Source organism: Odocoileus virginianus, chromosome 3, assembly GCF_023699985.2.
Source record: "Odocoileus virginianus isolate 20LAN1187 ecotype Illinois chromosome 3, Ovbor_1.2, whole genome shotgun sequence".
NCBI lineage: Eukaryota > Metazoa > Chordata > Mammalia > Artiodactyla > Cervidae > Odocoileus > Odocoileus virginianus.
In genome coordinates this window covers 73,584,441-73,656,529 of record NC_069676.1, presented here as the reverse complement: position 1 = coordinate 73,656,529, position 72,089 = coordinate 73,584,441, and positions in this window count along the sequence as shown.

The window sequence follows — 72,089 nt, the reverse complement described above, 5'->3', positions numbered from 1 at the left end:
TTCAATTTGTAACAGCACTGCCTAGAATTGTTAGGACATGGTAATAATCACAAGCAGACTGGCTTTTAGTTAAATTTCATAACTGTTTTTAAATTCTCTACAGAAAATGCAGCCCTTTATTGCCTACACCTGGGGCAATACACAAGCGCCCTCCGGGTAATACCCACGCCTTGACTTGGTAAAAAGAGGTATTAAGACATAGGAAATAATGCATATGAGGAGGAAACTGTAAATAAATAAAATTCTTATTGCCATAAGAATAGAATTAGGCAGAGTGATAAATCTATCACCTAAAAGAAGAGAAAGAAGAAAGAAGAGAATCTCCCTATTGTTGGACTTCCCCTCCATTCTGTTGATAACATAAAGCATGTGTCCACACTTACATATTGATAAATTATATTTAAGACGGTAGGTAAAAGGTCCTGAATTCACCTATTTCCATGAACACAGTGACTCGACAGCTATACATGGAACAACTTTATCAGAAAAAAAAAAAAATTAAAAAATGGATTGAATGACTCCCCCATGGGGGGAAGGGGGGGCGGGGAGAAAGTCAAGTGGAACCTGGTAGGAGAGGCCCGGAAAGAATTAGCCAAAAACCCCAGCCCGAGCCGTCGCTTACGTCAAAACCTGGAATTTCTCCCTGAGGAGAAAAGGGTTTGAACCCCAGATGGAACACCTCACACTTTTCAAGACCTGCACTCGAGGAACAAGCCCCCCAGACATCTAGCTTTGCAAACCAACAAGGCTCACTCGGGTCCACGGGAGCGTCTGAGGAAGAGCTTGGGGAGCACAGACTCGCCTGCTTTCAGGGCGCTGGACAGAAGCGGCCCAGCACGGGGCTCCTGGGCTGTGTTTGAAAGAGGCTCTTTTGCTTGTTTTCGAGCATCAGCCTGAGACTCAAGCATCTGCTTTGCCGGCACATCTGGGGACTGTTGGGGGGCCCTTCCGGATGGAGACTGGTGGACGCCATCTTCCCTTCTGCCGCCCCGCCCCGCCCCATTCCGCCGCACTCCCTGCTGGGATAGGTATGCGCACTCTTGGGAGCTTAGCCCCCTGGGAGAGACGCAGTTGTTTGGAAGGGTTTGAGTTCACACGCAGCAAAGCATGGAATTACACGACGAAGTTGTGGATGGTAAAGAAAATGAAAATGCTGAGACAACAAGCTCAAGAACTGCTTGGCTAGTGTTCCCGTGTCTTTCTTCTCCCACTGGTATAGTCTCTATAGCGTCGAATCTATAACAGGATATGAACATGGGAATTTCAGCCAAGAAGGGAAGAAGATCAGTAACAAATTCCCAGATGAGATGCTAAATTAACATGCATAGTTTTCAAGGTAATTTGTGTGAATCTATGAGATGGTCTCAACACCATTATCTGTGTCAAGGATCTGAAAGTACCTAGAGAAGTGAGGTTGTATGACTTGAGTCATGGTCTATGGTTGCTGCTGCTGCTGCTGCTGCTGCCACTAAGTCGCTTCAGTCGTGTCCGACTCTGTGAGACTTCATAGACGGCAGCCCACCAGGCTCCCCAGTCCCTGGGATTCTCCAGGCAAGAACAGTGGAGTGGGTTGCCACTTCCTTCTCCAATGCATGAAAGTGCAAAGTGAAAGTGAAGCCACTTAGTTGTGTCCGACTGTTAGCGACCCCATGGACTGCAGCCTACCAGTCTCCTCCGTCCATGGGATTTTCCAGGCAAGAGTACTGGAGTGGCCTGCCATTGCCTTCTCCGGTCTGTGGTTAGCCCCCCTTTAAATGACTCTCCTTTCAAGGTGGGTTGGGAGATACTTCGATGAGACCATTTCGGGGAACTTGATATATACCCTCCATGCTTGGGATCAATGAGGACTGGGGTCTGACTTACACCTGAGAAACCTAAAAGTCAATAAATGGGGGTGGGGTGGGGGGTGGGGCGCGGGTGCTACCCTGGTGGCTCAGTGGCAAAGAAACAGTCTGCCAATGCAGGAGACACGGGTTCAGTTCCTGGTCTTGGAACATCCCACGTGCTGTGGAGAAACTAAATCCATGCACCACCACTATTGAGCTTGTGTTCTGGAGCCCAGGGGCTGAGAATACCAAGGCCACCTGCCATAGAGCCCATGCTCTGCAAGAAGAGAAGCCCCTGTAATGAGGAGCCTGTGCACTACAACTGGAAAGTAGCCTCTGCTCTCTGCAATTAGAGAAAGACCCATGCAGCAAAGAAGACCCAGCACAGCCAAAAATAAAATATACATAAATAACTAAAATTTTTAAAGAATGAAAATGAGATGGCTGCTGCCACACAGTGGGTCAGGAAGAGGCAGTAGCATAGGCCAACCTGCCTTCTTAGTCTGTTGAAGTAAAAGATGTATAACTTATCCTATAGATCAGAGGTGATCCACACGTGTGAGAGAATCTTTGTGGCTGTGTTTATGTCTTGTCCACGGGACCACCTACAGTGGCATGTGTTGCCCTAAAACATGTGATGCGTTAGGAATAAGCTATAAAGGACAGACTGGATAAGAGAACATTTCCATCATTGGTGTCTACAAGTGAGGGGGGTCAGTGGTGGGGGAGAGGAGGATTTCTCTGAAGAGTTCACAAAAAAGTGAAAGTGCAAGTTGCTTAGTCATGTCCACCTCTTTGCAACCCCATGGGCTACACAGTCCATGGAATTCTCCAGGCCAGAATACTGGACTGGGTAGTCTTTCCCTTCTCCAGGGGATCTTCCAACCCAGGGATCCAACACAGGTCTCCGGCATTGTAGGTGGATTCTTTACCAGGTGAGCCACAAGGGAAGCCCAAGAATACTGGCGTGGGTAGCCTATCCCTTCTTCTCCAGCGGATCTTCCTGACCCAGGAATCGAACCAGGGTCTCCTGCATTGCAGGCAGATTCTTTACTCACTGATCCATCAGGGATCACAAAAGCACCTCTAAGAAAAAAAGACAGTTTTAAATTCTTGCCAGAACCAGGAAATGTGAAGCCATCTCCCAAATTTATCAATAAAATGAGAATTTTCTTGTCTGTTGTCTTCCTCCCTTCTCCTAATATCCCAAATGCTGTGCTTGTGGGCTCAGTTGTGTCCTATTCTTTCTGACTCCATGGACTGTAGCCTGTGGGGTCTTACAGGGAAGAATACTGGAGTGGGTTGCTTTTCCTTCTCCAGGGGATCTTCCTGACCCAAGGATAGAACCTGTGTCTCCTGCACTGCAGGCAGATTCTTTACTCACTGATCCATCAGGGAAGCTAATATCTCTTCCTGAAGCCATTTCCAGCTGTAAAGACTAAACCCAGAGGAGAGAAGATTTGACTTTAATCAAATATGGTGCTTTTGTCATTGTAAGAGAATGTACATTTTAATTTCCAAATAAAACCTTAATTTATAACATAGTAACCCTGAAATGACCACAGGTGTTTTATTTATAATTGATTCATTTTATTAACTCAGAGTGAGCAAAAACATTCTGGCGCCTGCCTCAGTTTTCAGAGGAGAGGGGCAAGAAATATACCCATTAAATAAATGTAAAGAAGATACAAATCCAGTTTAGTCACTGACCTTATCTCATTCATGTCTACACATTTATTTTTACTTCATCTTTCCTAATTGTTGTCAATGTTCCATGGGAGGACTCTGGACTACAAGTTGGTAGTACTGCTTCTCGTGGATTTCCTTGTCAGTTACAGTTGCCTATTAGTAACTGAGGCAGCCAGGACAGGTGGAATAGATGGGAAAGAGGAATCACTCCCCTATCTTTTGATTTTCCTTCTATTTAATATCAATAACACCAGAGTGCCTGAAGAACTATGGATGGAGGTTCGTGACATTGTACAGGAGGCAGTGATCAAGACTACCACTAAGAAAAAGAAATGCAAAAAGGCAAAATGGTTGTCTGAGGTTGCCTTACAAACAGCTGAGAAAAGAAGAGAAACTAAAAGCAGAGGAGAAAAGGAAAGACATACCCATTTGAATGCAGAGTTCCAAAGAATAGCAAGGAGAGATAAGAAAGCCTTCCTCGGTGATCAATGCAAAGAAATAGAGGAAAACAATAGAATGGGAAAGACTAGAGACCTCTTCAAGAAAATTCAAGATACCAAGGGAACATTTCATGCAAAGATGAGCACAATAAAGGAAGAAATGGTATGAACCTAACAGAAGCAGAAGTCATTAAGAAGAGGTGGCAAGAATACACAGAACTATACCAAAAAGATCTTCATGACTCAGATAACTGTGATGGTGTGGTCACTCACCTAGAGCCAGATCCTGGAATGGAAGATCAAGTGGGCCTTAGGAAGCATCACTATGAACAAAGCTAGTGGAGGTGATGGAATTCCAGTTGAGCTATTTTAAATCCTAAAAGATGATGCTGTGAAAGTGCTACACTCAATATGCCAGCAAATTTGGAAAACTCAGCAGTGGCCACAGGACTGGAAGAGTTCAGTTGTGATTCCATCCCATAGAAAGACAATGACAATGAATGTTCAAATTACCTCACAATTGCACTCATCTCACACACTAGCAAAATAATGCTCAAAATTCTCCAAGCCAGGCTTCAACAGTACGTGAACTGTGAACTTCCAGATGTTCAAAGTGGATTTAGAAAAGGCAGAGGAACCAGAGATCAAATTTCCAACATCACCTGGACCATCGAAAAAGCAAGAGAGTTCCAGAAAACGCATCTACTTCTGCTTTATCGACTACAGCAAAGCCTTTGACTGTGTGGATCACAAAAAAACTATGGAAAATTCTGAGAGAGATGGGAATACCAGACCACCTGACCTGCCTCCTGAGAAATCTGTATGAAGGTCAAGAAGCAACAGCTAGAACTGGACATGGATCAACAGACAGGTTCCAAATCAGGAAAGGAGTATGTGAAGGCTATATATTGTCACCCTGCTTGTTTAACTTACATGCAGAATATATCATGCAAAATGCCAGGCTGAATGAAGCACAAGCTGGAATCAAGATTGCTGGGAGAAATATCAATAACCTCAGATATGCAGATGATACCACCCTTATGACAGAAAGTGAGGAACTAAAGAGCCTCTTGATGAAAGTGAAAGAGAAGAGTCAAAAAGTAAGCTTAAGACTCAACATTCAGAAAACTAAGATCATGGCATCTGATCCCATCACTTCACAGCAAATAGATGGGGAAACAATGGAAACAGTGAGAGACTTTATTTTGGGGGGCTCCAAAATTACATCAGATGATAACTGCAACCATGAAATTAAAAGACCCTTGTTTCCTGGAAGAAAAGCTATGACCAACCTAGGCAACATATTAAAAAGCAGGGAAATTACTTTGCCAACAAAGGTCCATCTAATCAAAGCTATGGTTTTTCCAGTAGTCATGTATGGATGTTGGACTATAAAGAAGCTGAGTGTGGAAGATTTGATGCTTTTGAACAGTGGTGTTGGAGAAGACTCTTGAGAATCCCTTGGACTGCAAGGAGATCCAACCAGTCAATCCTAAAGGAAATCAGTCTTGAATATCCATTGGAAGGACTGATACTGAAGCTGAAACTCCAATACTTTGGCCACCTGATGTGAAGAACTGACTCATTGGAAAAGCCCCTGATGCTGGGAAAGATTGAAGGTGAGAGGAGAAGGAGACGACAGAAGATGAGTTGGTTGGATGGCATCATCTACTCAATGGCTATGAGTTTGAGTAAACTCCGCAAGTTGATGATGGACAGGGAAGCCTAATGTGCTGCAGTCCATGGGGTCACAAAGAGTCGGACATGACTGAGCTACTGAACTGAATTTATGTGAAGAACTGATTCATTGGAAAAGACCCTGATGCTGGGAAAGACTGAAGGTAGGAGGAGAAGGGGATGACAGGATGAGATGGTTGGATGGCATCACCGACTCAATGGACATGAGTTTGAGCAAGTTATGGGAGTTGGTGATGGACAGGGAAGCCTGACATGCTGCATTCCATGGGGTTGTGAAGAGTTAGACATGACTGAATGACTGAACTGAACTGAAATGAACACCTCAGTAGATAAGGATGCTCACGAAGGGAATGATCACAATTTGGATAATTTTTCTGAGTATCCAGTTTATAGACTAGAAACAAAATCTTGAAAGCTGCCTAGATTCTTTGTGTTCTAGTCACAGTCCTCCATGATACCTTCTCTATGACAGCTGTCTCAGTTTTTTATGTGCACAGTTTTGTGACAGACACTATCTCAGAAAGAAAAATTATAGCCAGTTGACTTTCGTTGTTGTTATTGTTAAGTTGCTAAATTGTGTCAGACTCTTTTGCGACCCCATGGATTATAGCCCACCTTGCTCCTCTGTCCATGGGAATTTCCAAGCAATAATACTGAAGTGGGTTGCTGTTTCTTTCTCCAGTGGATCTTCCTGACCCAAGGATCAAACCTGCATCTCCTGCTTGGCAGGAAGATTCTTTGTCACTGAGCTACCAGGGGAAGCCCCTTTTGACTTTTTCCTCAGAGTTTTGAACACTATTTTATGATTAAGACACATATAAATAATAAACACTTTATATTTACCTCTCTTATTTGTTACATAGCTTTCTTAATATTTTTAATGCAATCTGGTTCAGGGCAAAGACACCTTGAATTTTAGGGGCATAGCTAATGCCAAGAATGTAACTCCTAGAGGGACCTAGAATGTTTTCAGCCTTATTGATGGTACAGCAAATCAAATATGCCAAAGAATATGAGAAATTTTTATTTCTGAATATTTATCCTGGAAAATGGGTGTTATGGGTTGAATTGTGTCCCTCCTGTAATAATAAGTTGAAATTCTAAGCCCCAGTACCTCAAAATGTGGCCTTATTTGGACATAGATGCTTCATAGAGATAAGATAAAATGAGCTCATACAATATCACTGCTGTCCTTATAACAAGCAAAAATTTGGATGCAGAGACAGGCATTTGGACTTTCTCATGTAGAGGGAGAATGCAAAATAAAGACACTAAGAGAAGGTGGTCCAGATGATCGGAATGATGCATCTACAAGCCAAGAAATAGCAAGGATTGCCAGTAAAGACCAGAAACAAGGAGAGACAAATGAGGATTCTCCCCTAGAAACTTCAAAGGGGGCATATCTCTGCAGGCACCCTGATTTAAAACTTTTAGCTTCCAAAACTGTGAAAGAAAACATTTCCAATATTTTGAATAATCCATGTTTTGGTACTTTGTTATGGCACCCCTGGCAAACTAATAGTGGGTTATTAGGTTATGGAAGAACAGAAACTAAAGGCGGGGTTCAGAGAAGATATAACAATTCTGGAAAAAGAAGCTAGCTTATTTAAATTTGGAGGAAAGTTTACTTCTTGACTAGGGCCAGAGAAGCACAAAATATATTCATTAAAACATCATGATAGTGACTGTAGCCATGGAATGAAAAGATGCTTGCTCCTTGGAAGAAAAGCTATGACAAACCTAGACAGTGTATTAAAAAGCAGAGACATCTCTTTGCTTACAAAATTCCCTATAGCCAAAGCTGTGGTTTTTCCAGTAGTCATGTATAGATGTGAGAGCTGGACCATAAAGAAGACTGAGTGGTGAAGAATCAATGTTTTAGAATTGTGATGCTGGAAAAGATGCTTGAACATCCCTTAGACTGCAAGGAGATTAAACCAGTCAATCTTAAAGCTAATCAACCCTGAATATTCATTGGAAAGACTGATGCTGAAGCTGAAGCTCCAATACTTCAGCCACCTGATGCAAAGAGCTGACTCACTGGAAAGGACACTGATGCTGGGGGTGACTATAGGCAAAAGGAGAAGGGAGTGGAAGCGGATGAGATTGTTAGATAGCATCATTGACTCAAGGGACATGAATTAGAGCAAATTTAGGAGATGGCAGAGCACAGTGGAGCCTGGCATGCTGTAGTCCATGGGTCTCACGTAACTTAGCAACTGAAAAACAACAACGACAAAATACCTGAAGATTCTGTGTACTATGTATGTTTCTTTCTGCTTCAATAGTATCTCAGGACTTTTAGGGGCCATATTATCAAAGTTGAGTTTGATGAGATACAGTGTTGAATGATGGTAGCACATTAAGTTGCATACAGCTAGTATAAAATATCACTTATATTTGTATTTGCATTATTATCCCTTTTGTACGTTTTTGCCTTCAGAAATTAATTATAGGTTTCTGGGATCAGAGAACAGGTTCTACAGTTTGTAAAATTCTTTTGAAAATAGGAAATTTCATTGTACACAGTAGGTATGTAATGAATTCAGAGTTAAGTAAAAATATTAGAGTGATACAATATTATATTTTGGGTCACATGGACTTAAATCCTTCTGAATAGGCAGCTATGCACTCTCCATTACAAAAGACTAGCATGGTGCTATTTTTTTATCCACTGCATTTTAATTAGCTTTGATTAACAGTGCAAAGAACTGAAGGAAAACAAGAGCCATCTCTTTTTTTCTTTCTTTCTTTCTTTTTTTTTTTTTTGTCAATATGTGGGGGATTTATAGTCACTAGTCTAACTCTCTCACATATTACCAGCAGAATTGGGCCCCAAGCAATTTACTCATTTGCAGCCATAATAAATGACTCAGGGGATTGGAGTGGTGAAAGCCTCTGTCATTTGAAGATTTGAAGTGATTGGTTACAATAGGAAAATGAATTCCACAGAGCCAACCAGAGTGTGTATAATGAATTCATTGCTTCAGTTACCACAAAAACGAAATAGCAAAAAGTTTAGTTTTCACATATAAAACAAAGATCACTGGTACTATCACATGGAAAGCAAAAATGTTGAGACAACTAAATCCAGTGATAGTTACACATGCAAAATGGTACAGATTGTTACAGTATCTTAGGCAGCCAGAGAGAATCCCTATAACTCCTGAGGACGAGTCTTTGTCATTGTAAATGTTGTCCGTCATCCCCTGACTTTACCCATACCTTTTGGTGCTCTCCTTTCTACCCTGGGGACTGGAAGCCAGAAAGTACTCTTTTGAGATCACCTTGCAAACAGGTTTCTTGTTAGGTTCTGGCAGTGGGAGGTATCAGTTGGAGATTAGATGATTATAGAAAAAAAGTTTTTTTTTCCTTTTGTTTCTTTCTTGCTTGGTACTTATTTTCACAGCTTCCGGCAGCGAAGCCCAAGCAGTAAGCAAAGGAGTGTGACCAGAGGCAGCAGCAGGGGCAGATTTAGCAGCATCATGCAGTGTGGGATCTCCGTGCAATGCTGGGCCTCCAAAAACCACCAGCAGCCCCTCCAGCACCTTGGCAGCAATTGCAGTCAGAAGGGGAGCAGCTCCTTGAATTATAAGCAGTAACCCTCTCCTCCATGTCCTCCAGTCCTCCTTTCTTTGCTGTATTACTTTCCTAGCTCCTCAGCATTTCCAGTTCTTTGTATTAAACCCCTCTCTTCTTGAAATGTCTAAAACTGTTTCTGTTTTCATTACTGGACACAAAGTGATGCCACATTATACCAAGACTGTTCTCAGAAACAAGCAGACAAGGTGGAATTGGCTGTGTAATCTTGGGGGGGTGGTTTAATTGTTAAGTTGTGTCCCATTCTTTGCAGCCCCATGGACAATAGCTTGCCAGGTTCCTCTGTCCATGGGATTTCCCAGGCAAGAACACTGGAGTGGATTGCCATTTCCTTCTCCAGGGGATCTTCCTGACCCAGGGATCGAACCCACGTCTCCTGCAATTGCATTGCAAGTGGATTCTTTACCGACTGAGCAACCTGGAAAGCCCTCTATTTAATTGTATTGGGCCTAAGTATAGTCATGATCTTATTGCCAATAGAAAATGGAAAACTGTTAGTTCATGCCTTTCAGTGACAACATAGTAACTGAAATTATTCCCTGATGTTACCAAGGATGATGTGCCTGGTAATGCTGAATCTGAAACTTCCAGGTGACTACTTCCGGGTGGGCATGATGACAGGACTGAGGGGCAGTTAGTAGCTTCTGACTCTACTGGAAAGCTTTGAGAAAGAAAATGGCAATCTCCTGGCTTTAAATTCTCTCGGTTCAAAATATGAACAGAGAGGTTCTGTTCATATTTATGTAATGGCCCTAAAAGAATTTCTTAGGAGTTCACAGAACTAAGTCACTGAAAATTTGACCCAAAATTTGTTCCTATAAGTTGTAGAACAACATAAACTGTGTTCACAGCTTTAGGGTATCTGTTATATAAATATCAGGTCATTGGTTATCAAGGAGTAAAACTCTGAAAATTGTAATGAGGATTTGTCAGTGGATTCAGATTAATCTTAAAGCTTTGGAATTCCAAGTCCCTCTGAGCCTCCTTTTCTGAGAAAGCAGTTCTTTTTTTCCAAAGGAAGAGAAAAACAGGTGTCTTTCCTTGTTTTATGAGTTTATAATAAGTCTCTACTGAGGCAGTCGCTTTGCAAGAGGCCTCTTGCCTTAGGATACACCCTCATCCTGACTTCCTGCCTTCATGCTCAAAACTAGAGTCATAGCCCAATAGGCCCAGGATTATGAGAACAAAGCTTAATCTAGAAGGAGATAGTTTATACACTAAAGGAATTTTCAGACTCAATTAATTTATATTGGCAGAACCTGGATAACATGTATGGGAAAGGTTTCCGAGATTGTTAGGTCAAAGAGGAGAAAACACAACAATGGATTCAATATGTTAGACTGATCATGCAGCATGACTCTAATAGTTTGCTTGGTTGGTTGACAGAAGCCTTGAGTCAATACTGAGAGATACTTAACGAGGTTGTGATGACAGAACTTCCCAGAAATAATGTGTAACAGGAATCCAACAATGTAAGAGACAGGAATGCTGCAGTATTATTTGTCATATGCTACCTGCTACAGACTCTCTTGCTCACTGTCTTTCATGTCCCCTGCCAGAGTCCAAACAATTCTTCCCCTTGCCCACGGCATTGGAAGTCTGCAGGACAGTACTACTTGGATCCTTGAAAAGCTTTTAGTTGGCTGACCTCTTCAGGTGATTATTATGAGAGGTGACATCATTGAAGGAGCTCCCTGATTTCGGTGAAAATAATGAGGTGGCAGAAGTCAAAGAGCAAGGAGAGTGCAGTTATGAAAATGGGCAGCAGGGTTAGAGTGTCTGTTACATTATATTTTTTTTAAGAAGGGATTTTTGGTAGTGAGTTATAAGTCAGAGGTCATTTGGAAGGAATTAGATTAGAGGCTGAAAAACTATGGACCATGGACCAAATCCAGCAGGCTAGCCATTTTGTAAACAGTTTTATTGGAACCCTGTCTTACCCTTTCACATATACACATACTTCTATGACTACTTACTCCTGGAAGAGGGCATGGCAACCTACTCCAATATTCTTGTCTGGAGAATCCCATGGACAGAGAAGCTTGGCGGGCTACAGTCCAATTGGTCACAAAGAGTTGGACACGACTGAAGCAACTTAGCATGCACATGTGGCTACTTTCACACCACAGTGGAAACTAAGATCATATGCCCTGCAATTCCTAAAACAATTACTATTTGGTCTGTCACAGAAAAAAATATTTGCTAACACTAAATTAGATGCTTAACTGACTATTGTGTTGATTAATGCATATAATATTAATCAAACACCTAAGTTTAGAATGCAGAGACTTTGAGTCATCGTAATGTAGATAATGGCCTCAAGCAATTCCTAGACCTGAAAGGGTTAGCAGGTTGGGAATCCTCTGAATGAAGAAAGCTGGATTATTGCAGAAAGGTTGCCTCCATCCCCCAAATCACACTTCAAGTTACCATAATATAAATACTGAAAATATTTCTCTAGACCTTCTATATAGCAGTCAGCATCTATTTGGCCAGATAACTTTGCACTGAGGAAAATGAATCTCAGATCTTTGGGGCATTACTAGACATGGGCTCTTAGATGATGCTAATCTTTGAAGACCCCAAATGCTGTGATCATTAATAAGATGGGAGTTTAGATGATAAATGGAATTTGGCATGTTTCCATCTTGCAGTTGGCCTAGGGAGGCAAGAGACTACTCTGGCACTGCTTACCCAGTTCTTAGATTCCAGTTGGAATAGACATATTGAATAACTTCCAGAGCCCCACTTTATCCTCTGTCCCCTGGAGGGAGGGTGTTATCTTTGGCTCTGGAGTAACTATGGTTCCTAGTCATGTGCTCTCTTTAAACATTTTAATTAAGTCCTTTATTCTTCCTCTTTTTTTCATCCTTTTGTATTCAATCCTTTGTTTTTAATTTATCTGGCTTGAAATATAATACTGATATACTTCCTTAAAATCAGCTTGTTGCTTAAACACTGGTAGAAGATAATAGGCCCAGATCATAATGGCTTGTCTTCTCCTTAGGTTCCTCATTGAGATATGCAGGCATTATACCTGGAGGGAACAAGCAGGTTGCTCAGCGTTATATATCTAGATCATTGCCAAGCATGATTATTAAGAATTCCTGGCTCCTGGCCCACCCAATAGGCCAGATTCTAAATGTACATATTAATTATTCTTATACATTTTTTAAATGCATAGAATCTTTGGTTGAACTGAGATCTTGGAAAGCTGAATCTGAGGAAGATCCTAGGGATCTTTTTCTAAAGCCCTAAAGTTCCTAGAGATCAAACCTGTCAATCCTAAAGGAAATCAACCCTGAACATTCACTGGAAGATCTGATGCTAAAGCTGAAGCTACGATATTTTGGTCACCTGATGTAAAGGGCTGACTCACTGAGGAAGGACCCTGATGCTGGGAGAGATTGCGGGCAGGAGGAGTTGGGGGTGACAGAGGATGAGACAGTTTGATGGCATCACTGACTCATTGGACATGAGACTGAACAAACTCCAGAAAATAGTGAAGGACAGGGAAGCCTGGAATGCTGCAATTCATGGGGCTGCAGAGAGTTGGACACGATTGAACAACTGAACAACAGCAAAGTTCCTAGAGCAGCATTTGGGAGTTAGGGTACTATATACAAGAGAGATTGCATCACAGTACATTTATCTTGTGAGAATTCAACTTTACGTGAATAGGGAGGAGGACAAATAAGAGAAAATAAATATGAATAAACAAAGCAGATGATTTTGTTTTTGATCTCCTCAGTGGATATGTACCCCAGTACCCAGAGAAGGTGAGATAAGAAATGGAGGTTTCATAAGTTGGTCTTAATTTCAACTGAGGAAGTCTTCAACTTACAAGACTTTCACAGTGAGAATGCCTTCTGTCTTTGGTAAGGCCATAAAGATATGTGACTCACAGAACCAGTCCGAAGTTTTTGTAATATCTTTTAAAAGTTCTGTAGTCCCCCCAGACAGGAAGAATATTTCTGTACAAGATTCGATCATTCCAAGTGTATTTTTGGAACTATATAGAAAAATCTTTCAAAATCTTAAGAGGCATAAAGGTGCAAATTCAATCAGGTAGTGTGGCAGTCTGGGTGGAATAGCAGATTTCTGTGAGATGATTAGGTTAATTGGGAAGTGATATGTCTCAAACTGAAATATATGGGGTTTCTGACCATCATCTTTTCTAAGTTACATAGTTGAAGGTACAGTGACTGTATGAATGGGCTCGGCCCTGCAATTGAGGTCAAGAGAAATTACCCTGAATGTCTTCACATCTAGATATCTCTATTACTTAGTATCTTTTTCATTATTTAATTTCAACTGGCTATGAAGCTATCCCCTAAATTACCAAGGTGACATAACTTCTCAGTGGGTGATATTTTAAATCTAGGTATATTTACAATGAAATGCAGAAAAAAAATAGTTAAGAGAGTAAAACTGTAATATTAATATTTTGTATTAAGGAAATTATGTCTATTTTATTTTTTCATGTATTTACAATAGATACAAGACTTTTATAATTGGGCAGTCTTGCAATTCCAACTTAAAATGTGAAATGGAGGAGTTAATTTAAATATGCTTTGAGTTGAAATCTTACTGTGCTTCTACACTGAATTAGAACATAAAAGGGAACTTTCAAATCACTATATTTATAAGTTTTATTTATAAAATATATAAATATTATTTAACTGCTTGTTAAGGCTCATCAAACAATTGAAGTAATTAAAAGAAAATCAAGGAAATTAAATTTGTAAATGTAATTTAAAAGTTTGAAGTTGTTTAATTAACTAAATTTGTAAGTGGGATCAAACAGTAATCAAAAGCTTCCTTAAAGGTAATTGCTAAAATTTGTTATACTTATAAATAGAATAGTAACTTTTGTATAATGAATTGAAAGCCTAAGGAAGAACCAGGTTTATGAATTTGTCATTAATACATTGAATTTTAATTTAAGTAAACAATTGAATACCTTCTGTGTATTCCAAACCTGCACAGTAGAGAATGAAAAAATTGACATATCTGGACTAAGTATATAAGGATTAGTATTGTATTTTTCACATAAAGCCTTTGAACGGAAGCCAACTATTCAAACTTGTGTGCAGTCATAGACAAAAAAGAAACGAATCTAATGTGGAGGTTGTGTTGAAATTATATAAAAATGATAGATGTCAAATTAGCCTTTAGTATGGAATTTTCAAGGTTAATTTTTACTCTAAGCCATTTTTGCTTTATGTAAAACTCCCCATGTAAAAGTAACTCCCTATGAAGACAGTTCACAGCATTTCTCATAAAATTTCAGCCTTGAAAGGAATCTCAGCCCTTCAGTTCCAATGCCCCATTTTGTGACAAGGGAATGAAACCTCAGAGATGTAAAATACCTATGGACACAGGGGCAGATCATGAAAGAACTGAGACAGGGAGCCACGTCTCCTGGGTATCAGCTTTAGTCATCATCTCTAAATCATAGCGCTTACCCACCAAGCCTTTCAACATTTGACCTCTGAGCCAGATCACCATTTTAACCTCCAATTTTGAAATGAGGATCAGGAAATTAATGCCACATTATACAGTGATATCATCATTATCAGAACCAAGCCAGCTGAGATCCTAGAACTCTATTTTTTCACAGGACCCTGTTGCTTTCATTTCTCAACCTGGCACCTTCTGTTGCCACTAAGTATTCACTTGGAGTTCTCTTAAAAGGAAAGTTTCATACACTTCCTATGGCCTCTACTCTCTCATAGAAGGAGTGACATTTGAGAATTCTGACAGTAAGACATCTCTGACTTCAATCACAGAGTGCGAAAATGAATATTTTTCACATGCAACTTTGAAGGTTGGTGCTCTTTTAACATAGCCTTTCAGTTTTACTCAGATTGACTGCAGGGGAATTGGATGGCAGTTCAAGCAGCACAACAGAGGATGTTTGATAATCAGTGCCCAGTGTAAGAGGAAGGATGATGAGGCCTCCGTCGCGCCAAGGCACGGCAAAGCCTATGGCTCAGGGAGAGATAATTGATCCAAAGAAATTTAGCGCTTCCACTGGAAACTTCTATAGCAAATTGTGTGTGCTCAAATTCTGCACTCTACCTAGTATGCATGTTATTTCCCTTTTTTTTTTTTTCAAATTTCTACTGACCAGAGAATTTTTTACAGTATTGGTTGATATAAACTCATAAAATGTTTCATTTATGTCTCATATATGTCTATATACATAATATTCTAATATATAATATATATTGTTATATATTTGGACTTCCCTGGTGGCTCAGATGGTAAAGAATCTGCCTGCAATGCAGGAGACCTGGGTTTGATCCCTTGATTGGGAAGATCCCTTGCAGGAGGGAATGGCAACCCCCTCCAGTATTCTTGCCTGGAGAATCCCCATGGACAGAGGAGCCTGGAATGTTGCAGTCCATGGGGTCAAAGACAGTCAGACATGACTGAGTGACTAAACACACTGTTATATATTATTTATAGAGCTTAAGAAAGGAAAGACATTTTTTTAAAAAGGTAATACAATAAAGAAGTGAAAGATGAATACTTTTTTTTTCTTGGTTAATTTGGAAGAAGAAATTCCATCTTGATAGATGCTCAATAGTACTTCAGGGATTGTAATGGAAATTTCCTCACAGAAGTCATGATAGTTAGGTATTTAAGACATAACCACCTTGATGTTAGAAAACATTGTTTTTGCTTGTTTCTACATGTGCTATAAGCCTCACAGTGCACTGTTTTCAGTTTTGCTTTTAATAGTCAGTAATTTTGTAGACTTACACACATATTTAATATTTCTGACATTTTTCTTTTTTTTTTTCCTGCAGATCTAGAGCTCCATTTGCTATCATTTCACTTCAGCTTGAAGAATTTATTTTAATATTTCCTATAGTACAGGTTTACAGCAATGAACAAACAAAACCTCTCATCTTTGGATGCCTAAAAATACTTTATTTCACCTTCATTTCTGAAAGCCAATTTTCCTGAATATTGGATTCCCAGTTGACTGACACCCCTCCCCCCATTTCACCCCTTGAGTGATACTGTTTCATTGTCTCCTAGAATTCCTTTGTGATGAGAATTGAGCCATCATTTGCCACTTTTATAAATGTTTCTCTTCATGTAATGCATCTCTCCCTGTGTTACGGATGCTTTTAAAATTTTATTTTTCTCTTTTGTTTTCAATAGCTTGACTATGATGTAGCTGGGTATACTTATCCAGCTTGGCAATTTTCTGCATTTGGATTTTAGTGTTGATAAATTTCATCATTTGAGGAAACTTTTCCTCTGTAATCTCTTTAGGTATTTCTTCTGCACCACTATCTGTCTTCACTTCATCTGAGAGTGTAATTATTTGTATATTAGATCATGTGATGTTTTTCCTGTGTGTCTGTTATGAGCTGAGTTGTGTTTCTCCTAAGTTCATACGTTGAGATTATAACCCACACTGCTGCAAAATGTGACTAAATTTGTAGGTATGGTCTTAAAAAGATAGTTAAGTTAAAAGGGAGGTTATTATGTTAGGCCTTAATCCAGTGTGCCTGGTATTCTTTTAAGAGGAGATTTGCACATATATGTAAACAGAAAGAAGATCATATGAAAGCACAAGGAAAATATGATCATTCCAAACTAAGGGGAGAGGACTCAGAAGAAATGAACTATGCTGACATGGGCTTCTAGCCTCCAGAGTTGTATGAATATAAATTTCTGTTGTTTAAGCCCCCTAGTCTGTCAGACTTTGATATGATAGCCTTAAGAAATATCATATAGAGACATATAGAGACTCTATGTTTTCAGTTTGAATAACATATTGATCAATTAGTTCACTGAATCATTTCTATTCTGCGTATAGTCTGCTAAATCTATCAAAACATTTTTTTTCCGTATTGCCTTATTTGTCATTTGTTGCATGTCCATATTGTTTTTCATTACAGATTTCATCTTTCTGCTGGAATCCCCCATTTGTTAATATATATTGCCTATTTTTTCCACTACATTCTTTAGCATATCTATCATAGTTATTGTAAACTCCTTACTGGATTATCCCAATATCTGTGCCATTTCTAGTTCTGCTTCTGTTGAGTGTTTCCTCTTCTGACAAGCAGTCAATATTTTTTTTCTTCTTCACGTGTTTCATACAATTTGGTTTGTATGCTGGAGATTGTACATATGCAGACAGTGGAGATGAAAGAAAATTATATTTACCCCTAGAACATGAAATGTCTCTTCTTTTTTCAGGCAAGTGTTGGGGAGGAGGAGAGGGTTAATCAGTCTCAACATTACCAGTATGGATATAGGTTTGGTTGCAGTTTTAAATAAATCCAGTTCACTGCTGGTTTTAACCGTTTGGGATGGAGGTGATACTTTTTGCTCTCTAATTTCACACCTGGACGTCTGTGCCTGGGAAAGCCTTTCTTTACCTCACTTCTTTCTGCAGCCCTTGAAGGGTCTTGGCAGTGCCCTGATGAAAGCCTAGAATGCCTCAGTGGTGTTTATCACAGTTCCCTTCCCCATCCTTAGTCTTTGAAGCCACAGGACCACACTCAGTAAGAATCTGAGGGGCCTAAGAAGTTTCTTCTTGACTCTCCTGCCCTGCCCCAGCTTTTGGTCTGCACCGTCTTACACTCCTAAAGTGCCCATGCTCTTCTGGGGAGAGCAGGTGTGAGGAGGAGGAGTGGGATCCGTTTCAGTGTAAGTTGTTCCGGGAAAGACTTGTTACTGTTCAGAGATTAGTTCCTTTAAGCATCTTTGTGTCTTCTGCTCTTAGATGTGCTTTTAAAACTGAAGGGATTCCGTAGCTAATTTGGATAGTTATCACTGTCAGGATGAGTGGGTCATATTTTGAAACTTCCTACAATCACCTGAGATAGCAATCTCTCCTGTTTCTTAATTCTTAGGTAAGAAACTCAGCCACATTAGAGGGAAGACTTCTATCATATGTGAAGAAGGAACAGACAATACACAGATGCCAAAATAGGTGGCATGTATAGAGAATATCAATTAGTTCAATTTGGTCAAAACATTTGATGTATGAAGGGTCATTATAGAACATGAGGAAACATTGTTTTAGACATCTATCGGTTCTGACAACATAGCATCCCATTCGTCACTCTAGAAAATATTCTGTTTCCATTTGGGGAACTGAATCCAATTATTTTATTTTGATGTGACTGTTAATACACAGAGAGCCATAGGAACTCAGCCTGGATAACGATCATCCCTTTTTTCAGTAAATTGTGCAGTTATAAAAGCCAGGTCAAGCTAACTGGTGTTTTTTCCTGGAATCTACATATGCTAAAGAGAAGAAAGAGGAGAAAGGCCAGATCTCTGTGTAGTGAAACCCAGCTGAAGCAGAAAGCCAGAGGACAGATGATCTGGAGGCTAGCTTTACCCTGCCTCTCTGTTTTGTAGGACATTTTTGCTTTAACTAGTCTGAGCTAGGTTCTGTCACTTGAAATCTCAAGTCCTGGGATGGTTTAGATTTTCTCTTTGTTGATGAGGCTCTCTTTATCTGTAATAAAATATTTAGATTTTAGTTACTCTAGTATAACGATCAAATTGGCTCATGATATTGGTTTCAGAGAATTTTTCTCAAACCATGATCTCTAAAACCAATACAAAAATAAAGGAAATAACTCCATTTAGGAATTTTTATAGTACTATTACATATATATATGTATATATATACACATACATACACACACACAGTACTATTATGGAGATATATATATATATCTCAATCTCAGACAGTGTTCCCCCTGGATCTGCAAGCCTGGTCAGGATTCAAATAAGATTGGGTTTGAGGAAATGAGCATTGTAAACAGAAGCACACAGGTACCAAAATATGCAGCAGGTATAAAGAATGTCAAAAAGCCATGGTTTGGTTGAAGTATTTGATATATGAAGCTGAGTTATGGAAAATGAGGTTAGAAAGGAGGTTTCAGACTAGAGGGCCTTTTATTTCAATCTAAGAAGTTTTACTTTTATTTTGTAGACAATGGGAGTCAGTGAAGGATGGTGCCCTGAGGAATGAACAGAACTATGGTACAGGATGATTAATCTGGGAGCTGTCTGTGGACTGGATTAGAATGCGTAGAGATTGGAGGAAAGGGGACAGGTTAGCTATAAATTACAAGTGAATAACACTAAAGTCTGAAAACAGAGGAAAGAAAGGGAAGAGGCGATACAGTGACGTATAGTAATTATTCTTCTTATTAACGATTATTGCAGCCACAAATATCATTTATCGTTTCAGGCACTAGACTAAGACCACTATTATCATTTTGTTCCCACAAAGCAACCTCATCAGGTGTACAATATCAACCTATTAACTTGAGAACATGAAACATCCAGGGCACACTTAGCAATTGGTAGAGCCAGAACTCAAACCCAGATAATATGATTCCCAAACCTAAGCTCAAAGCAGCTCTTAGTTATTTAGAAGCTAAATCCAAGGTCCTGAGTAATTCTTTAGATGCAGAGTCAAATAAGGAGGGGGTTCCTTCTATTTTAACAGTAATACTTGAAAATTATAATAGTGATAGAAGAGAAGTTTATATTTATATTTAGGACATATTGGGTTTATGATGCTTCCAGTGTATCCACTAGAGAGTTCTACTAGATAACTTGAGATGTAAGAATAAAGTTCAAAGGACAGTCTGGAATGGAGATTTAGAGAATGTTAGCACAGAAAAAATATTTGAAATCGCATTATTGCCATGACATAGGAACCCAGAACAGAGGGCTAGGAACCAATCTTTGAGAATGTTTCATATGATGGGAGGAGAAAGAGCAAACAGAACGAAGCCAAAGAATATCATAGCAGACAGAGGTGCTATAGATTTAATTGTGTTCTCACAAAATGATATGTTAAAATCCTAATTCGTAGTACTTCAGAATGTGAATTTTTTGGAACTAGGTCTTTACAAATTCAACCAAGTTAAGATTAGGGTGGGCCCTAATCAAATATGAATGATGTCATTATAAAAAGGGGAGATTTGGACACAGACACACTCAGGGAGAAGACAATTAGAAGACACACAGGAAAAAGACACTGATACAGTGAATGTGAAGCATCTAAAAGTCAAAAATGCAAAAGACTGCCAGAAAACATCAGAAACTAGAAGTAAGGAAAGATTTTCCCCTAGAACTGTTAGAGCATGGTCCTGCCAAAACCTTGATTTTGTACTTCTAGCCTCTAGAACTGTGGGAACAAACGTCTGTTGTTTGAAACCAACTAGGTTTTGGTACCTTGTCACAGCATCCCTAGAAAACTAATATAGGTGACAAACCAAGAGAGTCTGTTGGAAAACACACACAGACACACACACACAGGTGATTTCAAAATTATGGATGCAAAGGGTCAACAGTCTAAACAGTATAGAGATATCCTTAGGCATAAGGACTGAGCATATCCTATTTTATTTGATATAATTAGTGATCTCTGACTAGTGATCTCTGAAGGGTCAGTTTTAGTATACTGGTGAAAGAAGAAGCATATTGAAATTTAAACACCTACAGATAAAAGATAGTAAACTAAAGCACTTGAAATACTGGATTGAATAAGAACAAGTGGTGAAGACTGTGATAAACAGAACACACCATACTCCATAAAGGCATTCCATTTTTTTTTATGATTTCTGACATTTTTAATTAGAGGATAATTACTTTACAGGATTGTGATGGTCTCTACCATACACCAACATGAATAGGCCATAAATTACTAGAATGGTAAAGAAAAAAAATCATCTGCAATCAGTGAATTCACATCCTTTCTATCAGTGAATAAGTCTGTTATCACCAATTCTTGAAGTCTGATGATACAAGGGAGAATAGACAGAGAAGTTAATGGAATTGTTTACTGAGATATATTTTATGACCTCGCATGTAGTCAATCTTTGTGAATTATCTATGTGAAGTCTTTTTGAAAAAAAGTATATCCTGTAGTTTTGGGGCTTAATATGTGTTAATATGGGTTTGGGAATTTATGTCAATTACATCCATTTAATTGTGTTATTTATATCACTCACTTTTTTTTGTCTGTTTAGTATTAATTATTGGAAAATGGATGTTATAATCTCTGACTGAATTTTTCTATTCCTTCTATTGGCTCTCTCAGTTTTGCTTCTTGAATTGTTGCTATTGTTTAGTTGCTTAGTTGTGTCTGATTCTTTGAGACCGCATGGACTGCAGCACCCTAGGCTTCCCTGTCCTTCACCATCTCCTGGAGCTTGCTTAAACTCATGTCTATAGAGTCAGTGATGCCATTCCAACAATCTCGTCCTCTGTCATCCCCTCCTCCTTCTGCCTTCAATCTTTCTGAGCATGAGGGTCTTTTCTAATGAGTCAGTTCTTCCCATCAGGTGGCCAAAGTATTGGAGTTTCAGCTTCATCATTAGTCTTTCCAGTGGATATTCAGGATTTATTTCCTTTAGGATTGACTAGTTCGATTTCCTTGCAGTCCAAGGGACTCTCAAACATCTTCTCCAACACCATATTTCAAAAGCATCAATTATTCAGTGTTCAACCTTCTTTATGGTCCAACTCTCACATCCATAAATGACTACTGGAAAAACCATAGTTTTGACCATATGGAGCTTTGTTGGCAAAGTGATGTCTCTGCTTTTCAATACACTGTCTAGGTTTGTCATAGCTTTTCTTCCAAGGAACAGGTGTCTTTTAATTTCATGGGTGCAGTCACCATCTGCAGTGATTTTGGAGCCCAAGAAAATAAAGTATCTTACTGTTTCCACTGTTTTTCCATTTATATGCCATGAAGTGATGGGACCAGATGCCATGATTTTAGTTTTTTGAATGTTGGATTTTAAGCCAGCTTTTCACTCTCCTCTTTCACCTTCACCAAGAGGCTCTTTAGTTCCTCTTCACTTTCTGCCATAAGGGTGGTGTCATCTGCATATCTGAGGTTATTGATATTTCTCCTGGGAATCTTGATTCCAGCTTGTGCTTCATCCAGCCTGGCATTTCATATGACGTACTCTTCATCTAAGTTAAATAACCAAGGTGAGAATATACTGCCTTGAATACTCCTTTCCCAATTGTGAACCAGTGCATTGTTCCATGTCCAGTTCTAACTGTTGTTTCTTGACCTACATACAGGTTTCTCAGAAGGCAGGTCAGGTGGTCTGGTATTCCCATCTCTTTAAGAATTTTCCACAGCTCGTTATGATCCCTACCATCAAAGGTTTTAGAGTAGTCAAGGAAGCAGACGCAGATGTTTTTCTGGAATTTGTTTTGCTTTTTCTATGGTACAAAGGATGTTGGCAATTTGATCTCTGGTTCCCCTGCCTTTTCTAAATCCAGCTTGAACATCTGGGAGTTCTTGGTTCATGTACTGTTGAAGCCTGGCTTGGAGAATTTTAAGCATTACTTTGCCAGCATGTGAAATGAGTGTAATTGTGCGGTAATTTGAACATTCTTTGGCATTGCCCTTCTCTGAGATTGGAAAGAAAACTTACATTTTCCAGTCCTATGGCTACTGTTGAATTTTCCAAATTTGCTGGCATATTAAATGCAGCACTTTAACAGCATCATCTTTTAGGATTTTGAAGTAGCTCAGCTGGTATTCCATCACTTCCACTAGTTTTTTTCATAATGATGCTTCCCAAGCCCCATTTGACTTCATACTCACTTATTAGGTACGGATATATTAAGGATTGTTATGTCTTTAAGATGAAATATTTCTTTCATCATTGTTTAATATACCCTTTTATATCTTACAATATTCTTTTTTTTAGATTTATCTTGTTGGATATTAATTTAGCTGTGCGGCTTTCTTATGCTGGTGACTTGCACAGCATAAGTTTTCCATCATTTTACTTTTATCTATATTTTTACATTTAAACTGTATATTACAGACAGTATATGATTGGGTTTTAGTGTATATTTCTGGTAATCCTTCTGTTTAAAAATATATTTAGTTCATTTACCATTCCTATGGACATTCAAAAGGATATGATGGAGGTCTGTAAACAACTTAAAAAGAATAAATTTAGTCAAAAATGGGTAGAAGATCTAAGTGGACATTTCTACAAAGAAAACATACGGGTGACCTACAGGCATATGAAAAGGTGTTCAACATCAGTATTAAAACTACAATGAGCTATCACTTCACACCAGTCAGAATGGCTATCATCAGAAAAATTCATGAACAATAAATGCTGGTGAGAGTATGGAGAGAAGGGAAACCTACTATATTGTTGGTAGGAATGCAAATTGGTTCAGCCACTATGGAGAATAGTATGGAGGTGACTTAAGAAACTAAAAAGAGAACTACCTTATGATTCTGCAGTCCCACTCTGGGTCACATACCCAGAGGAAAATATGTTCCAAAAGGAAACATGCACCCCAATGTTTATTGCAGTGCTCTTTATAATAGCCAAGACATGGAAGCAACCTAAATGTCCTTTGAGAGAAGAATGAATAAAGAAGACTTGATACATATGTAAAATGGAATATTACTCTGATGTTAAAAAGAATGAAATGATGCCATTAGCAGCAATGTGGATGGACTGAGAGATTGCCATACTGAGTGAAGTAAGTCAGAGAGAGAAAGATAAATATGGTATGATATCACTTATATGCAAAATCTTTAAAAAATGATACAGATGAACTTATTTAAAAACAGAAATAGACTTACTTACTGAGAGAATGAACTTATGGTTGCCAGAGGGGGAAGGGTAGTGGGGAGGGATAGTTAGGAAGTTTGGGATTGACATATACACATTGCTGTTCCCAGGTGGCAGGGTGGTAAAAAATCTGCCTGCCAATACAAGAGTCATGGGTTCTATCCCTGGGTCTAAAGATTCCCTGGAGTAGGAAACAGCAAACCCACTCCGGGACTTTTGCCTGCAAAATTCCACGGACAGAAAGAGGAGTCTGCAAGCTACAGTCCAGTTCAGTTCAGTCGTTTAGTCAAGTCTAACTCTTTGCGACCTCATGGACTGCAGCACACTAGGCTTCCCTGTCCAGGACCAACTCCCGGAGCTTACCCAAACTCATGTCCATCGAGTCAGTGATGCCATCCAGGAGCTGGACACGACTGAGTGACTGAACATGCACATATTTAAAACAGGTAACCACCAAGGAATAAGCCAGAGATTCCCAGGAGGTGCTAGTGGTAAAGAACCTCATGTCTGTTCAAGAGACTTAAGAGACACAGGTTCGATATCAGGGTCAAAAAGAGCCCCTGGAGAAGGGCATGGCAACCCACTCCATATTCCTGCCTGGAGAATCGCATGGGCAGAGAAGCCTCGTGGGCTACAGTCCATAGGGCTGCAGAGTCAGACACAGCTGAAGCAACTTAGCATGCATGCACTGTATAGCCAGGGAACTCTGCTCAATATTCTGTAGCGACCTAATTGGGAAGAGAATTTGAAAAAAGAACAGATGCATGTATCTGTATAACTGAATCTCTGTTGTAAACCTGAAAGTAACACAGCACTGGTAATCAACTCTACTACAATATAAAATATGAAGTTAAAAAAATAAAAATAAGAATAATTTCTGATATGTGTGAAGAACAGCAACTTCACTGGAATAAACACAAATGTTTTGATGTAAACAATGGTGAGACATTATTAATTTCTTTAAATGGACAATATGACTTTACACAAATGATCTTCATTTAATGTACAGTGTATCAATGGAATACTTTTATCCTTGGCTTATATTTTTGTTTTTTCATAAGTTTTAATTATGCCCTAATGTCTTAAATATCTTTTAAAGGTTTTCTAGCATATTTGGGAGAATCTTCTCTATTTCTCATCACATATTTGATTATATCTAAGTTTCTAGAAATCAGATGGCAGCTTTTAGTTTATAGGAAGCCAAGAAAAGAAACATTTCTCTTATTGTTATTCAGTTAATTTTGGTAGGATTGCTTTATGCCAGTTTATTCACTTCACATGTGAACAAAAATAAAACAATAAATATTTTTTAAAAATAACAGTCTCCATGGAGTCACATTATATTTGGCTTCTGTGGAATGCATCTGACTGTAGATTTGACAGATGTAAATTAATATGGTAGTACCAATGAACTCATTTAATGGCATGTTTTTCTTTTAAGTATCATTATTTTAGCAACATTTATTCTCAGTACACTGAAAATTTTTGAAGAGTTGTACTTGCCACTCTAACATTAAACGGCTTTAATTGCTCTGCTATTCTACTTAGATGGAAGTGGGTAGGGCCATAATATTTGAATTAGTTGGCATATTTTCTGTGCAGGAAATATAATAATTGTTCTTTAACTGGAAGACCACAATAAGTAGGGAAAAAAGTAAGAATTCATAAATTTGGTAGCTTAATGGATATTTATAAACTATTTCCTGTCCTTATTCATTTCATAATGATCATACAGCTTTTTCTACAACCAGAAGTGAAAATCAAATAGTCTGGCAATGTGTTTTTCCTATTACAATAAACTCAATACATTTTATCCTTATAGCATTTTGTCCCTTCTTTTTGGTAGTATGTAGGTCAGCCTTTCTAATTCTTAGCTGGAAGAACACAAGTGTCCTAATTTGCTTCCCTACCTCTACCCTCTTCCTACTGTAATTAATCTTAGGCAACTTTGTAGAACAATATTTCTTAAATCCAACTTGGATTGTGTTGGCAACTCTCCATTGTCCAATTAGTCTAGAATGCTTAAAATGTTTCTATCATGTCTACATTCAAAACTGTCACTATCCTAATCCATAACAAGTAAGCAGCAGAATTCTGGCTTAGAATCCTCCAAGGCTTTGTCTTCTTTTGGTTAATTTTCAATGTGTTCTTAAAAATAAAATTTAAATGTTTTTTGGTCAGACCTTTTTTTTTTTTTTTTTTTTTTGACTTTCTGTCTTGGGTACACCATCATCATTTTCCCCACTTGAGTTTTAAGACTCAACTCTTGTTCCTAAACTGGTGATAAATTTTCCCAGTTGCTCTCTCATATAACAGTAAAGAGGCCATGTGTTTACTTTAGCTCTAGAATATCACAGGAAAACTCTTGATATTACAGCAGAAACTTGAACTTCTCCATGATATGATTTCCATTACTAATTGTTCAAGGTGTAAAGATCCATTCTGAAAGAAGATGCAACTTATTTATTATTTTTTTTTGCAACTTATTTTTATTTAGAAATCTTGTATGTACTAGAAATACTTTGGGTAAGAAGGGAATACAAATGGCAGAAATCCAATTCAAACAGGGTCAAGTATAAAAGATGATTTACTGTTTCAAATATCTGGAAGTCCAGATTTAAGGCTGGCTTCAGGCTTGGATGTGTTTAGAACTCAAATGATGTCAACATGACTTTCCCCTTCCCTCTATCTCTATGTATTGTCTGTTGTTTTATTCATGACAGACTTAGGTAGAAAATACATATGTCTAAATATTTCACTCTGAAAAACCCAAGACTTATTTTTATTTGGAACATTTTGAGCCATAGTTCATTACTGATTTATAGTATGGAATGAAATTCACTTATTGATTTTTTTACCTTGTTTGTAGAACACTGTTACCTAGAATGTATTCCTTTCTTCTGCCCAAATCTTTGATGAACTTTGACTTTGTTAAAGCATTTGTTCTTCTATGTGATTCCGAGGACAGAGAATCTATTCTTGGAGCAGGGGTAAATCCTTACATGTCTAGGCCAAATATTATAATCCTACCTCTTTTGGTAGTGACGGGTTTAGGAATGGGCATGTGAACTAACACTGGTCAACTCATTTAAGTGTCATCCTCTGAGTATAGAAATGGGGTCAGAGAAAAGGCTTCTTGATACAAAGAAGTAAAAACAAGAAAACTGATCACTTTTTCCCCACACTGGACAGTCTGATTAACAGTACTCAGGCAGTCATGTCATTAATGATCTAAACGTGATATCACCACAGGGAGAAGAACTAAGTCAAGAAAATCACAGAGAAGGAGAATTTCAAGGCTGAGGACCTATGCCCATATGCAACACTTTCTCTCCTTCCATGCATTTAGGCTATAAACACCTTTATTGTTTAAGGAAGTTTGAGTTGAGATTTTCCTCTGCAAGCAAAAGCATCTTGATTGCCGTACCTGTGATGCTTTAGAGTATGTGTATGCATGTTTGAGGGTGTGTGGCTCACAAATGGCTGAAAGCAAGTGAGAGTCCCAGGTTAGTGATTTAAAATTGACTTCAACAATTTCTTTTTTAAAGGGCAATAACTATGAGTTCCCATTAAAATATGGGCTTTGCTCAAGTAATCATTTATGGGATATAAAAATACAGTTATGAAATATCTAAAATCCTGAATCTCATAAAACACAGAAATTGAGGAGAAAAATATTGTATAGGTATGATTCAGCAATAATAGATGCAAATTCTTGTTCAGATTTCTTCTACTGGGAGTAAGAATAAATTAAGAAGAGTTGTGTTTCAGTATTAATTAAAAAGCAAAAGTGATAGTTTTTATTGAATTCTTTCTTGCGGACTAATACTTTATGTCTTTAGGAATCACACTATCTTGTTAGAAGCATGTCAAATTATTAAAATACATTTTATATAGTGTGGTAAAAAATATTCATGGAGTAATAGGTGAAAAACTCTTAAAGTCAAAGACAGTGAATAAGATCAAATATCACTATAAAATCTCAAACACATACTGGGGCTCAGTCAACTTATGGAAGTGTGTTGGGGTCAGAAGAAAGAGGCATTAGAAATACAGAAAAAAAAAGTGGAGAGAGAAAGTAAGCAAAAAGAAGAAAAGAACTCAAATGAGCTTATTTGCTGAAGTGTGTAAAGTGCTAAATGCCTTGTCAGTTATATTCAACACGATTAAGAAGTTAAGCAAGAAGACCTATACAGATGATAGATAAATACAGACATAGACATTTGTACCCCCTGTGACTGCACAAAACTTCCCCAGGTCCAAAGTGAACTTTTCTGAAGTTTGCTAAGTGGAGAAACATCCTGTCCTGGTGATCTTTTCACTTGGCCAAAGAGGAAGTCAGAAGCTGTGATGAAAACTCTGACGGCGGAGCAGCTTTTCCTGGAATACAGTGTTTGGCCAGGCAGTGATGTTCCCCTGATAACTCGGTCTCCAACCCCCTCCCTCCTTCCTTCTTTGAACGGCATGCTCTGTTTCTTGAAATGTCAAGTCTCACTGTGCAATTATGTAATTCAACCTACACTAATCAAGTGATTATGCAATTAGAGATATTCTAAGGTTTTAGCTATTTGTTCCTTAATCTTTCTTTGATGGCCCTGGACATGGAACTCTGCGAAAAACTCTCTTTTCAGAACACAGAATCTCATGAAGATTTTCTTGCCCAGTCCATCACCTTTGAAATGTTGTTTTGTTTTTAATGTGAAGATGAGCAAACCATCATTGCAATGGTATGTTAGCCTAATCATATGTCAGTACAAATTTTTCCCTACAGATAGCCTTCTTAGTCCGTTTCTCTCAGGAAGGACCTTGGCATTGTTCCTGTTCCTATTATGTCAGGACTATTACCTGATGCTGGACACTGGTGCTAATAAAAGAACTTGACTTATGGAAAAAAGAGTGGTTTGCGGTTATAGGAGTCTATGGTCTTCAAAGGCTTAATCCTCTGAGGTCAAGAGGTATGCTTGTCATTCAGGCCTACAGGACTTTAGAGTGAAACACTGCATTTACCTTCACTTTAACATATGTAAACATCTTTCTTTTTACTGTCTCTTCGTAGTTTCAAACTGAAGAATACATTGCTGCTGACAGAATAATTAATTTCTACTCATCATGGGCTTCCAAAATGATGACATCAGCATTGAAATTCAGAAAAAATAAAAAAAAACAACAATGATGCAAGCACAGAGTTAAGTGTCTATGGTAGGTAGAGGTTAATATTCTATAGCTGATCACTTTCCTTTAGAAATACCATGTCATTGTCATCTGATAAAGTTTATATCACTTCTGCTCCCAGGTAGAGTGCATGAATCAGTGTCAATGAACAAACCGTCTTCTCTGATCTCTATCGAAGGCTTCCCTGGTGGCTCCGTAGTAAAAAAATCTGCCTGCCAATGCAGGAGATGCAGGTTTGACCCCTGCATCAGGCAGATCACCTGGAGAAGGAAATGGCAACCCACTCTGGTATATTTGCCGGGGAAATCCCATAGACAGAGGAGCTGGGTAGGTTACAGTCCATGGGGTCACAAAGAGTTGGACATGACTTAGCAACGAAACGACGACAACAACAATAACAAAGCTAAAAATTTGAGAGTAAAGGTTGGAGATGTATAGCAAATGAACAGTAATTTTATGTCTATTGAATATAATAATAATAATAATAATAATAAATAGAGCCTATGGAGGGTGGGAAAGCAAAGAATGGTAGAGATAAAGAAAGCACGTAATGAAATTGTGATTAAGGAGACAAAACAGCAAAGATAGCCAATTTCCACATCTGGGGAATCATAACCAACTAAACATTACACATAGGTGACTCATGTGATTTTGTGTGTGTTTGAAGCAATGGCCAAAAATTAATGATTCCAGTCCTTCACTTGAACAAACAAATGTTTGAGACATCTGATCACATTAATCATCTAAAGAGAGAAAATGTGGTAGTGCTATTTGTTTTGGCAAAATTAAAAGGTAAAAAAATTAAGTTGTACTTCAGCACAATGGGCCATTGAAAATTGGAATATGAGATTAAGATTTGAAGTAAATTGTGTAAATTGTGCTCATTTGTCCTCAAACTTCCCTTTATAAACCTGATTGATTGATTCATTCATTACTAAGGGTAGATTCCAGAATTATGTTTAGATTAGCTATGTAAAATGTATTTCAAAGAAAAGCAAAAGACAATAAGGTTAGATAAAAAATAAAAAAAATTCTCATAACCTCAAACCACCCCCTGGTTCTGAAATAACCAAGAGCAAATTTATATATAAACCAAGATTACAGTTGATGTCTACTTTGCTGTTCTTGTATTTAAGATTCCCCTAGGGACTAAAATATTCTCCTTAGAGAATTATTTTTATTTTGTCAATTGACTTTCTAGATACATCTGTGTGGTTTTCTTTTTAGTGGATTCTCTAGGGACCACAATGTGCATCCTTAACTTATCAAAATTTACTATATATTAATATTATACCATCTGTATAATATATCACCTGTACATACAATTTAAGAACCTCATGATTGTGTAATTCCATTTATCAGTTCAGTTTAGTTCACTTCAGTTGCTCAGTCGTGTCTGACTCTTTGCGACCCCATGAATTGCAGCATGCCCAGCCTCCCTGTCCATCACCAACTCCCGTAGTTTACTCAAACTCATGTCCATCAAGTCAGTGATGCCATCCAATCATCTCATCCTCTGTCGTCCCCTTCTCCTCCTGCCACCAGTCCCTCCCAGCATCAGGGTCTTTTCCAATGAGTCAACTCTTCGCATGAGGTGGCCAAAGTATTGGAGTTTCAGCTTCAGCATCAGTCCTTCCAATGAACACCCAAACCCTCCCATATTCTGTAAATATATTTTACTTACACACAATTGTAAACCAAAGAATACAATGCTATTATTTATGTTTTGAAAACAACTTATTTTAGTTAAATGCATTTTAAAATGAGGGACAAAAATACTATATTTACCCACATATTTAAAATTTCACAGCTTTTCATTCCTAGCAGTGAATTATTTTCCTTTACCCAAGAACTTTTAACATTTCTTATGAAATGGGGCTGTGGTGATAAACAGGTCTGAAGTTCTCCTTAGCTCTTATTTGCCTGTGCTGTGCTGGGTTCAGTTGCTCAGTAGTGTCCGACTCTTTTGACCCTGCAGACGATATAGCCCACCAGGATTCTCTGTGCATGGGATTCTCTCAGCAAGAATACTGGCGTGGGGTGCCATTTCCTCCTCCATTAAGTCTTCCCAACCCTGTGATCAAACCCAAGTCTCACATCTCCTGCATTGGCAGACAGATTTTTAACCACTAGCATTACCTGGGAAGACCTTATTTACTTGAAGCTGTCTTAATTTTGCCTTCATTTTTGAAGGGTATTTTTTATTGGACATAGAATTTAAGGTCAACTTAAAGTCATTTCATAATTTTCTAGTTGATATTTCTCACTATGTGTTCTTAAGTGACCCCACTCCTGATCTGGAGGCTTTTAGTATTTCTTTGTCTTTACCATTGGTTTTAAAATATTTGACTATGGTTTATATGGGTGGTTTTCTTTCCATTTATTCTTATCAGAATTTGTTAAGCTTCTGGTGTCTTCCACTGGTATTTTTTAAAATCAGATTTAAGAACTATTTCAGTCATTACTTCTTTTTCTTTTCTTTCTTTCTTTTAATGTATGAACCAAGTTTCTCTCTCCTTTCATTTAGGACTCTAAATGAGTTTGAATGATGTACCATACATAAATGACTCAGTGATATAACACACATGTTATATCACTAGACACTTTATCACAGCACATCAAAGATAAATGCTCATCACTTTTTCCAGCCTTTCTTCCTTTTGTGTTTCAAATATGGTAGTTTCTAATGCCCTGTCTTTTTACCTTCTGAAGTTCCACACCTGCTCTCTTGTTATGCCCAATGTACCCATTATTTTTTTTTTCTTTAAATTCTCAAACCTATTTATAAAGACCACTTAAAATTCTTGTCAGGTAGTTCAAATATCTCTTATCACTGGGTCTATTTCTATTGACTATTTCTATTCTCAACTCCCTCTATTTTCTATTCTCAATTCTCTCTCCTATACCCCTCACCTCTCTTTATGGGTTACATTGTCTTGCCTTTTTGTGTGTCTGGTAACTTTTCTTTATTAACTGCTAAATAGATGGATGCTATACCATTAAGAGCCTGGATTGAATGATATTCTTTAAATAGTTTTGAGTTTTATTCAAATAGCCAGTCAGTTTATTGATGTCTTTGCCTGATTATATTGAGACTTGGTTTAATATTATTTAGAGTTGAATGCATGTTACTTGAGTGTCTTGAGTGACTAGAGTAAATGACCTGGTCTGAATGACCACAGTGATAGCAAAATTTCTCCCTTTTGGCTAGAAACCCCAAAACATTTGGTTAGACCTCCAAAATCCACAAGCACTGTGCAGTCCCCGAAATACCTGTTCAGTTCAAAACTCTTCAGTCTCCCTTATTTGACAGACCTCATGGTGTCTTTCATGAGTATTCATTTAACATTGAGACAAAGATATTGAGACAAAGGCAGATATTTTAGGCTCATTCTCTGCACAGCTTCTTCCTCTTTTACATTGTCCCATAATTTCCAGTTTTTCCAGAAGTCCTAAACTCATCTCCAGCTACTCAGCTCAGTGAGGACTACCATGGGCTTTACCTGCCTACTCTGTAGTGTGGAAAGTGACTCCTGGCAGAAATCTGGGAGGACTGCAGGGCTTGCTTCACTTTTCTCTGCACTGAGGGATTGCAGTCCTATGTTCCTGTTGCCTGATTTGAAAGCACTGACTTTATAGAATTTGTTCATTTTTATAGTTGGCATGAGGGCAGCCCAATAATGGTTACTCCATCATGGCTGGAAGTGAAACCTTGTTAGAAGAGGTAAATGAATATTTTGCACTTTAATGAGATCAGGTCAATGGTCACATGGGAATTCATGTGTCCTAAGGATAGAGTGTCTAGGCCTCCAAAGTCTGCTTTAAAATTGGCATAGCAATTTATTAGAGAGACTCACATTTGTAATGTCTGAGCAGTATAAACATTTATAAGGACTTTGCCAGGCTCATTAGGTGTTTTTCAAAAGAAACACAGAAAAAAATCTCGTGTCTACCATATAGCAAAATAGTGTATCAGATGTTATATATGTCTCACCTTAGATATATTATTGATGTTTAACTGCTTCTAATATATTGGACTTGTGATTAAAATGCAAAACTATGAGATACAGAATTATATATAGTCCATATATATTATAAATTAAACACTCATATACCCACATATTTATATAAATACACAGATATCTCCAGACTATGCATTTGTCTATGCTGCACAAAGTAATGTGAAGATGGACACAGGTTCTTATTTTACATTATGCTGATACACACTGGCATTCGTGGTTTTGTACCTATATACAATGTATTCCCTGGAGGCTCAGATGGTAAAAAATCTGCCTGCAATGCAGGAGACCTGGGCTTAGTCCCTGGGTTGGGAAGATCCCCTGGAGAAGGGAATGGCAACCCACTCCAGTTTTCTTCCTTGGAGAATTCTATGGACAGAGGAGCCTGGTGGGCTGTAGTCCATGGTGTCACAAAGAGTGGGACATGACTGAGTGACTAACAGTAGCATTTTCACATTTATAAAGACAGCATTTACCAAGTATACACCATGAAACCAGGGCACCAGTATGGAATAAACTTGGAAAATTCTGCATGCTATCTCCTTCCTTTGGAGAGTCACAGTTTACATCAGCATCTTAAACCCACTGAGAAGCCCTCATGTAAAGACATGAATAGTTCTTTTAATCTCACTTTTTCTACATTTACTTGATCAAGGACCCCCTCTGATGCTTCATTCACTACCAGCATGAGGCCTGGAAGATACTTTAGGTGTGTGTAGCAATGGTCATATAATAGCAAAGTTTTCCCTAACTTTTGGGAACAATTGGGGCTTCCCCAGTGGCTCAGAGGTAAAGAATCTGCTTGAAATGCAGGAGATGTACAAGACACAGGTTCGATCCCTAGGTTGGGAAGATTCTCTGGAGGAGGGCATGGCAACCCACTCCAGTATTTTTGCCTGGAGAATCCTATGGGCAGAGGAGCCTGATGGGCTATAGTTCACAGAATTGCAAAGAGTCTGACATGACTGAAGGGACTGAGCATGCACCTAGGAGAAAGTTTACATTGTGAACTGATTAAAGATAATAGGCAAAAACCTTCCTGATGATAAGAAATTGAGACTCTGGAGGAAACTGTTTGAGACTAAGATGCAAGTCATAACTGAGAAAGATGATAAACTGGGCAAAGTAAGTATATGCCTTATCTTCTTCTCTAATTTGTTTCTCTCCATATCCCTGGGTCCTCAGTTAAACATGAGAACAAAACATTCCTACTATCAGCTCCTGGGTAGAGTAGCTAAGAACTTCATCCTCAGTCTTTTCTCCCTCATACCCTTTTTATATTGAGAATTTGCTGGATGAATTCCAGTGAATTTCCCAAATCTTCAAAGTTTCAAGAAACCTGGGATAGTATTTTGAATGAAAAAAAAATTTTTTTAAGAAACTGTTTTATGGCACATACAAAGGGCCATCAGGGAATTTTTTTGTTTATTTCTTTGATAACAGGCCTCCCAAAAAATTTCTCAAATTGTATCACATAATTAAGCTATTCTTTTAATAAGCTATTGTCAATAAGTATGGTAGGTGAAGAGAAAATTCTGGTCTTGTGGAAAATATAATGCATTTGGAGGTAGAAGATGCAGGAGTTACTGCCACGGGATCTAGAATAATTTACTTAGTCTATCAGACTCAGTATGCTCATCTGTGAAATGGGTCTAGTAAAACCTGAACCAGAGGCATGCTGTCAAAGAAACAAAATATTTTTGAATATGCTCTTTACATCACAAGTTTTTAATTCAATATAAAGAAAATATTACTTTTCAGACAATACAAAATATAGGTGTTTGGAGACAATTCTTCATAGGTCTGCCATATTTTAGCCTGTCCTGGAGAAAGCAATTGTTTGGAAATATCTTTTCAAAAGTGTTTGTAATTCCATAGTAAACAACTTTGGAATTTAGAAACAATATTTTCTTCTGGAGAAACAGCAGAATTCCTTAGAACCTTGGGATAAGGGATAGGCATGCTTACTTTCCATTATAAAATATTTGGGCTTCCTAAGACCGGATTCCACTCCTGTAACAAAACCCACCACGCACGTAAGTATTGCTTGGCATCACCCTGTGGAACTTGAAGCTCTAATAAATGGGATAAAAATGTTGATGCTCTGGCTCCTGCTACTTCTATGATAAATAAAATGATTTTTCTCTGATTCAGTTTCACATGAAGTCTAAATTGACATTTATTGACAGTAGACAGGTATCTTTCTAGAATAAATTGTGTTTAAACTAGCTAAGAGACAGAATGCTAGAGTTCACATGACTTTGGGCATTTTATGGATGTAATTAAATTATCTCCTAACATATTTGTGTCTCGTGATTAAAAGAAAAACATATACAAAATTCTGATTTTTATGTTTTACATGGATTTCTAGCAGTATATTGAGAGGTAGTGAAGAAGGCACTATATTAGACCTTTAAAAAAAATGCCAAGAAAATTCTTTCTTTACAAAGTAAATTTTGACCTTCTGCTACTACATCAGTTATATAAATAAAAATCAGCATATCCTTCAAATTTGTATGATTTTTTTGAATAAGTAAACATATGAAATAAAAAATAAAGCAGTCAATGACCTTAAAAATTCACATTTTAATTCACATTTCTCTAGGGATTCTAATATGTCCCAATTTAAATATCTACATTCTGGCTAGAATCAAAATGAAAAAAAAAAAGATTTACTTACCCTCTCTATTTCAATAAACTATAAGCTAATAAGATTCTTGTTAGAGTTTCCAAATCAAGAGTGCTAAGATGTACTTAATCAATTAGTGAGCTCATTTAAACAGCATGCTTAGGGAAAATTTTTCCTTGCTTTTTTACTTTACGTAAAAGGTCTCAAGACATTTAACCAATACATAGTATAGTCATTCTTTACAGTAAAAGATAAGAAGGCAGTTATCCTAGGAATGGTAACATATTGTAGACAAATGCACATTTCTTTGCAAACAAAAACAAATATGGAGGACATCACCTCTCAAATTATTCTCAGTGGTCACTGAGCTATCAAAACATTATGCCTGAAGTTATCTGTCTCCTACAAATACAAAGACTATCTCTTTGCTCTAATTAAATGTGAACTAAACAAATGCTATTTTAATCTCAAGGCTGAATTTCAGATCAGCTTCTCAAATAAGGAATCTACAGTAAGAAGATAAATTTGAAATTTATTTTAGACATTCTAATTCAGACTGTGTCTGATTTTCTGTAATTTCTTCACTTAACTGAAGCATAGAGTGTGGCAAGAATTTGCCCAAAGCTAGTATAAGCTGTATCATGGAGGCCACCATGGGAACTTTCCAGATACCAAAAAAATAAACCCATTCTATAAGCCTAATTGTGACACAGAAAACAAATACATTTATGTTTCTCTCTTGTCTGCATATTTCAAAAGACCTAATTATTATATAAGATTTAGAATTGAGAAGGGGATTGGATTTTAAAAATTGTTTTTTAACCAAAGTCCAATGTGTTCTATTTAAGGGAATAAATGAAGAAGCTGTAATTTAAGTCAGATGTGTGAGTGCTCCAATATGAAGCTTTATTGGATTTTCAATTATAATTAACAGAATAATAACTAAAGATGTAAACAGAAACAGAAATGACTGTACTATCAAACACCTGCTTCATAATTATTTGAACAACAAAATGTTTTTGAGTCTCTCACTTATTTATAATCCTGGCATTTTTTTTAAAAGCCTGTCTATGTATCAATCTGCTTAATTGTTTTTCAGCTCTCCATGAGACAAAAAACAGTTCAAAGAATAATCTGATCCAGGTGCCAAACTAGAAGCAAGAACAGTGTTACTGGGAGGTCAGTTTACACAACTAAAGCCGAAAGACTAAGGAAAATGCAAAAGTATTTGAAAGTTCTTGTGAATTAAGCCCGTAGTCAAAGGATATTACAATGACCTCAAAATGTCAATTTGGGGCTTAAATGCAGTGGACTCATAGTAGTCTTATAACTGAAATATGGGAATGACTTGGAAAACTATCTTTAGGTAGTTACTGCTGTATAGAGGCAGACCTCTGCCATTTTCCCACAAAGGAGGCTACGCGCAATTTTCATTTGGCATCCTAACAATCTTATATTTGGTTTGAGCAGTACATTTTCATTTCATTCATCATTTAAAGACAGATAATCAGAAAGTCATTACATTGGCTGACACCAGATCCTTCGCTCAATTGTATTGTAATTGAGCACTGCAGAGCGTGTACCAGATCTAATGGATAATGAATATATTATGTCAGTAGAACCTCTTCACTGAAGCTCCAGGGGAATTGACAGAGGGAGCTGTGGTAGTGACATGCAGGGTCACAGATGTTGTGCTGATTTACTGATGGAGTGACTGTGTAATTAGGTAATCAATGACGGGCACTGTGCTGTTTGTGGGCATCTCACTCTACAAATGGAAAAGTTATATGAGTGGACCAGTCACGATTTATTCGACATAGTTTAGAAAGACCAGACTTAGCTTGGGATTGAGCATATAGGTATTGTTCACCACTTCAGGGCAAATGTTTCGGGACAGAAAGACAAAGATGTAGGCGTGAGCCTGTGCTGTTCTCAGTCATGTTCCACTGTTTGTGACCCCATGGACTGTAGCCCACCAGGCTCCTCTGTCCATGGGGATTCTCCAGGCAAGCATACTGCAGTCTGTTGCCATGGCCTCCTCCAGGGGATGATCCCAACCCAGGGATCAAACCCAGTGATCAAAGCCAGGTCTCCCACACTGCAGGCAGGTTCTTTATCATCTGAGCCACCGGGGAAGCCCAGACATGAGCCTGACGTGAAGTGAAAGTCTCTGAATTGTGTCTGATTCTTTGCGATACCATGGATATACAGTCCATGGAATTCTCCAGGCCAGAACACTGGAAATAGGTAGCTGTTTCCTTTTTCAGATGTGAGCCTACTAAGGTTTTAATGAGAATATATAGCACAGCTCTTATGTCATAGACTGGGAAGTGTCCTTTTTCTTGTTTTATGATAATGAAATCAATGCAGAAGAACAAAGATATTCTTATTTCATGATGCTCCATTTAGAAAAATCTTTTTTTTTAATAACTAACTATATTCAAGATTTCTTTCAGGCCTAAGAAACACTTAAGCATAGGTTGTTGTTCAGTCACTTAGCCATGTCTGACTCTTTGCACGCCAGGCTTCCCTGTCCATCACCAACTCCCAGAGTTTGCTCAAACTCATGTCCACTGAGTCAGTGATACCATCCCCCATCTCATCCTTGGTCATCCACTTCTCCTCCTGTCCTCAATCTTTCCCAGCATCAGGGTATTCTATAACAATAATAGTGTTGATAACAATAGCTATATTATTAAATATCAGTGGAGAGAGGAGGCTGACAGACATGGGGTTGCAAAAGAGTCAGACATTATGTAGCGACTAAACAACAATTATTAAATATAATTATTGACTTATTTGAAGTTTCAGCATTTTCTAATTACTACACATGAATCATTTACTCAAAATAATCCTGGCAGATATATATTATGAACCCCATTATACAGGTTTGGAAACTAAAGTATACATTAATCTAATGACTTTCAAGACCATGATGTATTAATAGTAAATGAGTAAATCAACACTCAAAATGGACTGTATAACTTTAAAATCCATACCTATAATTACATTGCCTTAATAACTTCTTAGCCTGGCTGAAATCCACTGACGTATTATTTTTCTGTTTTCCTTTTCCCCACTATTTGGCCTCAGGCTCACTTTTTTTTTTTTCTTTTTTTTACAGCTCTAGTTCTATCAAATGATCTCTCCTTTTTAACCAGTTTTTTATTGAACTACAGCTAATTTACAATGCTGTGTTAGCTTTGGGTGTATAGCAATGTAATCAGTTACACATACACACACATATATATTCTTTTCCAGATTCTTCTCCATTATGGGTTATTACCAGACATTGAGTATAGTTACTGTGCTATACAGTAGGCCCCTGTTGTTAATCTGCTTTATACTTAATAGTGTGTATATATTAGCACCAAACTCCTTATTCATCTCTCTCCTACTCTTACTATCCCCTCTGGTAACAATAAGTTCATTTTCTGTGATGAACTGTTTTTTCTTTAACTAATCTCATTTTCTCTTGTAAAGTCAGTTTCTCACTCAAACAATTATGAAAGGCCTGCTAGAGAGTATGCAATGTTATAGGTTGAAAAAGGAAAAGAAAGTCACACATAATATTCAATGATACAAATCAAGTATTGTTAGAGGTGTAATAAGGATATGTATCTTTTGATGCATGGCATTCTTTCTGGTACACTGGAAAATTTGATAAAAAAATACAGAATATTTAAAGTACTATAAATTTTTTTTTACCATTACTAATAATAACTGCAGGTTGCCCATTACAGCTTATACAAACCTCAATTATATTGCATCTTGAGCATAAGGATTATAGCATTTGATTACATTTACCTAGGTAGTGATTTAATATATTTATGCCAATCTAGATATACCATGATTTTGATTACTTAAAACAGGAAGAGAAGTTTTTATAAACTAGTGTATATTGCTAATATTAAAAAGATTCATTTAATATTTTAAATTTATGTATAATGACAGACTGAGGAAACATTTTATTCATGAACAATTAGAATTCAATAAAAAATTACAAAGAATATCATGTATAGAACAAAATGATCAAGTGGGGTTGGAGCAGAAAGCAGAAATGGAACCACATACAGATACTGGAGTATCAGATACAGAGTTTTAAACTACTAAGATCAATCAACATACATAAAAGAGGAAAAAATGGACATTTTTACAAGGTGAGTAGAATCACGTAGAATAGTCAAATGGAAATTATAGAACTCAAATGTGAATTATCTAGCATTAGATTAGATATAGCAGAAAAGAGAATTAGTAAACTGAAATGTATATCAGTAGAAAATATTTATATTGAAGCACACTAAAAGAAAGTTTTAGGCAGAAAGCAGGAAACACATAAAAGACATGCTTAAAAGACCTATCCTATGTCTAAGGTAAGTTCCAAAAAGAGAAGAAAGAGGATATACTAGTTCCCTGTTAACATGTAATAAATTACTAAAATACTTAGTGGCTTAGTAACAAGTATTGATTATCTCAAAATATCAATGGATCAAAAATCTGTGCAAGGATTAGCTGGATGCCCTTAACTCAACACCCTTAGTTAGATTTCAGTTATCTTAACAGCCAGAGCTGCATTCTGACCTGAAAGTTTAACTCAGAGTCTGCTTCCAAGCATGTTTGTTGATAGGATTCCAATTCATCTTGGGCTTTTACACTAAAAGATTAAGTTCTTTTGCAGCTATTGGCTGGAAATCACTGAGTTCCTTGCCATGTGGGTTTCTTCATTGGGAAATTCATAGTTTATACCATGGCAGCTGACTTCTTAAAGAGCGAGTAAGAAAAGACCCTGATGCTGGGAAAGATTGAGGGTAGGAGGATGGGGGATGGGGGGTGGGGTTACAGAAGATGAGATAGTTGGATGGCATCATTGACTCAATGGACATGAGTTTAAGCAAACTCCAGGAGATGGTAAAGGACAGGGACAGACAGGCTGCTGTCCATGGGGTCTCAAAGAGCTGGACATGACTGAGAGACCAAGCAACAGCAAACAGAAAGAGAGAGAGGAAGACTAAAGCCACTGTCTGTTTGTCATCCAACCTGCAAAGTGACCTATCATCATTCTGAAAATATGCACTTCATTAAAAGCAAGTCTCTGTGTCCTTCCCACACTTAAAGGGAGGGGAATATATAACATTATGAATTACCAAAGGAAGTTATCACTGGAAGTCATCTTAGAGGTACCTACAGCAGAAAGAATAAACAATAAGTAGTATTTGAAGAGATACCACAGTGAACTTGAGAAAAATACTTCTCAGATCTTAGCAGGCAAGAGAATAGGCATACTATTTTTCTGAAAATACCACTATATTTGTGTCAAGGCCACAAATCCAATCAGCTATCGACCTCCAGACAATGCCTATGTCCTGCATGAATACTAAGATGAGCATGTTTTTGAAAAAGAGCAGTCTCTTCTGGGTGACTGTGGATCAACGAGTGTCCAATGACCTTGGTAAACTTTTCTTAGGACTTCAGTATAATCTAAGATAATTTCAAACTTCCTCTTCTTTCTCCTCTACTCAGGATAAGATAGGTCCAATAGACCTTCTGGATCTTTACTATTTTCTCTCATAGATGTTTCCTGTAATAGATATCCTGCACAAAATTTCATCTTGGTATTTGCTTTTTTTTTTTTTTCCCATTTATTTTTATTAGTTGGAGGCTAATTACTTTACAACATTGCAGTGGTTTTTGTCATACATTGAAATGAATCAGCCATGGATTTACATGTATTCCCCATCCCGGTCCCCCCTCCCACCTCCCTCTCCACCTGATCCCTCTGGGTCTTCCCAGTGCACCAGGCCCGAGCACTTGTCTCATGCATCCAACCTGGGCTGGTGATCTGTTTCACCCTAGATATACATGCTTCAATGCTGTTCTCTTGAAACATCCCACCCTCACCTTCTCCCACAAAGTCCACAAGTCTGTTCTATACATCTGAGTCTCTTTTCCTTTTTTTGCATATAGGGTTATCGTTATCATCTTTCTAAATTCCATATATATGTGTTAGTATACTGTAATGGTCTTTATCTTTCTGGCTTACTTCTCTCTGTATAATGGACTCCAGTTTCACCCATCTCATTAGAACTGATTCAAATGAATTCTTTTTAATGGCTGAGTAATATTCCATGGTGTATATGTACCACAGCTTCCTCATCCATTCGTCTGCTGGCTGCTATCCAAAAGTCTACAAGCAATAAATGCTGGAGAGGGTGTGGAGAAAAGGGAACCCTCTTACACTGTTGGTGGGAATGCAAATTAGTACAGCCACTATGGAAAACAGTGTGGAGATTCCTTAAAAAGCTGGAAATAGCTGCCATATGACCCAGCAATGCCACTTCTGGGCATACACACTGAGGAAACCAGATCCGAAAGAGACACGTGCACCCCAATGTTCATCGCAGCACTGTTTATAATAGCTATGACATGGAAGCAACCTGGTATTTGCTTTTTGTAAGATCTAGACTAACATAGATACTGGCTAAAACTATATATATTGATATATATAAAGTAATAGTTTGAAGGAGTTCAATAAGCCCCAAGTGGAATTTTTTAGAAAGTTCTGAAATCTAACACCAAGAAAAAACATTTAAAGCAGCCATAGAGGGGGGAAATCCAATGCTTTCAAAGAAGAAATAAGCCTTAAGGGTGACTTTTTAAAAGAAATTATGAAAGTTAGGTAATAATGAAACAACTACTTAAAAACAGTAAAAAAAAAAACAGTCTATAAATTATGCTAGTAAATACTCTAACAAAATTGATAATTATGGTAAAGTACAAATATTTTCTCACACACAAAAATCAGAATTTGTCAGCAGCCGAACCATATTTTAAAAAATACTAAAGGAACACGAACCAAGTTGGAGACAGTAATTTAGGAAGAAATAAAGAATAGTAAAAAGTGTTATATGTATTCCTGATGACTCAGCAGGTAAAGAATCTGCTTGCAATGCAGAAAACACAGGAGACATTGGTTTGACCCTTGGGTTGGGAAGATGCCCTGAAGGAGAAAATGGCAACCCACTCCAGTATTCTTGTCTGAACAATCCGATGAATAGAGGAGCCTGGCCGACTACAGTCCAAAGGGTCTCAATAACTGAACACTACTGAGCACATGTGTCAATAAATACAGATTTCTTAAAACAATAATAAGTAATTATTGTGTTCAAAACACATTTATTATCAAAACGCATGATAAAAACAGCACAAAAGAAGGGGGGATATCAAAGGATTTAAAGTATTACACAATTCTAAAAGTACAGAGAGTTATTAAAGTATTACTTTAAGGTACCATCAGGATCTCGCAGCAGGAAACGGCAAGCTGCCTGCTTCATGAGAAGTATATTTGCTCAGTTGTGTTTGACTCATTGCACACCCACAGACTGTAGCTTACCAGGCTCTTCTGTCCATCAAATTTTCCAGGCAAGAGTACTGCAATGGGTTGCCATTTCCTTCTCCAGGGGATCTTCCAGGCCTGGGGATCTATTCTGGGTCTCCCACATTGAAGTCAGATGCTTTACCATCTGAGCCACCAGGGAAGCCCAAATTTGGTCTTGGAGCACAGAATGAAGCAGGGCAAAGGCTAATATGAGTTCCGTCGAGAACGCATTGGTCATAGCAAACATCCTCTTCCAACAACACAAGAGAAGACTCTACACATGGACATCACCAGATGGTCAACACCAAAATCAGATTGATTATATACTTTTCAGCCAAAGATGGAGAAGGTCTATATAGTCAGCAGAAACAAGACCAAGAGCTGACTGTGGCTCAGACCATGAACTCCTTATTGCCAGATTCAGACTCAAATTGAAGAAAGTAGGGAAAACCACTAGACCATTCAGGTATGACCTAAATCAAATCCCTTAGAATTATACAGTATAAGTGACAAATAGATTCAAGGGATTAGATTTGATAGACAGAATGCCTGAAGAACTATGGACGGAGGTTCGTGACATTGTACAGGAGAAAGGGATCGATACCATCTCAAAGAAAAAGAAATGCAGAAAGGCAAAATGGTTGTCTGAGGAGGACTTACATGAATAGCTGTGAAAAGAAGAGAAGCAAAAGGGAAAGGAGAAATGGAAAGCTATAACCATTTGAATGCAGAGTTCCAAAGAATAGCAAGGAGAGATAAGGAGCCTTTCTAAGAGATCACTGCAAAGAAATAGAGGAAAACAAGAGAATAGGAAAGACTAGAGATCTCTTCAAAAAAATTAGACACACTGAGGGAACATTCCATGCAAAGATGGGCACAATAAAGGACAGAAATGGTATGGACCTAACAGAAGCAGAAGACATCAAGAAGAGGTGGCAAGGATACACGGAACTATACAAAAAAGATCTTCATGACCCAGATATCTGTGATGGTGTGATCATTCACCTAGAGCCAGATATCCTGGAATGCAAAGTCAAGAGGGCCTGAGGAAGCATGAATATAAACAAAGAAGTGGAGGTGATGGAATTCTAGTTGAGCTATTTCAAATCCTAAAAGATGATGCTGTGAAAGGCTACACTCAATATGCCAGCAAATATGGAAAACTCAGTAGTGGCCACAGGACTGGAAAAGGTCCATTTTCATTCCAATCCCAAAGAAAGGCAATGCCAAAGAATGCTCAAACTACCGCACAACTGCACTCATCTTACACACTAGTAAAGTAATGCTCAAAATTCCACAAGCCGGGCTTCAGCAATATGTGAACCATGAACTTCCAGATGTTCAAGCTGGTTTTAAAAAAGGCAGAGGAACCAGAGATCAAATTGCCAACATCCGATGGATCATCAAAAAAGGAAGAGTTCCAGAAAAAACATCTAGTTCTGCTTTATTGACTATGCCAAAACTTTTGACTGTGTGGATCACAACAAACTGTGGAAAATTCTGAAAGAGATAGGAATAGGAGACCACCTGATCTGCCTCTTGAGAAACCTATATGTAGGTCAGGAAGCAACAGTTAGAACTGGACATGGAACAACCGACTGGTTCCAAATAGAGAAATGAGTTCATCAAGGCTGTATTTTGTTGCCCTGCTTATTTAACTTGTATGCAGAATACATCATGACAAATGCTTGGCTAGATGAAGCACAAGCTGGAAGCAAGATTGCCAGGAGAAATATCAATAACCCCAGATATGTAGATGACACCACCCTTACGCCTGAAAGCAAAGAAAAACTAAAAAGCTTCTTGATGAAAGTGAAAGAAGAGAGTGGAAATTTGGCTTAAAGCTCAACATTCAGAAAACTAAGATCATGGCATCCGGTCCCATCTCTTCATGGCAAAAAGACGGAGAAACAGTGGAAACAGTGACAGACTTTATTTTATGGGACTCCAAAATCACCGTAGATGGGGATTGCAGCCATGAAACTAAAAGATGCTTGCTCCTTGAAAGAAAAGCTATGACCAACCTAGATTGCATATTAAAAAGCAGAGACATTACTTTGCCAACAAAGGTCCATCTAGTCAAAGCTATGGTTTTTCCAGTAGTCATGTGTGGATGTGAGAGTTGGACTATAAAGAAAGCTGAGTGCTGAAGAATTGATGCTTTTGAACTGTGGTGTTGGAGAAGACTCTTGTGAGTCCCTTGGACTTCAAGGAGATCCAGCCAGTCAATCCTAAAGGAAATCAGTCCTGAATATTTATTGGAAGGACTAATGCTGAAGCTGAAACTCCAATACTTTGGCCACCTGATATGAAGAACTGACTCATTGGAAAAGAACCTGATTCTGGGAAAGATTGAAGGTGGGAAGAGAAGGGGATGACAAAGGATGAGAAGGTTGGATGGCATCACGGATTCAATGGACATGAGTTTGAGTAAACTTCATGAGTTGGTGATGGATAGGGAGGCCTGCCGTGCTGCAGTCCGTGGGGTCACAAAGAGTTGGACACAACTGAGTGACTGAACTGAACTGAACTTTAAGGTAGATACCAATAGCTTAAAATGCATGTTGTAAGTTCTAAAGGAATCAGTAGAAGATTTTAAGGTAAGATGAACCTATTTAAATGATTATTCTATAAGGAATAAAGATGAGAGTAGAGAGAGAAAGAAAACAGTTGGAAAATAGAAAACAAATAAATTATTAGGTTTAAACACAAATATATTAGGAAGCACACTAAATATCAGTAAACAAAGTATACCAATTATAGACTAAGATTGTCAGAAAGAGAAAAAATAAAATGCAATTACCTGGTCTGGAGTTATGATACGCTTAATAAATGTTCATAGAATAAATAAGCTTGACACAAATCCTTCCCTCTGGGCCCTCACTGAACTATAGCAGGAAATAGTTATATACGTCATGTGAATAGTCAAGGAACAAATGTCATTGGTTTTATCTTATGTATTCTGAGTTTGAGGATGTTATTAACTTCTATGGTAAAGGCAAATGTTCTATGCTTTTAGGACACCATAGCATTTTTTTTTCCATTTATTTTTATTAGTTGGAGGCTAATTACTTTACAATATTGTAGTGGGTTTTGCCATACACTGATATGAATCAGCCATGGATTTACAAGTATACCCCATCCCGATCCCCCCTCACACCTCCCTCTCCACCCGATTCCTCTGGGTCTTCCCAGTGCACCAGGCCCGAGCACTTGTCTCATGCATCCAACCTGGGCTGGTGATCTGTTTCACCCTAGATAATACACATGTTTCCATGCTGTTCTCTTGAAACATCCCACCCTCGCCTTCTTCCACAGAGTTCAAAAGTTTGTTCTGTACATCTGTGTCTCTTTCTCTGTTTTGCATATAGAGTTATCGCTACCATCTTTCTAAATTCCATATATATGTGTTAGTATACTATATTGGTCTTTATCTTTCTGGCTTATTTCACTCTGTATAATGGGCTCCAGTTTCATCCATCTCATTAGAACTGATTCAAATGAATTCTTTTTAATGGCTGAGTAATATTCCATGGTGTATATGTACCACAGCTTCCTTATCCATTCATCTACTGATGGGCATCTAGATTGCTTCCATGTCCTGGCTATTATAAACAGTGCTGCGATGAACATTGGGGGTGCACGTGTCTCTTTCAGATCTGGTTTCCTCGGTGTATATGCCTAGGAGTGGGATTGCTGGGTCATATGGCAGTTCTATTTCCAGTTTTTTCAGGGATCTCCACACTGTTCTCCATAGTGGCTGTACTAGTTTGCATTCCCACCAACAGTGTAAGAGGGTTCCCTTTTCTCCACACCCTCTCCAGCATTTATTGCTTGTAGACTTTTGGATAGCAGCCATTCTGACTGGTGTGTAATGGTACCTCATTGTGGTTTTGATTTGCATTTCTCTGATAATGAGTGATGTTGAGCATCTTTTCATGTGTTTGTTAGCCATCTGTATGTCTTCTTTGGAGAAATGTCTGTTGAGTTCTCTGGCCCAGTTTTTGATTGGGTCATTTATTTTTCTGGAGTTGAGCTGGAGGAGTTGCTTGTATATTTTTGAGATTAATCCTTTGTCTGTTGCTTTGTTTGCTATTATTTTCTCCCAATCTGAGGGCTGTCTTTTCACTTTGCTTATAGTTTCCTTTGTTGTGCAAAAGCTGTTAAGTTTCATTAGGTCCCATTTGTTTATTTTTTCTTTTATTTCCAATATTCTGGGAGGTGGGTCATAGAGGATCCTGCTGTGATTTATGTCGGAGAGTGTTTTGCCTATGTTCTCCTCTAGGAGTTTTATAGTTTCTGGTCTTACATTTAGATCTTTAATCCATTTTGAGTTTATTTTTGTGTAACACTATAGCATTTTTATACCAGCACGGTCAAAGGGTTCAGACACTATCATGATGGGGTGTCCTATCTCAAGTGCTAAGCAAAACTATCATGAGAAGTAAATGATACTCAAGACAATTAAAATTTATGCTATTTTTGGTTGAAGAGTCACATGAGAAAGCTTGATTTAAGTGTGGAGAAACATACTTTTGAAAATTCCAAATGGAAATGTATGAGAGCAGAATGTAATAAATGAATAAGATCTAGCCAGGATACAAGAATTCATAATCTCTATTTTGATTATTTTACAAATATCATGGAACTGTTTCAGAATTCTCAAGATTCAGTTTCCTCAAGAGTTAATAAAATAAGTAAGTTTCTTTTCGTCATACTCATTACCTCCCTTATTATAGTCCCTACATACAAAAATAAAAGAACTCTTCCCTCTTTACCTCCTTAATCTCTACTCCTTTGAGAATGGGGTTTGAGGAATTTTCTAATGTGCCTCTAGTCTGAGAGTAGGAAGATAATTTTAGTAAAATAAGATATATAAGAAATTTTAACCTATCATTAACCTTAATAATGGGCTTCCTCAGTGGCTCAGACAGTGAAGAATCTGCCTGCAATGCAGGAGACCCAGGTTTAATCCCTGAGTCAGAAAGATCCCCTGGAGAAGGGAGTGGCTACTACTCCAGTCTTCTTGCCTGGAGAATTCCATGGACAAAGGAGCCTGGCGGGCTACAATCCATGGGGTTGCAAACAGTCAGACATGACTGAGCGACTAACATTTTCACTTTTTCACTTTTTCACTTTAAACCTTCATAATAAAAAAAAAATTGTATTGTCTTCAGATTCCCCACTATGATGGCCTCTGGTACTCCTCTTCTTCATCTTGAAGAATTAAAGTGTGTTTTTTAAAAAATTCATATTCCAAATGTTATTTTTAAGGCTTCACCTGTTATATAACCTATGCTATATAATCTGACAGCTTCTAATAAATTGGTCTTAGTTCAGTCATTCTGCCGACTGTTAACATGTCCTGATTTGTCTAAACATCTAAGGCAAAGATCTTCACCACTAGTATTTGAATATTTTGGTTCTGATAAAAGATCTGGTAAAAAGGATGTGATGGGAGCTTATTTAATTTTTATTTATTTGTAAATGAGGCAGAGATAAAACTGTTTACCTTGTTCCAAAGCAAAATAATTGCAGAGAAAGGAAATTAAGTGACAGCTGCTCAGTGTGTTCAAGACATCTGAGATAATGTAAAACATTGTTCTAGATTATTCAGACCAGAGAAACAAAATATTAAACTTTTTCAAAGGGCAAATAGTTTTTATTATAGGAACCTATGTTGAACTACTCCCTTCCTCATTTTCCATTTTCTAAATACCTTTAACCCTGGTAGCCAAGCTGACTGCACAGTATGCCCAAATATGTGATAGAGGTGATTTTTTCATAAGATTTTTCATTGCTAAGGAAGTAGCAATACCCTAGTTTCATAGCACTAAGCCTTATTCTCAGGATGAACTGTCATTTCATCCATATCAATCAAAGAACTACTTTCTTCTCCCTTTATGACAAAACTCTATGTTCTCATAATTTGAGAACTAAAACATTGCCAACAACAAAAGCCCTCTGACAACTTTATTGTCTGTCATAAATCAATCTGAGAAGATCAAGTGACAAAATATGAATTGTCAAATACATACTTCTATCTGTTAAAATGATAACATTCACTGTATATTTAATGCACCTATCTATTTTTTCTAACCTACAAATAAGAAATAAAATGCTTGATGCTTGATAGGAAAGTCATATAGCACAAAAATAAAACAGAGAAAACATTTTATAATATAAGGCATTATCATTTTACAGAAAATCAAGCTAAAATTTTTAACAATAATGATATATAGGATAATCACAGAAAGCAATAAATCTGATCATTACAAATATATTATTAGCACTTGAATAATGCCATAATCTCATAGCTTTCCTATTATATAGATTTGGGGCATACTTTACAAAATCTAATTTGGGGCATATTACAATTTCTGAAATTGTAAAGCCTATCTAAAAGATAGATAATGATGTTTTGACACATTCATACTCATTCTTAAAGAACTGACAGAAGGGGAAGTCATCATCTTCCCATATGAAATACTCAGGACAATATAAAGACTAAACAGATGGACCTTATCATGTTATTACTAAAATGAGTAAGATTAGGGGAAATGGGGATATGAATAAGAGAATATCTCTTTTTCTCATATTCTAGCTAAGTTACTTGCCAAGTCTATGTCTATGTATTAACTTAGAACTATGTTATTTTCACTGAAAGAAGCCTTTGCTTTTTCTTACTTTAAGGTCTTGAATTAGATGATACTAATAATCATTTTATTTATTGATAAGTTCTTGCTTTATTTTTCTCCTTATTGTTTGTCACCTTTGACAAACCATATTTTATAATTATTGATATGTTTATTGTCTATCATCATTCTACATTGTAAGCTCCCTGAAGGCAGTGGCTTTCACTGCTATTTTCTGAACATCTGAGTTAGTGTTTCGCATTCACTCAGCACTTAATGAATCACTTTGAGTGAATTAACAAGTCAAAGAATGAATTTAATAAAATATAGAAAAAGAATTAAAAATGAGAAAAGATAGCATACAGTATAATAATAAAAGTGAATTTGCCTTTATAAGCATTCACAATAAATATAAATGGAACTTTGATCATCTAGATAAAATACAGAGATTGTCAAAATGAACCAAAATAAACACACACACATTCTATGTAGTATCCAATTTACAAGATGTAAACAGGGATATGCAAAAATTGAATACAAATGAGAAAAATCTTACTATGCAAATACTAGTTAAAAGAAACTTTGTTAACTATTTTAACATCAGCCCAATAAATCAGAAGGGTAAAAATATCTTTATAGATAAAGGGAATTATCATCGAAAAAACAGCAGAGTTTCAGAAAAACATCTACTTCTGCTTTATTGACTATGCCAGAGCCTTTGTGTGGACCACAAGAAACTCTGGAAAATTCTTCAAGAGATGAGAATAGGAGACCACCTGACCTGCCTCTTGAGAAATCTGTATGCAGGTCAGGAAGCAACAGTTAGAACTGGACACAGAACAACAGACTGTTTACAAATAGGAAAATGAATAAGTCAAGGCTGTATATTGTGACCCTGCTTATTTAACTTATATGCAGAGTACATCATGAGAAACACTGGGCTGGAAGAAGCACAAGCTGGAATCAAGATTGCTGGGAGAAATATCAATAACCTCAGATATGCAGATGATGCCACACTTATGGCAGAAAGTGAAGAACTAAAGAGCACCTTGATGAAAGTGAAAGAGGAGAGTGAAAAAGTTAGCTTAAAACTCAACATTCAGAAAACTAAGATCATGGCATCTGGTCCCACCACTTTCTGGCAAATAGATGGGGAAACAATGGAAACAGTGACAGACTTTATTTTATGGGGCTCTAAAATCACTGCCAATGGTGACTGCAGCCATGAAATTAAAAGATGCTTGCTCCTTGGAGGGAAAGTAATGACCAACCTAGACAGCATATTGAAAAGCAAAGACATTACTTTGCCAACAAAGGTCCATTTAGTCAAAGCTATGATTTTTCCAGTAGTCGTGTATGGATGTGAGAATTGGACCATAAAGAAAGTAGAGCTCAGAAGAATTGATGCTTTTGAACTGTGGTGTTGGAGAAGATTCTTGAGAGTCCCTTGGATAGCAAGGAGATCCAACCAGTCCATCCTAAAGGAAATCAGTCCTGAATATTCATTGGAAGGACTGATGCTGAAGCTGAAACTCCAAACTTTGGCCACTTGATGCGAAGAACTGACTCATTTGAAAAGACCCTGATGCTGGGAAAGATTGAAGGCAGGAGGAGAAGGGGATGACAGAAGATAAGATGGCTGGATGGCTTCACCAACTCCATAGACATGAGTCTGAGTAAACTCCGGGAGCTGGCGATGGATAGGAAGGCCTGGTGTGCTGCAGTCCATGGGGTTGCAAAGAGTTGGACATGACTGAGCGACTGAATGGAACTGAACTGAACTGGCTCTCTAATGATGAAAGCTTCAATTCATGGAAAGGTAAAAGAGTTCCAAATTTCATGAAACAAATAACAAGGCTCAAAATATAATAAAAATGTATAGAGTTTGACAAATTCACAGTCATACTGGGTGATTTTAACACATCTTTATATTAATACCTGTAACAAAAAGGACAAAAATAAATAAATAAAAATTTAGTAAAAACAGATAATATTTTAATGACCTATTTCTCTAGCTCATTTACAACATGAATAGTGTTGTAAATGATTATTAGATGAAGTTAGGTAGCTGTTATAAATTGGAGCCTTGATGCTTATGTTAAGAATGAAGAAATGCTGACAACTAATGGTATAAGAATTTATCCAGCTCAAGAAATTAGAAAAGAAACAGAACAAATCAAAGGAGAATAAAGGCAATTATATAGAATATAATAAAATATAATGAAAATATAGACAAACAATGGTCAACCAAACCAAAATTTGGTTCTTACTAAAGACTAAAAGATAAACACACTTCTGAGAAGGTTTGTTAAATAATTTTTTAAAGGCAAACTAAATATTATTAGGGATAAAAGATAGCAAAGCAGAAATTTTAAGAAATAAGAGAATACTACTTTGGGTAACAGATAAAGAAATTTTATTCCTTTTATAACTTAACTTACCAAATGTGACTAAGAAGAAATAGAAAAAATCAGAAGACTTTTAACCAGAGAAGAGATTTAGTAGTAAATCAAAAACACACTCACGAAAATAAAATACACAAAGCTCTGCATAATAATTTCTAACAAATATTCAAGGAGTGGCTAATAATTGAAAGACAAGCTCTTCAGGGAATGAAACAGTTAATTCCAAGCTTTGTCATACATATATCCAGCAATGAAATAACAGCAATACTACTACAGCTAATTCATAATCAGTTGGATATTTTTCAGGCACGCAAAAACTAAACATCAGAATACTTATTATTATTTGATTTAATGTATCAATTAACATGATAAAAATATAATATATATTAAAAAAGCATTGACAAAATTTAACAGCAATTGATAATGAAATAAAAACTCAGGAGAACTAATAATAAAAAAGTTCTGAATCTTATAAAAAGTCATCTATTAAAAAAAGTATATCTAATTTTAACACCTCATTTCCTAAAAGTAATCTAGTCTACTTGGTATGCTAAAGACTCCCCCCAAAAAATGTTATACAAATTGAAATGAAAGATATAAAAATAGCCTTACAAATACCAAGTTTGTCTTTGCTGGATTTAAGATTAATCCATAAAAATTATTTGTATTGCTATACAGTAACAATAAATAGGTAATGTAAAAGAAAAACACAATTTGCAACAGTAACAGAAATTTTGATGCACTTATGATTAAAGCTATTCAAAATGTACGTGATACATGTAGAGAAAACTATTTGAATTAAAGAATAAATTCTAGATTAACAGAAAGATGTATATTGACTAATGTTTAGAAATTCAGTTATATAAATAAATGTATAAATTATGCTCAGATTTCTGTATACATACATGAAAGTTCAATTTCCCTGAAGATGATATTGAAATTGTACAAAGGAATAATAAACTAAGAAGAGAGAGGACATCTCTGAAACATAAGAATAAAGGGCATGTGAAATATTAAGATATTGAAACACTGTTGGGCTGTAGCAGTGGCAGGGACTGGAACAGAGAGGTGAAACAAGGCTAAAAGAACTTAATTCCTTAATAGCACTGTCCAACAGATCTTTCTGTGATAATGAATGCATTCTACATTTGTAATGCCCGGTAAAGTAGTGACATACGGCTAGTAACTACTTGAAATGTAGCTTGTGTTACTGGGAAACTGAATTTTAAAATTTTGTTTAATTTTAATTAAATTTAAAAGTAAATAGTTTAACTCCATATTAGGCAGTGCAGCTCTAGAAGCATGCATATGTGGGAAAAAATATATAATAAAGTCACTGTAGATAAACAGGATAGATGCTAAAAGTATGGGTTAGCCACATGGATTCCTACCTCAGAAAATATAGCCCAAATGTTTCATGTATTAAATTTAAAAACAGGAAAAACAATATTATATATAGAATAAACTCTGACAGTAACTTTATTATTTCCTCAAAGTAGGAAAGACTTTCTAAAATAAGATATAAAAAGGCAAACTATAATGAATTAAATTTTAAATCTTGGAATTTTCAAAAGCTATCTTAAGCCAATGGAGAAGGCAATGGCACCCCACTCCAGTACTCTTGCCTGGAAAATCCCATGGACGGAGGAGCCTGGTAGGCTGCAGTCCGTGGGGTCTGGAAGAGTCGGACAGGACTGAGCAACTTCACTTTCACTTTTCACTTTCATGCATTGGAGAAGGAAATGGCAACCCACTCCAGTGTTCTTGCCTGGAGAATCCCAGGGACAGGGGAGCCTGGTGGGCTGCTGTCTACGGGGTCGCACAGAGTCGGACACGACTGAGGTGACTTAGCGTAGCATCTTAAGCCAAATGCTGCTGCTGCTGCTGCTAAGTCGCTTCAGTCGTGTCCGACTCTGTGTGACCCCACAGACGGCAGCCCACCAGGCTCCTCCATCCCTGGGATTCTCCAGGCAAGAACCCTGGAGTGGGTTGCCATTTCCTTCTCCAATGCATGCATGCATGCTAAGTCGCTTCAGTCGTGTCTGACTCTGTGCGATCCCATGGACAGCAGCCCACCAGGCTCCCCTGTCCAAGGGGTTCTCTAGGCAAGAGTGCTGGAGTGGGTTGCCATTTCCTTCTCCCATAAGCCAAATGACAAAAGATTAATTATAGACAGAGAGACTGAATTTTTACCTATATAACCAAGAAAGTTTTTGTGCCCCAAATAATGACTCATAAAGTGAAAGTGAAGTCGCTCAGTCGTGTCCAGCCCTTTGCGACCCCATGGACTTGTAGCGGCCCACCAGGCTCCTCCATCCACGGGATTCTCCAGGCAAGAGTACCGGAGTGGGTTGCCATTGCCTCCTCCAACGACTCATAAACCCCCCACTTAAAAAAATGATAGAGAAAGAACACAATGGAACAAGGCAATTCAAAGAAGTGCAAATATGTATATGAAAGATACAGAATCTCCTCAATCATCATGAAATAAAAGATAAACCAAATTGGAATTTCCTATCAATCAGATGGACAAACTTAAAACTAATTTTAAATCATTAAAAAAATAATTTCACAAACTGGCAGGCATATAGATCTATAGGAATTTGATGTTCCACTGGGAGGAAAATAAATTATAAATGCATTTGAGAGAAAGGTGGCAAAATCTAGTCAAGCTGAAAATGCTTATACTTTCTTGTCATCTATCAGTTGTATTCCTAGGGAGTCTAAAGAAATACTTTCGTGATAGTGAAAAAGTGAAAACAACCTAAATGTCTATAACAGAAGAATAAAGCATGAATATTCTTACACTGGGTTTCTCTGGTGGCTCAGAAGGTAATCTACCTGCAATGCAGGAGATTCAACAACTCAGGTTGAATCCCTGGGTTGGGAAGATCCCCTGGAGAAGGGAGTGGCAATCCACTCCAGTTTCTTGTATGGAGAATTCCATGGACAGAGAATTCTGGCAGGCTACAGTCCATGGGGTCACAAAGAGTCAGACATGACTGAGTGACTAAAGAAAACATATTCTTACAATGGTACATTATACAATTATAAAAATAAATGAATTATAGCTACATCTATTAAGGCATCCTACAACTATGTTAAGAAAAATATAGCCCCACAGAGGAACAATGCAGTATGATTTGATTTTAGGGCTTTTTATTTTGCTGGCATTCGTGTATGTATATGTATGCATATGAAATACTATGTATCATATATTAAAAACATAAAGTAATCTTTTGGAATGCAAACACAGATTTCAAGGATAGTTGTTACTCCTCAGGGGAGGGACGAGTCATTCATTTACATAATGGGACACATAAAAATACACTCACAAAATAATGATGTGAGTCTAAAGTTAGAATGAGGATAAAATTCCTGAATTTTGTCTTTTTCATCTCCAAATTATCCTAATCTTTCTTTGTTGCAGTTCCCAAATGCATACAAAAAAGATTAAAATGTCATTCATCTCTCAAAAATATCTCCATGTAAATCAATGATGAACCATTAAAAAATGTAGGAAGGAAAGAAGGACAGGAGGGAGGGTGTGAGGGAAAGAAACCATAACGTATCTTTCACAGTGTCCATCTATCACCATATTGTCATGATTTTCCGTGTGTATTTTGGATCTATTTATTTAATATTGTTTATTGACTAATAGATATGTAGTGTCAGATTTATAACTATATCCTTCTCATTTTAATTTTACTGTCTGATCAAGATTATTTGTTTTAAATATAAAGTTGACGTCAAGATTCTATCAAGCATTATTGAATTTATTAGATTAGTCCAAAAAGTCATTTGGCGAGTGGAAAACCTACTATCTATCGGCAAAGGGTCTTTAAAACATCTCCAGCTATCCTTTCAAGTGGAGAGGGGAGAAAAAAAAAAGAGGAAGAAAAAAAACATGCCTCCAATTGCTGCATTACATTCTTAATTTCAGTATTACATGGCCGTCTAAAAGCATTTCACAGGTGTTTGCTGGAACTCATTAGACTATTTGGAACTCCTTCATGCTCCCTAAAAGGCAATTAAAATGTGTCTGCAAATTACCTCATGTGGGCCAAAGCACAGCTGCCTCTTCCCCCAGTTACTACGCAGTGTTTCCAAACACCAGAAAACTGCTTGGAAACCATCAGTTTGCAAAGGCAAAAAAGGGCCTTTGGGTGGCTTCCTTTCTTCTCATCCCCAGATAGGCCCATTCACTTGGGGTTCGTTGCCAAAACACAGAACAAGGCTGTTAAATGATAGAACTGGCTGATTACAAAGAGAGCTTTAAGGGTCTACGGATACAATAAAGACTTAACTGATCCAATGAACTGGTGGATTCTGTTTTTAAAATCCTTTTCGTCTATATTAAGTGTCACACCAAGTGTGTGTTACTGAATTCTCTGACTTGTTTCAGGACAGAGCACTGACTTTCTTCGGCTTTGAATTTCATAGCATCTATTATCTGCTTATTGCTCTACGTAACAACCTCATCATGGTATATACTCCTAAAATATAGTCTGTATATGTAATCCTCTATTAGGTAGAGGTCTTCCTTATTCCTGGAGAATTTCTCTTCTGCAAGCATAAAAGGGAAATTTATTGAGCAGTCATGAACATCCTCATGGCAATCCTTTGCATTAACTACTCTGTTTAATCCCACTGTACAGATCTTGACCCTGAGGCTTATAAAAGGCACGAAGTCAACTGGCACTTGGAAATGTGGGATTCAAACAAGCTGATTCCAAAATCATAAGAACTTAATCAAACATGCTTCCAAGGTAACACAAAATTAGTCTCTAATTATTCCATTTACATTTAACTTTTTCTTTGTCCAATTTTTAGTTAGAAATATTTCCTGTGAACTCAAAGTACACCAATTGATTTCACTTTATAGCTGAGTTTCTTAATTTCAATTAAATCACTATAAATTACGTATTTTGAGATGGCATAGCTCAAAGTGAAAACAAAAACTTAAGGAATAGGAAACTGCTATTTTTCCAAAATTTTGTGCCATATAATCAACATGTATAATCATATTAGTATCAAAATGTTGAATGCCATCAAAATTAATTATTTAAATATTTTTAAAAGTCCTAATTTTCTAATTAGAGGTTAAGCTGTGTGTGTACTCAGTCTCTACATCATGTCCCACTCCTTGTGACCCCAAGGACTGTAGCCCAAGGGAAATTTACTCCCCTGGAATTCTTTTGACTGGTCTAATAGTTAAATAGAAAACAGATTTACAGGAGGAGAAAAAATAATAATTTGTGTGTAGAGAGGTTTCATAGAAATAGAACCTAAGAAGTGATGAGAGAGAGCAGCTTTTACATTTCCTAGACAAAGAAATAATGAATTTCTGAGGAATTAACAGGAGGAAGAAACTTAAGTTTGGGTGCTTAATTAGTGAAGACCCTTAACAGAGTTTGGGCTTGGGGTAGTAAATTAGTAAAGAAGTAAGAAGATTCATTTATGCAGCTCTCTCAGCCCTGAATTTCCTATCTCTGGTGGTAAGGATGCCTCTTTGCTTCCTGGTACAGGCAGGGTACCTTTCAAATGGGAGGTTTATTTTCTATTTTCAGGGAGACAGAGAGGAGGGTCAGAATAGCCTTTCTGCACCAGCTGTTTCTAAAGTAACTTTAATTCAAAAATCATCAATATGCCATTTTGGTATATTTTGGGGTAGCCTGCCTTGAGCCTCAACACTGGTATTTTTGCATCAAGATTTGCATGTTCAAGTCAGATGTGAGGTATAAAGCAAGTAAAGTGAGATACAATGAAAGATATTAAAAACTGCAAAATTATATGGAAGACATTAAATATTTTTCCAGAGAGCATGCAAGACACAGATTTCCAATAACTTAATTGGAAATCTATTAAGAACAACTAAATGATGACAGCAAGTTATTTTGTAATTACAAAGTGTTAAATAATAAAAGTTGGCTAATTACCATTAAAAATACATGAATAATTACTGGAAAGGGAAGAATGAGATGACATGATAGGTTTAATATCTCATTGCAATTAGTAATCCTCTTAACCACTTCATCACTGGCCAATTAAAGAGATACATGAAATTTTAAAGAAACTGGACTGGTAGTTTTTATACCTTAGTTTAGTTTACAACACAATATGTCACATGGCAGAATTGGAGGTGGACAAAAACAACTTGCTGTAGCATAAAGTTTGAAAGACAGTAATATGTAGTGGCTCATGGTAAACTGAATTTTCAAATTTTCAGTTCAGTTCAGTTCTTCAGTTCAGTCGCTCAGTGGTGTCCAACTCTTTGCGACCCCATGAATCACAGCAGCTCCAGGCCTCCCTGTCCATCACCAACTCCCGGAGTCCACCCAAACCCATGTCCATTGAATTGGTGATGCCATCCAACCATCTCATCCTCTGTCATCCCCTTCTCCTCTTGCCCTCAATCTTTCCCAGCATAGGGGTCTTTTCAAATGAGTCAGCTCTTTGCATCATGTGGCCAAAGTATTGGAGTTTCAGCTTCAGCATCAGTCCTTCCAATGAATATTCAGGACTGATCTCCTTTAGGATGTACTGGTTGGATCTCCTTGCAGTCCAAGGGACTCACAAGAGTCTTCTCCAACACCACAGTTCAAAAGCATCAATTCTTCAGCACTCAGCTTTCTTTATAGTCCAACTCTCACATCCATACATGACCACTGGAAAAACCATAGCCTTGACTAAATGGACCTTTGTTGGCAAAGTAATGTCTCTGTTTTTCAATATGCTATCCAGGTTGGTTATAACTTTCCTTCCAAGGAGTAAGCTTCTTTTAATTTCTTGGCTGCAATCACCATCTGCAGTGATTTTGGAGCCCAGAAAAATAGCCACTGTTTCCACTGTCTCCCCATCTATTTGCCATGAAGTGATGGGACTGGATGCCATGATCTTAGTTTTCTGAATGTTGAGCTTTAAGCCAACTTTTTCACTCTTCTCCTTCACTTTCATCAAGAGGCTCTTTAGTTCTTCACTTTCTGCCATAAGGGTGGTCTCATCTGCGTATCTGAGGTTATTGATATTTCTCCCAGCAATCTTGATTCCAGCTTGTGCTTCTTCCAGCCCAGTGTTTCTCATGATGTACTCTGCATATAAGTTAAATAAGCAGGGTGACAATATACAGCCTTGACGTACTCCTTTTCCTATTTGGAGCCAGTTGTTTTTCCATGGACATGTTGTTCCATGTCCAGTTCTAACTGTTGCTTCCTGACCTGCATACAGATTTCTCAAGAGGCAGGTCAGGTGGTCTGGTATTCCCATCTCTTTCAGAATTTTCCACAGTATATTGTGATCCACACAGTCAAAGGCTTTGGCATAGTCAATAAAGCAGAAATAGATGTTTTTCTGGAACTCTCTTGCTTTTTTGATGATCCAGTGGATGTTGGCAATTTGATCTCTGGTTCTTCTGCCTTTTCTAAAACCAGCTTGAACATCTGGAAGTTCATGGTTCACATATTGCTGAAGCCTGGCTTGGAGAATTTTAAGCACTACTTTACTAGCATGTGAGATAAGTGCAATTGTGCTGTAGTTTGAGCATTCTTCGTCATTGCCTTTCTTTGGGGTTGGAATGAAAACTGACCTTTTCCAGTCCTGTGGCCACTGCTGAGTTTTCCAAATTTGCTGGCACATTGAGTACAGCACTTTCACAGCATCACTTTCAGGATTTGAAATAGCTCAACTGGAACTCCATCACCTCCACTAGCTTTGTTCATAGTGATGCTTCCTAAGGCCCTTTTGACAAATGTAATTTCGTTTCTCCATCTAACAAACAATAGAGTTAATGCTTTTTCCTCATTTTTAATATTTATATCAATTTATATTCCTTTTCACTAAGTCCTTCTTGACTACAGCATCTCCCAGTGTCCTTTCCCTATTCTAGGATATGTATGTGCTTTATCTTGTTCTTTTCTTTACTTCTTCTCTCCTTTATAGCATTCATCATCACCTGATATAATATTAGACATGTATGAATAGGTCTTTGGTTTTGCTGCTGTTCACTGTTTTTGCTCCACTATACTCTACATTAAAATACAAGCTCCTAGAAGGCAGGGGTTTGATTTATTTTCTCCCACTGAACACTCAGGACTGGTTCTAATAGGGCTCCAGTGATTTGATACATTCGTAAGGAAATCAGGGCATTCCTTAAGTTTCCTGAATAATTATTAGTAGTACTTATGTGTAGTTATCAAATGATAATATCAGTCCTCGTCCTTTGGCAAGTCCAGAAGTTGAATCCTCTCCATGGGGCCATACCTAACCAGAATCCAGAAGAAATGATTCCTATTGATTAAAACAAGATGCAAGGACTTCCCTGGTGATCCAGTGGTTAAGAATTTGCCTCCCAATGCAGGAGACACAGGTTTGATCCCTGGTCTAGGAACTAAGATCCCACATGCCACAGGGAAACTAAGCCCGCACATCACAACTACCAAGCCCGCCTGTCATAGCGACTGAAGCCAGAGTGCTCTAGAGCCCATGCTCTGCAACTATTGAGAAGCCACCACAATGAGAAGCCCCGGCACCCCTGCTGAAGAGGAGTCCCTGCTTGCCACAACTAGAGAGAGCCCACAGGAAGCAATGAAGATCCGGCACAGCTTAAATAATAAATAAACAAACAAATTAGAAAATGCAGACATATAAACTAGTATGCCACGCTTCAGATGGCTAGGTGGCACCTAAGTCAAAACATCACATAGTTACTTGGATTTGTAAGTCTAGGACTCAAACTGGGATGGAGACAGATATAGAGGAGTCCTCAGCATATGGATGGTCCTTAAAGCCACTGTTGAAGTCTTATTTAATATTTTGTATGAATATATCTCCCCAACTAAATGTTCAAGCCAGCTGTGACCACATATTTGTTTTTGTTCTTTGTTTTTTTCTTTTGGTTAGTTTAGATGTTCCAAGTGTGCCTGCATGTAGATTTCTGCATGCAAACAATGATATGGTACCTAACTTCCTCCCTTCTTGGCCTCCCCTGATCTGCCAGGAAATCACACATTCCTTGTCTTATCTCTTGATTCATCATAACACATTTTCTTTTTATTTATTTCCTCATGCATTTATTATCTTTTTATTCTCTCCTAAATGAATGTAAGCCTACAAGCCTGAGGGACTTCGACTCTGTTAAATTCTGGAATTGTTTGGCACAGAGCAAAACTTACTGGAATGACTGAATGGATGTTGTTTTAACATTAGTTATTTTCTAAAAATCAGGATAATAATGATATAGGCTTGTAAAGAGACTTGAATACATGTAGGTAAGCAGCAGGAACATATGTTCTCAATAAATGACAAACATAATTATTAGCATCAAAAACTAAATGCTTTACCTGAATTCCTTCAGATCACTTTGATGAAGAATATAATTGTAGCACAAATTTTAGCTAAAGTGTTTTTCAAAAGCCTCATCTGAAATCTGCCACAGAAGACTAAAATAAACATTGTTTTAAACACACACACACAAAACTCTGTTTTGAGCTTTTCATTTTAAGTGGTGTTTTGTAAAATATATTCATCATTTTGAAATATTGATTAATTGCCTTGATTCCTTAACTTCCTAATTTAGTGTTTTGAAAAATGGTTTCCATTTTTGGCATTTATTTTGCAATATTTTATCTTCAACTGAACTTTACTTAGGTTGTCATCAGAAGTTTTATGGGATGGAGTTAGCAAGCAAAGTCAATATTTGGCTACACTAGTATGCACTACTTATAAATACACTCCCCAGCATCATTTCAGCAATTCATAACAAAAGATGGATAATGCTAAACTCTGCTGTTTTATTACACTCACATAAGTGTGGTGTGCTTTAATAGAATACACACATTTGATGCCTTAAACTGAGGCTAAAGTAAATATCTCCAATAAAGAACACTGAAATCACTCAACATATCTCAAAAAATGATACAATGGAAAAACTTAAGCAACTTCAACATTCTCATTCAATCCCTTGATGAGATTTAAAATTGATTCCTTGTCCAGTAAAACACTGTGATCTGGCAACATACATAAAGATAATTTGATATCCTTAACATGCTCTCTTGAGTTCTAAAACCAGAAAGCTAAAATTATCCATTGCCCACTCAGATTTCAGCAATAGCTTCTGGTGTCTAAGGTTAGATTCCTGCCACCTAGTTCCCAAACAATTACTTTGTTATTAATATACAGATATCATGCAGACTATTAAAAAGTTTGTGGGGTGGTTATTTTCCATTCTTTGTCCACTTAATCTTGGTAAATTCTGTAAAACCTAACATGAACTCACTAATGGTACCTAAAATAATTTATAGGATTTTGTTCTCAGAGTTACCAAGATTAAATTAAACATATATTCCAAGACTGTGATGACTAAATTTTTTGTGTTAACGTTGTAGGACTGAGGCAAAGCATTACTTCTGGGCATGTCTGTGAGAGTATTTGTAGAAGAGATTAGCATTTATATCAGCAGACTGAATGAAACTCACTCTCACCAGTACTGGTGGGTGACATCCAATAGTTTAGAGTCTGAATAGAACAGAAAGGTGGAGGAAGCAAGAATTTGTTCTCTCTGCTTGGGCTGGTACATTCTTTCTACTGTCCTCAGATACTGGTGTTTCAAGTTCTTCCACATTCAGGCTAGGATGGAATTACTTTCCTGGTTCTCCAACTTGTGAACAGCAGGCTGTGGGTGTGCTCAGCCTCCATAATTGTGTGAGCCAATTCCTAGAATTAATCTTTCTGCCTCTCTTTGTCTCTTTGTGTGTCTGTTTCTGTCTCTCCCTCTGACTTCCCTCCCCTCTACATGAGTGTATAGACGTTGGTTTGGTTCTTGCAGGGCTCCCAATCCCCAGAATCTACTGCATGGTGAACTGAGGTGGAGTGGAGGTAGTAATAATAGAAAAAAAAAAATAGTGCACAATAAATGTAATGCTTTTGAATCATGCCAAAATCATCCTCCCACTCCCAGTTCATGGAAACATTGTCTTCCATGAAACTGATCTCTGGTGCCAAAAAGAGTGGGGACTGCTGCTCTAGAGAAGCTAAAACAGAGCTGGAAGCCACATTTGACATCACCTTTGAAAAACTGAATCTGTACTTTGGGTACAAAGTTACTTTGATGCTATCTTAGTAGAATATCTAAAAACCTCTGACCATTAAAATGGTTGATACAAAGTTAAAAACATCTTTCCTCATTAAGAGCAATCATCCAGGAGTTCTTTATTTTCATGGCCCAGTGGGAATATTTTGAATGACTCCATTAAGGAACCTAGTCCCTTTCCTGTCCTTGAAAGCTAACATCTTAGGCCTGGGGTTCAAATATCTGAATGGGCATCAGTATCACTTTAAAGACCTTTAAAATATACCAAATCTCAGAAGCTTTTCTCTTCTTTTTTAATCAGAATTTTGAGGTTGAAGTACAGAAAATATTTAAAATAAATGAAAATAATACCAACTCTCCATGTAGAATACACATTAAAATTAGTATAGGATGTTTATATATTCACCAGAGTGGCTTAAATGGAAGAGACAGAAGAATGACAAGTGCTGGCAAGGGTGTGGAGAAACAGAAGACTCACATACTTCTAGAGTGCAATTTGATACAGTCAGTTTGGACAACTTTTGACTGTGCCTGCTAAAACTGATGTACGTATAGCCTGTGACCCAGTACTTCTACTCCTCTGAACATATTCATCTGAAATGTGCACACATTTACTAAAAGACACATACTAGAGCGTTCATAATGCCCCTCTCTGTAATAGCCTGAAATGGAAACTTATTAAAATACCCATCCATGGTCAAATATATCATGGCACATTTAAACAAACAAACAAAAAACAAAGATGGCATACTTTAATGAGGATGAAAGAAGTACCACTGGACCAAACAATATGGATAAATCAAACATAATGTGGACTGAAATAAGCCACTTACAAAAGAATTCATTCTGTTTGTTTATTTGTATGAAGTGAAGTGAAAGTTAGTTGTGTTGGACTCTTTGCAACCCCATGGACTATACAGTCCATGAAGTTCTCCAAGCCAGAATACTGAGGTGGGTAGCCTTTTCCTTCTCCGGGGGATCCTCCCAACCCAGGGATCAAACCCAGGTCTCCTGCTTTGCAGGTGGATTCTTTACCAGCTGAGCCACAAGGGAAACCCGTTTATATGTGCATGGAAAGTTCTAAAAAAATGCACAAATAATCTATAGTATTAGAAGTCAGGATAGTGGTTACCCTGGGTCAGGAGGAGGACAATAAAACAAAGTGGGGCACAAGGGCTTCTTAGATGCTGAAAATGCTCTAACTCCGCATCTGATCGCTGAGCGTAGCAAAAGGTACATGCATGCAAATTCACTAGCTGTACAGTCATGCCTTATGTACTTTTATTTGTTAAATTACAATGAGAAGTTTAAAAAAGAAAAAAAAAATCCCTTGTAATTTTGCTCATCAATGAATATACCTGTCTAACTTTTAAATGTTTTCCAGGTTTAGCCCCAGCTCTTCCAGACATTCTTCCACTGCACAGTACAAACCCTCTTTGTCACATATGAAAATCTACTTGAAACACAGATTTGGTGAGGTGGGGGTAAGGGAACTGATACAATCCTTACTTTGAGATTTTGCTAAGATTTTATTTGCGAGTCTGAATTTGGGAATATTATCATTACCCATTTTGCTCCAAACTTGTAGGTTTGGAGCAAGTTCCAAGAATCTGCAAGTTTAGGGACTTCTCTATTTCCCTGGTAATTTCAGTGGTTAAGAATTTGCCTTGAAATGTAGGGAACACCAGTTCAATCCCTGGTTGGGGAACTAAGATCCCATAGGCCACAGAGCAACTAAGGCTGCATTGCAGCACCTACTGAATGCATGTGCTCTGGAGACCACATGCCACAAAGAAACAGCCAAATAAATGATTTTTTAAAACACATCTGCATATTTATAAGCCCTATAGATATTATGATGCAGGTAATCTATATATAGGTTACCCTTTCAGAAATACTGACTTGGAGTAGGAAAACGAATATTCTATGTGGACACCTCAGGCACTGTGGCCCACAGACACAAGGAAGGTTTTGACAGTGGAAGTCTTTTGTCTGCTATCCCTAACATCCTTGTGCCAGAAATGTCTGCCTCTGTGTGTACCCAAGCAATTCTTTATTGTCTGCAAAAAACATTTGCATGGTTTATACTTCTAATGTCATGAATAAGAGCTGGTAAAGTTCTAAATGATCAGGAAAAAAAAATGGCTTAGATTAAGATATTGTCCTTTTTTTTTTTTTTTTTTTGACAATGCCAAGACTGACATAAACCTCCGGTATGTCAAATACTGTAATTGCAAAACACACATCATTTGTAATACTTGGTTCCTAGCCCAGTGAATGTACAGGAAAATCTCTTTCAGGCCATTTTATCTGAGTTACAACTATTTAGTTGCTGAAACCTGGATAGTCTTGGGCTAAAAGGCAATCATGTGCATCTTCTTACAGAGCAATATCATGGTTTTAGATGTATATCCCTTCTTGCCAGTCAGAATTATACAGAGAATCAGAGGAAGCAAACTAGAGTTAATGTTGTGTTGGTTTTGTTTAGTCTGTCAGTCGTGTCTGACTCTCTTGTGACTCTATGAGCTGTAGCCCACCAGGCTCCTCTGTCCATGGGATTTCCCAGGCAAGAATAATGGAGTGGGTTGCCATTTTCTTCTCCAATAATTAATGCTAAACTAGACCAAATTCAAGAAAAAATACATCATAACATCATATCTGAATACACATACCCACACATACACTCTTATACTTAGTTATTCTCTCCTTTGGTATAACTATGCTAAAAATGACTTCTGTTTTTTTAGCACATATACTTCTATAATTTAAAATACCTAATTCTTTACAATATCCAAATACCAAAGAGAATAGTTGATAAGCAGGAAAGTAAACAGTCCCCTACTCAGCTTCACAAAGGTAAAGACATTCCTGCCCGGTTAGACCTTCTTCTTTCCTTCCTTTCTCCTTCCCTCCCTTTCCGTCTTCCTATCTTCATTTTTAAATGTGTTGTTTCCTTAATATAAAGCTTACAAATATTATAGAAATTTTAAAAAAGAAAAGCACAGAGAAGAAAATAAAAATCAATAATGAAATAAGCCATAGATATTAACATACTAATGTTTTTCTTCATCTCTTTTCATCCTCATCTCTTTTCACCTAGCTACTCATGTGTGTGTGCACATAAGCATATACACACATCTAATTCTATACATTTTATAATAAAAGTGATATATCATATATACTATTTTGTGAGCTGATTCTTTCTATAACCACATATAACTGAATAGTTTTTGAGCTCAATTTAAAATTAATAGCACTCATACATCAGTGAAACTGAGTCCCTCTAAAACTGAGTTCCCTTGCTAGTTTTTAATTAATTTTTGTCTCCAAACTTTATTCCCTTACTTGTCCCCTCTGACCTCAGTCCTGTGCTAACTGAACACTAATCAACCAGAGTCAGATGATCAAAAGTGGTGTTGTAGATAACATTGTTAATGTACTAAAATTGCTCTTATAGATATTACCATTAACATAAAAACTCAGGGTGTTTCCCTGGGGCAAAAGGAGCTAACAGATCCCTGGGCCATGGATCACCTGGCTAGAGAATTGTAAACCAGAGACATCTGAACTGAAGCAACAATTAAGAAATGACACAGAACTGTAAAATGGTAATTATTCCTAGCCTCTTTCCTCTTCCCCTTTAAAAAGTCCCCTAAATCAAAGAACAATTTAGAGTGTCTGTGAGATAGGGACCTGTCTCCCATTCCCTTGCTTTGAACCCTGCAATAAACATTGTGCTTTCTTTACTGCGACCTGGTGTCAGTAGATTACATTTGCAATGCTTCGGGTTAGCAGACATGAGTTCAGTTTGGTTACATGGCATTAATTGCCTACTGTCTTCACTCTAAGTTAAACCACTGACCTATACTATGCTATATCCACATATAACAATTTTCAAGCAAGAGAGAGAGGCAGGGAAGGAAAAGGAAGAAAGAAAGGAAGGAAGGAGAATGAGAGAAAGAAAGAATGAAAGAAACAATAGATAAATAGCAATACATGTAAGCTTCCCTGGTGGCTCAGTTGATAAAAATTCCACCTCCAATGCAGGAGACGCAGGTTCAATCCCTGGGTTGGGAAGAGCCCCTGGAGAAGGAAATGGCAATCCACTCCAGTATTCTTGCCTGGGAAATCCCAAGGACAGAGGAGCCTGATGGGCTATAGTCCATGCAGTTGTAAAGAGTTGGACATGACTTACAGACTAAATCATGTAAATGGTAAAGATTTCACTATACTTGGTAATTTCAAAATAGCTCATTTGATTAGATTCTTCTTTTTCAATGCATTTTCTTACATTGTATTGCAATTCTTTGAAATTATATCTTTTCTATAACATAGTTCATCTATCTCCAAAGAGAACTAAATAAAAAATGAAAAATTTCCTTATGTTTTCTTCATAAATACAACCAAAAAAATGATATGGATATTGAACAGTCAAAAAGAAAATTCCAAGAAGATTGTATAACTCACAAAAAATGCTTGATGTTAAAAATACTGAATATTGAAACTAACTTTGTCAACCTATCAGAACTCTAACTTTACATTTTAAATAGATTATTTGACAGTCCCTGAATATTCAAAATTGGAAAAATATTGATAAATGGGTTATACAGCTTCTTAATCTCCAGACAGAATATAGTTGAATTAGCAAGTTTTCACAAGCACTCTTACTCATTCTTTAATTTAAGAACATATGCTCCCAATAGTCACAATATACTAGTTAGACACAGATATCTTAATGTTTAAAATTACATTATATTTATATACTAATTTTATCTACAGAAAATTTCAAGCTTTGGGAGCAGATTAAAGATTTCAAAAGCAAATTAATTTTAGAAGCATCTACCAAATTCTATTTTCAAAGAAAGAATTTGAATGGAAAAACGAATGTGTACAGCACACTTTGCCAAAACCAGTGAAACTTCAATAGTTAGTGATTTAATCAAAGTAATACTGATATAACATTTGAATACAGATAACTATTCTAATGATAATTTTGATGTTAATTGTGTTATGGAGAAACAAACTTAAGGATAAAGATGTTTAGGACATAGTTTTAAAAAGGTGTATGAAATAGCTTTTAACATAAAATATATATTTGCATTGATTGGACTATAATAGTACAAGTCCGTGTGTATGTGTGTGTGTGTGTGTGTGTGTGTGTGTGCACTCAGTTCTTGAGTCTTGTCTGACCCTTTGTGACCCATGAACTGTAGCCTCCTAAGTTCTTCTGTCCGTGGAAATTTCTAGGCAAGAACACGGGAGTTGGTTGACATTTACTATTAAAAAAAAAAATGCAGTGTAGTAACTCATTTAATTATCAGCAACTTAAGATTTGAGAATACTAGCGCAGGAAAATGAAAGTGAAGTCACTCAGTTGTGTCCAGCTCTTTGTGACCCCATGGGACTGTAGCCTACCAGGCTCCTCCGTCCATGGGATTTTCCAGGCAAGAGTACTGGAGTGGGTTGCCATTGCCTTCTCCAGAGGATCTTCCCAAGCCAGGGATCGAACCTGGGGATCCCGCATTGTAGGCAGATGCTTTACTGTCTGAGCCAGCAGGGAAGTCACTAGGACAGGAAGTGTGATCATATTTCCAGGATATGGGTGATCTCTTTCTTTGCTCCACCAGGAAATTCTTTCTGAAATGCCTTGGCTGTGAACATTCTTCCCACTGTAAAGGAAGTAGTTCTCATTCTGTCTAATTCAATGAGCCTTTCTGATTCCATTCACACTCAAATTGGTTTTCTTAAAAAGCAACAAAACACATTTTAAAAAAATGCTAGTTATTCAAGCATTTATTATAAATATATGTTAACCCAACTTACAAGAATAGAATATAGCATGCAACACTTTTAAATCTGAACACTGATTATTGGAGAGTGTATGTGTGAATATGTGTTATGTGTGTATTTTTTGAAATTTGAATAGTTGGTAGGATTTAGAGATACACAGATATAACAACTTTAAAAATTAGTTGTTTTTCACACACACCCCCACCTACAAACATATTTGATACCATCATGAGCTTCCCTAAATGCATATTTTAGTTTCATTCATAAACAAATGCAATAAACATTACATGATATCAAAGCATCCAGCAACTCTAAGGGGAAAATAACCAGTCAAAATAGGATGATGATGATAAACTATTACATTTTTCTTGTATTTTAAAATACAAGATAGAAAAATAGTTTTCTTAACTGAAAATTGAAGATTTCATGCAATGAAATAAGTCACCACTTGGTGCAAATACAAAGAGGACTGAAAAGGACACAGGGAAAAATCATCAGAGAAAAAGGCAAAAGGAGAAGGGAAACGAAAAATCTCATGCAGAATGGAAAACGAAATGAGTTTGATGGCTTTAATTAAATGTAAAGGAAATAGTTGGGGTGGGAGGAAGGAAAACTTCAATAGTGCCAGTATAAGATTGTCTAAGAAGGTGACAGAACTTAATCCTATCAACATCTCATTTGCATATCCATAGTAAAAAAATAACAATGGTATTTTTGTGACCAAAAATATATGCAAAGCAGTCATTGTGATAGTTCAGTAGCTATTTTTGAAATGGAAATTTCCTTACAATTTGAAACAGCTCCTTCTTCAAAACACCAAAAGGCATCAGCCTCTACTTTAGACTACAGAGCCTCTTTTCAATGTGATATGCTGGATTTAACCATAGTATTCCCTTTAGAGGCAAAATTTACCCCTGTCTGTAAAAAAATGATGATTTTTTTTTTCTATGTGTATTTGAGACTGTTATAAACATCTGAAATGTCTAATTAAAAAAAATGTATCAGTGCAGTGAAGTGATAAATCTTTGTCAGTTTGCTGCTTATGGCGATGTTTTTTTTGGGGGGGCAAGCCCAGGGGGTGTGTGGGGGGGTGCAGATTGTATCTCAAGTGGAAAAGCTGAGTAATTTTATCATCAGTACCATATTCACATAAACCTCTGATTGTTCACTACTAGTTGTGACCCCCTTCACTGATGGCTGTATAAACTCACATTCCTGCCACAGATTGTGTGCTTCTCTTCAGAACTAACATTTTAATAAGAAAAAAATGTTAAATACCAAAGTAATAGATGAGCATTCCTCTAAAAGCCAATTTCATTAAATACCATCGGTATTAATCTTTCTAAATCTTAATTACAGCCTTTTGACATATTACCCCCCCATTTGACCTTTTCTGTTCAATTCCAGTAAAGAACTGTAGGACAGACAGGGATAGCAGCCCATGTACACCTACAGAAATGCATCATTTTAATGCTTCTGAGCAAGCGGGGATTGTGACCCAAATGATATTTTATTCAGGAGTCAATGAGACTACATTTTTTTGATTCTGAGGATCCACCAAATTCAATCTGTTTCGAGATTAAGGGATCCAAAATGAGAGGCCCCTAAGTCGGAGCAGATAAAGCGCTAAAAACCGGGGCCTTAAAAAAAAAAAATCTATTGCTGAAGAACAAAACTTCCTGAACTAGATATGTCCCATAAAATGTAAAAACAATTAGTAATGGCAGCCTGTAATCCAACAACTTGAAGTTCAGTTGAAAAGAGTAGGGACTGGCAGCTCCAAGATTAAAAAAGTAATGATTCTGCTATTAACCTACGTTTGCACCAATCAATAGCTCAAAAGCATCTGCATTTTGTTAAATCTACTGAATAAGCACAAGCAAAATATTTGAGAAAAGGGGGAATAGCTAACTTTTTCATAGGATCACATAAAGGATCTTGCTTACCAGGAACCAAAAATTTGAATGGCAAGTTATTCGGCAATTCTCTTTTCTCATGTTTTCCTCTCTTTTTTATATCCCACACACTGTGATTTCATTTATTTCTTTTTCTTTTAAAATATTTGCATTTGTATTTCTTTATCCTTGTTCCTTTTATTTTCCCCCCAAAATAATCTTCATACACCTTAGCTCTACTGGTCTGTCTCTCCCTTCATAATTTTTTCAACAGTAAACTGTTAAGAAAATGGAAAGAATGCACAAAATACAAGAATTAATGGTGTAAATAATTTTAAAATTATCAATATTTCCTGTAAGATCTACCTTTAAATTTTAAATACGAGTTGGACAATCTAGAGTTATAGATTACCACTATTGAGGAGATGATCACAATTTCATAATTTCAGAGCACATCAATAAAAACATTAAAAATATACACAAAATCTACTCTATCTGGGAAGAAGCCTATGATTCCAGATGTGTAACACTGAGTGTAAAACTAGGATATTTAATTGATGTTAATGCTTGTTGTGCTTGTTCTTAGTCATTCAGTCATTTCCGACTCTTTGGAACCCACTGGATGGTAGCCCACAGGCTCTTCTGTCCACAGGATTTTCAGGCAAGAATACTGGAATGGGTTGCCATTTCTTCTTCCAGGGGATCTTCCTGACCCAGGGATTGAATCCTTGCATGTCTCCTGTGTCTCCTGCATTGCAGGCAGATTCTTTACCTACTAAGCCATTAGGGAAACCCATATATTTGTAATAAAGTCTTTTAAATGAAATTGTGATGTCTTGATTCCCTGGTTTTATATAAGAAATGGGCAAAGATGTGCTAAGAAAGAAAGCAAAAGTCTATAGCCAATGGAATTGGAAACTTAAAGGCTGTTTCTGCCAGCCTGTCCTAAGGACACCAAATGTAGTTATAAAGTGTTATGTTGGAGAAATGTTTTCTTCACTTTGTAACATAAAGCCAGTCTTTAATTTTGAACCACTGTAGCCTTACAAACTGATAAAGTAACTAAACTATATTAGGAGGATGAAGTGGTGGTTCACAGTCTGCTTTCTGTAACCTGAAAAATTACCCTTTTCCTTAATATGAAAATAAGGATGGTGTCCTCAATGTGTGAAATTATGCCATTTCAGATTTATT